Here is a 72,089-nt window from a genome sequence, read left to right on the forward strand (position 1 = left end):
GTATCTACATCTATCTAAATCTGAGTGGAGTTTTTAATCTTAGTGACCTTGACCTCAAGGTCAGAGGTCAAGTTTTGTGAACATGATGATTGGAGAACAAGGCAGGATTTTCAAATTGATATAATTGGTGTATCTACTATTAGGAGGCTGAGGGGTTCCACTGGCCATCGACACATTGTTTTTCCTCTTTGCCTTCTTCCACTGGTGCTGAAACATAAAAAAACAAAACAAAAAAACAATACACTGACCTTTCTGTGCCAATGACGCTCAAATTTACATGCCCATAAAATAACTAATGTCCGATCAGCTAAACCACTACTGGAGTGTCTGAAGGTTATCAAAGCAAAGCATTAAAACTTTTTAAATTTCAATGAAAGTAAAACTGAGGTTATTGTGTTCAGATCCAGTGATGTCTGCTCTTCTCTTGGACCCGGACACTCTGCAGCTGTATGTTAAACCCACAGTGACCAACCTTGGTGTCAAACTGGGCTGCAGCACATTTCCAGATCTCCGTCTACTGGCGTATTACATGTCATGTCATGTGGTATTTTGATGCTTTTCACAACACTTTATCAAACTTGAAAAACTTTATAAATAAGATTGGATATGTAAACTATATTAAGGCCTAAAGCTAAGGCAATTCTACCCAATCACCGTCTCCTGGACCTCCGGTAGCTGGAACTTTAAATCCCAACCATGTTTGGGCTGTAATGCTGTTTGAAGCACTTTTGAAAGTACTACTTTTTAATGGAATTATCCACCCATCCATTCTCTCTCTGCTGCTCATCTCAGCATAGACCGAGGGGGCAGAAATTGAAGCAGTAAGAGACTTCCCACTTCTCAGCCTCTTCCAAGTCCTCTGTGGGGGCAGGAGGTATAGTGGGGTCTCCAGTGTGTCCAGGGTTTTTCCTCCCAGTATGACACACCTGAAACATCTCAGCTAGAAGGTCCCTCGGAGGCATCCTTCTCTGAAACCACCTCAACTGAGAAGCAGCTCTACTCTGAGCCCATCCTGAATGGCTGAGCTTTAATCTCGATGGAAGACAGGGTGACGAACCAGCGTATTATTTGTCAGACAATTCCATTTTCTAAAAACAACATTGTGTGAGCAGTTAAATTGTAAAAGAGCAACTTTATGGTCAGTTTTGGTGAATGAATTGTTAATATTTGATGAGTTTGTTACTTCAAAAAGTCCAGAAACACTGCATGATGGCACAGTGGTGTCTCTCTATACAGTCTGTTCGCTCCAGATTTTAAAAAAAGAAGAAGAAAAAAAAAACACCCAAAAAATTAGCAGTCACATTGTTGGTGTAGCTTTTCTTTGTTAGAGGCAAACACAAGGGAGTCAGTAGTGTGTGTGCGATAATGCTCACTACCAGTAGGAGGAGACAAATGTTCCGGGCTACAGGTTTCACATTAGACTGAATATCTTTCCCCTGTGCGTCTACGACTCCTCATCCCAGAGTGAAGACTGCAGTGTGTGCGTGTGTGTATGTGAGATACATTCCCAGCATGTCTGTGGTCTTACTGAGCATTAGTGGACACATTTACCAACATGCCAGACAACTCAGGAAATGCACTGATCCGTTTCTTGCTGCTTCAGTCAACTGTCTGGGTTAAATAAGGGATACAACGAGGGTGTAAACATCTTTAAACATTTTAAAATATGTTTTAAATGTCCAGCTCAGGGTTTCAGAGAAGAGCTAAACTTCTTTTACATTAGAGGTACTTTACCTGACACTGCTAATGTAAGCCAGCTTGTGGAGAGAGTTGTAGAAGGTCCTCAATGACAGAGAGGTCAAGTTTAGTACATTTATTTACAGTGAAACACCAGGGTGTTATATACAGGTTGTGATGGAGGAAACAGGGGCTCCAACAATCCAGGGAAAAGGGCTGTTCAAGCAATCCAGTGAGGGGAAAATCCAAGGAAGATCTTACACAAAGGAAAGAACAATGAGATTAGCTGCGAGGGAAAAAGGCAAGGAGCGCAGACTAGACTACAGAGCCAGGACTTTATTATCAGCATAGCTCAACAATCAAACGAAGAATGAACCTTAGCCACCACCTTAAGTACTGTCCTGATGATGAGCTCATCTGGAACAGGTGGTTGATTGCTGCAGGGGTATTCAGCCAGAGGTTGGAACCCACGATGAGTCCCGCCCACAAACACAGACACACCGACAAACATAAAGAAAGGTTAGGAAGACAGAGAGAAAACTAACAAAAAAATTAAACCTGATGAAGAAGATTTCAGATAAAGTGATCGAATTAGATTGATTTTCCCCCCAGTAAAGAATAATCACCATTTATCCAACCTGTCTGCAGTCCCTGTTCCATCTGTGCAATCTAAGAAAGCCTGGCAACTCCATCTTCAATATCCAAATTCTCCAAAGCTCTGCATGCTCAGTAACATGTAGTTGTCCAAGAAAAGTCTCCTTTTCATGGACTGGCTCTCACTTTACAGATTATAACAATAAACTGTTGGATGTAGTCACTCTGAAGTCACCTACTGGTTTGTAAAATACAGTTAGGAAGATTTTCATTGCTGCCATCTTGGTGTTTTCTTTAAGCCAGCCATGACCATATTTGGGCAACCACTGAACTGTCTACTAGCGGTGGTTAGCATCTGTAATCTTCTGATATATTTAATATGTAATAAGATACATAACTTTGGAGAGCAGAAATCAGACTTAAAACTAAATCTAACTTTTAAATAATATAAATAGAAGCTGCTTGTTAAATTGAAATTCCTTTTCTCGTTATGTAAGCAAAATGCATGCACATTTAATTACGTAATGGCTCATTTTGCATATTTGAAAAATAAAATTTGATAAAACAAAAATTAAATTTGTTTTAATGCAAGTAACGAAAGGCAGAAGTGCAGTGATATCTATTTTTACCCTTTTAACCTGCAGCACCTCCCTTTTAAGTCGCCGATGCAGAATTTTAAACGTTAATTTGACATAAATTAGTTATATAAACATTAACACCCATATAGTTGTTATAAATGAGTTAATTGGTTTTAGCAGCCAAGACCTTTTTTGTACAGTGAACAGCTGTAAACCTGCCTATTTCTGCTGTCATCTTGGACATATTAACACGGGCATCTATGGGGACCGACTCACTTTGGAGCCCCTAATGGTTCAGCATTGGCTTAAACTTTTGATCCCAGATGTGAGGTTGCAGCTTGCCTGCCTCATAAGTATCAAGATCTGTGTTATATGAGAAGGTAAGTAAACAGATTTTTTAGTCTGTGTGTCGGATTTGGGCGAGAGCACCACTGAAAACAGCAAAGCATGCTGGGTAGTCCTGGTCAGCAGTGTCGAGGTCCAAATGAACATGTTCCAATGACAGGGAACACCAAGAACCCGTGTTAAGGTGCTGATGAATGTGTTGGGTCAAATTTGATCTGCAACAGCTTTTAACTTCCAAGACTGAAGTTTTTGCCAAACATCAGTGAGCCACCATTGTAATGTTATATCTATATGAAAAAGTATATGGAAAAAGTTTAAAGAGCCTTTAAAAATGTAGCTTCATGAAGAAAATTTCAAAGAAAAAAAAGAAAACAGACTCTACTATTTGCCATTTGGTACCTTCTAGCATCTTTTCTGTTTAAATAACCTCTTTACCAAATGACATGTTTTGGAAAATGCACTCAGCAAATCATCCACCACAAACATGTGTGCGTCATGCTAAACGAACGGCACGTAAGCGACTCTCGGAAAGATGATTTGTGATGCCGCCACTTGGCACTGATCTGCTCTCTCATCTTACATTTCAGGCATTTTGCTGACACTCTTCACCAAAATGACTCCCGCTAGGGCAACAGGAAAATGATAAAAACACATGTCATGTTTTACTCTGAATGCCAGATGAGTTTATCCTGGATTTATCTTACAGTATCAAGAGCAGATACCATCTCAGCACTGGGACACTCAGGGGAAAAGATGCTCATAAAGGCCATGCCACAGTCCTCTGGCGACCACGTTAGGAAATCAGAATGAAATCCAAGTGGATTGCTGCAGTTGGCCTTCATACTCATATGCAAATGTTTGGGACTGAAATAGAACCACGGAAAGAAAGTAGCAAGTATTTCTTTGTTTTTCCAACAGCAGTTTCTCAGTGACGCAGTTCTAGGCTGGTGGAGCTTTCCAACCCCCCGTCCTCCAAAAAAAATACTCTGCATGCTCAACATGATCTTGCACATTCACTGAACTCTAGGGCCTGATGCATCTTTCCCTGACAAGACATACCCAGAGAAAGGTCACATACTCATGCCCAGGCCCTCGGTGACGATCTGGACTGAAATAGTGTCATAAAGTCATCCATCAAACAAGTGGGACAGGGGTCAGGAATGAGCTGGCAGCTGAGAGTAACCTCAGTGATAAATTAGGAAAATACTGGTATACTCTGGAACTCAAACTGAACATTTCCAAATTACAAAGTACTTTAGATTTATTTACTTTCTTCCAGGCCATGATGGCAGAGCAGAGAATCTGTTGCCATCAACACAAAGTTATACTTCTGGTAAAATTATGTTGTAACGCCCCACTATACAGAAAGCATTTTAAAAAGCCTGGCAGGTACTGTACTGATCATTTAAAGGCAACATAGTGTCACAATATCAAAATCACAAAAACAGACACACTGTAAAAAAAATCCTAATATAAAAGTATTTTACAGTTTTGTTCTGTTCTTCTAGAATATCATTAAATTGACATAAATAGACTGTGACTTCACATTTCAAATGTAAATGAACGTAAAATCACTGTAATGTAATAAAAGATAATTTTCTTGTTTTTAAATGTATTTGTCTGTACAGATGCATATTTAGATTGTTAAAATACATTCACAAATGTATCATGATTTCACAAATATGTGTCCGTTATTTGAAAGATTGAACTGTTAAATTCAAATGTAATGCTATAGAAAAATATATGAAATGATTCTTATAAACTTATTTTACATCAAATAATAATAATAATTATTGCTATTTAGGGCGATCGTGGCTCGAGAGTTGGCAGTTCGCCTTGTAATCAGAAGGTTGCCGGTTCGAGCCCCGGCTCGGACACTCTCGGCCGTTGTGTCCGTGGTCAAGACTCTTCACCTACCGCCTACTGGTGACGGCCAGAGAGGCCGATGGTGCGATATGGCAGCCTCGCCTCTGTCAGTCTGTCCCAGGGCATGCAATCCATTATTATTTAAACCAACTGTTAACTGTATATTTCTTTACATTTAAGTATTATTATTCATATTGCCACATTCATTGACCTTGTTTATGGGTAATTTCATTGTTTAATCACATTAACATGTTCCCAATTTAATGTTTAAAAGCACTTGAAAAAGGCAAAATCCCATGTGAAATTAGGGCAACAAACTGTATTGTCATTACTGCAAATAACCATATTTTTATGAGAAAGTTATTTTCTGTTATTTTCTGGTATTATTTTGGCGCGCCAGCTGCCGGAATATTACTGTTTTTCTAGGATTTTTTTTTTAACAGTGCATAAAAGCATTCTGGTTGTTAAAGGAACATTATAATTACTTTCTTGAATTTAAAACATTTCTGATCATCATTAAACTTTAGAAACAAGGGTTAGGTTCAATGACCGCAAAACTGGGGAATATACCAAACTAAATTATTTTGTCCTTTTGCAAACCTGATGTTGCAATCGAAGCTTGATCAAAGTGTTGGCTCCATCAACCAGCAGCTATGCTAATCTTTGCAGTAGTAGATAAACAATGGCCATTTAATGTCCCTATTGTATGAAGTTGACATTTGACTTACCAACCAAGAGTATTGGATCATTAAACATAAAATAAAATTTAAAAAAAAAATGCACCAATCTTCATGGGGTTTTTTTCTTACCAGCCAAAAGAAGGCCTCAAAAAACAGGAGCGCACAATCAAAATCTCACATTTTAGCTTCAAACTTCAAGAATCTACCTCTGTTTCTTGGCAGGTCATTCAAGCGTCCATACTAAACTCAGTTTTTTTTTTTAGTTACACCTTACTAGTAACAGGCTGGACCCTTTTGCCTTCAGGGTCAAGGTTTGGGGCAGGCTGGCTGGTTGTTTTCCATCTTCTCTCTTTAGGTGGCTCTGAGGAGCTTTCATGCAATTTGCAGTGCATCATGTGCCGCAGTCTTTGTAGTTCACACGTGTGTGACTTCTTTAAATATTCTCAAAATACTTTCAGTTGCACAAATGACACTCAGACCAACCAGTCTGACACTAACAGAAATGCCACAAACAGAGTCAATTTTCTTCTCCATTATGATGCTCGTTTTGAACTTCAACAGGTGTTCTTGGCCACATCTGCATGCCTAAATGCAGTCAGTTGCTGCCATGTGATTGGCTGGTTATACATCGGCATTAATGAGCAGTCGAACAGGTGTACCTAATGAAGTGGCGGGTCAGTGTATATGACAGACTATAGCGAAATGCCTTACAGGTCTCCTGTAAGTCTATCAGTAGCAGTTCAAACAGTGCTGCTGCACATAAAACACATCAACACTGAAAGCCAAATGGGATTACATGCAGCACACAACTCCATCTGCTTCCACTCAGCTTCACTCAGTGTGAGAATCAGGCGCGGCGTCCACCATAATCTGACATCACACAGACAGACAGAAGGTGCAACACTTCAGTCTGAAAGTCCATCCAGTCTGAGAAAACCCTCCCTCCCCGTGTCTGTACAGCGAAACAAAGAGCTCCGTCTGAAACTGATCTCTGGTCTGAACCCAAAACAAAATGAAAACCAAACAAATCACAACCCTCTTCCCATGCTCCCCTCCATTCATATTCATCCCATAAGAAAACAACAAACCTATTAGGGCTGATCATCAACCATAAATATCAAACAATCGCAGGGCCCAGATGGAGAGGATTATGTCGCCTTAAAGTCATTACCATCACATCCTCTCCTTAAGCTTCCAATTCCCCCTCTCAGCTGCATTGTAATACCCGACTGCGGATCACTTTCCCATATCAAACTCACTGTTTGCCGATGAGCTTATTAATGCTTTTGTTTTGCAGTGCTGAAACAAGCACTCTCAACTCAGGCAGATAAAAAGTCCTGAGCGTGATGAATCCAATTTAGTCTCAAGTGGGTCAGAACAGAAACAGGCAGAACGGGGGCCCCTGGTGGGGCTCTTCATAGGTGGCAGCAGGCTGTTTCTTTTCCCCCTCAGTGCCCGCCTTCTTTGAAGTGAGGACAGTGCATGTTTCACGCTGAAAGTGGCTGTCAGAAGTCGGGCCGGGTTTATAACAGGCCGTAACCCGAGAGTGCAGAGGGGCTTAGGCTTCCCCGGCCAGAGTTTTGATATCAATTAGATTTGTGGTCACCTGATATGGTGAGGGTCCGGCGCTGAACATCTGCATGGGATAATGAGAGGAGGAGGAGGGCCTGTAACTCTGCAGTGGTACCTTGGCACTGCTGGAACACACATGAAACATCAGCCAAGACTGATGAAATCCATTCACAGAGAGGCAACATCTTTCCTCACAGGGCTGCAAATAAAAACACCATTAGATGCTTTATTAAAGCATTTACATGAACAACTTAATAATAATAATAATAATAATAATAATCCTGACCGTTTTCAAGTCACTGTTTTCCACACACACTTTACTTGGCAAGTCATCCAGGTTTATTAATGACTGCCCAAGTACGTTTTACAATGTATTTTTATTATATCAGAGAAGAATGCAGTCACCCTGGTAGTGAAAAATCCTTTGCTCTTATTTTGAAAGTAAAGTTATTGCAAATGAACAGTGTTCCATTTTCTCTTTTCCCTGCCAGCTGGTCACCAGTGTGGTAATACGTGACGTCTTTGAGTTGCCCCCAAAGAAAGTAACCAGTGCTGTGGTTGGATGCACTCCAACTGCAACATCATGATTTGCATGAGTGGTTCTTCTTCTGCAAGTTTTCTTCCTGCACACACAGAATGTGCACATTAAAAAACAGACCTGGTTGATGTGACCACTCCTGTACAAATATCACAACTGACAGGATGTGGACTCATCCATGAGCAGCTCATGTTTCTAACAGGATTACTGTGATTACCGTGACGCCAACTTAAAAATGCCATTATTCTTAGTTTCAGAAGTATTTTCCACCATTAATATCTAAGCGAATTGACGGAAATTTACCATTACATTATGGATTTTTATGTGTTTAAAATGAACAGATACTGTGATTTTTTGTTTATGTAACACTGAGGGGGGCTCAACTGTTTTGCGGTGATGCTAACAGTCTGATCAGTCGGTGATGACGTGCAGCCGTATGTCATCTGTTGACACCCTGTTGGTTAACGTCTTTCAGCTGGATGCTAACAAGATGCTGAGAGGCTGAAAGGACAGAACTACTCCTTCCAGCCGTCACCAGGAAAAAAAACCCCTCAGAGGTTCATTTCTGGTGAGCAGGTGAATAGTAGCTCTTTTGCTTCTTTAGCTTTGGTTGCAACCCAAGTGTAACGTTAGACCTTGCAAATGCAGATTCTACCAATCCTACTAAATTTTTGTGAGGTTCCTTCGTCAGACCTTTTCAGGCTGGACTTATCTGCTCATTCTTAGAGTAACTTTTGATGATATGCAGTTCTTTATTTATCTGCAGGACCTTGGCGCAGTTCATGAATAGCAAACAAAAGGTTACTTGGACATACGCTGACCTCTGTATTTGAAAATTGGCAATGTTTAATTCTGTATCTAGAAAAGCATCATGGGTCTGTCATTATAATAACAAGAATAGAGTGATTAGAATGAATCTTTTCAGTCAGCTCTTGCCTCTGCTCTGGTTGAACACTTCCTTTAGCATAGGATACACTGGAAATATTGCTTTCATGCCATTTCATGATATACTTTTATGTTCTGATAAGCGCATGTTAAACGCTCAGCTGATCTATGAACATCACACTGCTGGAATAAAAACTTTGTGGCACAAAACTTACTGCAGTAATTTCTCCTCTACATGACTTCCTTAAATAATTTTGGTGTCTATTTTCTGCACTTCGTAGCAGTCATCTGGTGTAAAGGATTCTCAGCACAATGCTCTTTTCCCAATTTCTTATCAATTCTCCTACCCTTGACCTCCATGAAAATCTCACTGAGGTCAAGAAAAAATAGGTTAGAAAAAGGCAATAAGAGGAACTTTAAGATCAAACTCATGGAAATAAAATACCATGAAAACCTGCCATTGTATCCAAAAGAACTACAGTACTCACCTGCAGTAGTATCGAGAATGACTGGAATTAATTGGTAATTATTAATGATAAATCACAGTTCATAGGTTATTGCCCGACCTTGACAGTTTGGGTGATGGCGATGGTGGGATGACAGACGCCTCTCTCAAGTGATCTGCTGTTGTGACCCCTGTAGTGAATAAAGAACCAGCTGAAAGTAGCCTTGAATTTTGGTTTAATACTGAATGTTTAAATATTGTAACTCATAGTGGAAATGTAATGAGGAAAAAAAACAACATCATACTTATAAAAGACTCAAAGGTTTCTCAAACTTTTCCATTAAGAAACCTCCTCCCATCAGTTCTCATAGTGGGAATTTGTATAACAGTGTGTTCACTTCCTCAGCATGCATTAGGACTTCAGTCCTCTGGTATAACCCAGTGAGTACTTTTACTGGTCAGTTGAGTGTTTGAAAGCCACGTGCCCAGCGGAGCAGAGGCTGAACCACTTTAAAGGTTTGCTGAGAAGACCGAGAACAGAAGCTGCTGCTGGACAGGAAAGAAAGTCCTGTTCTCCGGGGACGCAGACAGAACCTGTCCCATAATTAACGGCCTCCATGTTCCTCTGCCAGCCACTCATAAAACGTAAAACAAACAACCACGCAAGCATCTAAGGTTTCAAAGTCAAGTCCTCAGCTCCAGCTGTAGAGCAGGGTGCATATTTCACCATCTATTGCTGAGACCAGAGCAGAGGGAGGCTGAAGGCAGAGGAATGAGTACTTTTGATAAACTGCAGATGTTCTGGAGGATAAGCTAAAGCTGCTGAAAGGCTCTCTGAGACGAAATATCAACAGTTCTACAGGCCGATCGAGTTGTTAAAGAGTAGATACACCTTGTTGGGACTCAGAATAGGGATTTTCTGTTTATTGCACAATGCAATCGAACTATTGGCTTTAAAGACAGGTTTCATGCACAACTATATGAAAAATATTACAGTTAATCATGACATTACATTTATAGAAGTGTAATTTATTACTTGGTTGGGTCACACAGGCATGTTGGGGGTCATCAAAGTTAATTTTGTGGCTCATTTTCATGTTAGATATTTATTTGCAGGGATGTGTACGTCAGATTACGTTGTAGGGTTTTAGGAGCATTTGTCGTTACCTATTGAAATGATATAATTCAGAAGCAAAAATTCACTGTCTATTTTTTTTTTTGAAAGCTCAATTGCTGCTATGTTAGCAAGCTAATCAGATAGCTACTGCGGGGGCCAAGATGTCATTTAGCTGCCAACCTAGATAGCTCCTCATCCTACAGTCTAGCCAGACTCCAACTCCACTGTCAAAACTGCAGATAGAAACAACAGTCCTCATCCTCTGGATATCATATGTGAGTTGGAGGGCCATCAGACCCTTCAGCAGGTGGAGAACTCCTGTGCTCTAATGATGAGCTCACCATCACTGCAGATCAGAACAAAGACATTAGTCACTAAGGGCAATGGAAGATGGCGGAATTGGATGAAGGAGTCACTGGAGAATCAGATGAATATTAACTTGTAATTCATTTGATATTACTGGTATTATTTTATTATTACTTATATTGTAGCAAAGGCACTATATTCATCTACCACAAAAAGTAGAATTAATCCTGTTGGAAACATCTTGATAATGAATCATGACAAATTCTTGTTAGGCTGCCGATTGAAAGAGCACAAGAAATAAAAAGTTGATGGTCAATAATAATAATTTGCAATACTTTTTTCCCCAGTTTGGCTTGATGCAGGCTCAAATCCAACGTTCGCCTCAGGCTTTTCTGTGTCAAATTTGCAAGTGTGTGGGTTTTCATTGGCTACTACGTTAGGCAAAGAAAGTTAGGTTAATTTGGAAACTCTGAATTGGATAGGGTTCATTTTGTCCTTGCTATCCCTGTGATAGGCTAGCAACCTGCCCAGTGTGTGGAGGGTAGCTCCATACCTGAGAGAAAAAAACCCAACGATGCCAACTTATCAACTGTGCCCCTAACCGTGTACCAAAATGGTCACGACATGTTCCTACCTTCAGTAGCTTCGTGCTGCATTCACTGCCTGCTTGGGTGCTTTTGCCTCTCAGTAACCTTACCCTGGCTGACCCCTCCCATTTTGTCCTTCGTGACCCCTCTTGGGACCAGAGCTGAATTTACATTCTTCACCAATCCTTTAAGCTCAGCAACCAAGATGCTCTCATCCCCTGATCAAAACAGACCTGTTGACACTTCCAGGCAAGTCCCAGAACACAGTTTGTCCTCTTCTGCTCCTGTAATTGGCTTACTGAGACGAAAAATATGTTCTACAGAGAGACGAGAGCAGGAGGAAAGACCTATCGCACTAGTGGCTGTTAACTGTCATCGGCTGTGACAAGTACAGCTTCACTAGGAGGGGATAAACAGAGTCTGGGTGTTGGGTCAAAGGTGAGGGATGATGTGTAAAAAATGAAACACCTGCAGGGTCAAGTTGTGAACATGAATTCCAGCTTCAACACCACAAATTCACTATAAAAAAAGTAGTAGTAGTTAGGTTTGCTTTTTCTAGAGAAATGGGCCAGTAAGAGTTTCTGGGAGATCAACAAGAAAGGGTTTTTTCTTTTACTGTCACAAAACTAATGGCATTCAAGGTATTTTCTAACTCTAATAGCAGCTAAATGGGTAGGTCAGTGCATATTACTACCCCCCCCAAAATTCTTTGTAGCTGACGTGTTTCCCATGATTTGTGATTTAAAACCTCTTAGTGAAGTTCGGCAGATTGATGCACCCCCATGGGAGAAGTGATTTTAAAACCTGAGAAAATATTCCAGGACTGACGCCATCGCAGTTAAGCTTCATCGTGGTTCAAACCTCAAAATCAAAATCAAAACCATACAGACTTGATGTAGATTCATCTGGGTACAATCTGTGGTACAAGAGCTGGTCAACAGAGCTGTCCTCTTTTAACCGCTTTATACAATCTATTGCTCTTTTCAGGTAACAGCTACCTGGGTCTGATTCAGGGGCTCATAAGTATTTTTGTCACCGAGCAGTAACAAAGTATTCTCATGATAGTCTTCCTGGTTTAGCAAAACTGTGCACCTACCCTTGTCTGCTGGAAGAATGATAATGTTGTTGTCACAGTTTGCATATTAATTACTATGAAACTGACCTAACGGCGCATTGTTGGTGCTAGTTTTGGTCGTTATGCAGATGTACTGTTTATAAGGCTGGGAAAAATGTAGTGAGCAGAGGCTGAAGAAGTCACTGGGATGAGTGCAAAAAAAAAGCAAAAATCCTGTAAATGCTGTAATTCACACATTTATCGTCATAGTTCATTCTGTTAGTATGCCAACATTCACAATTCACAAGTATTTATAGAAATCTTCACAAACAAAATTCCAATAGAGTTGAGCTCTTTCTACAAAAACAAATGCATGGTGACACGGATCAGCAGTGTTGGGTAAGTTACTTTAAATTAGTAACTTAGTTACATTACTAGTTACTTCTCTAAAAAAGTAACTCAGTTACTTCAAGTTACTCGTTACTTTCAGAGTAACTAGTTACTAGGGAAAGTAACTTTGGTTTTACTCAGAATTCTCTTGTTAATGTGTTGCTTCCGTAACTGGATACCCAGCCAGATTGCCAGTCTTCTAGCTTGCTTACTTGCCACAAGTGCACTGTGCCACCTACCAATAGAAAGGAAAAATAATGTGCACATTTCCACGAGAGAAATCCCACACCTGGACCGTCGTTGACCGCCGCCATGATTCTAGCCTGCTTTTACATCCAACACAAAAACTGCAGTCGTGGTGCTTTTGATTGTACTCAGAACTTGGAAATTCTGCCTTCTGAATAGGAAGATGTAGGTAACACCAGACTGCAGATGAGCTGCATACAGAGCTGGACTGGGACAAAAATCGTCCCAGGCATTTTGACTAGAGACCGCCCACCATTATAGGAAAAATCATAAAGCCTTTGAATGAAAATAAACACTGTTGTGACAGTGATGTACACTGTTCTGATGGTATATATGTATCAATCTATCAATCGTTTGTTGTAAGACTCAGATAATTATTTTTTAAAAGCGAGACATTTTAAATGAAAATAATAAAGAAAAGTATTTCCTTGTGCCCCCTTTCCCTGTTAATGCCCTACCTGGCCCCTGGCAACACTTTGCTAGATCCGCCCCTGCACAGTTACCAGCTGTCAGCTACTTAGAAAAGGATCCTGGTGTTATTTTGTCTCTCAGAAACAGTTCATAACTTCCTTCAACTCATTCATGTCACCTAAAAGGTAAACCTGTTTCTCCATCACCTGTTCAACTCTGATGATTCAGTAAGGACATCTCCTGGTTTCATCTTCATGTTTCCCTCTCACCAGATAACCAAACTGATATCATGACCAGCAGCTTTACAGCTGTGGCTCCAGCAAACATCAGCTGATACTAGAAATTAATATTAAATAAATTCTAACAACAGCTGATCAAGCTTAAACGTGCTGCTGTTGTTTAACGCGACATCCGCTGGTTTCCTCTTTCTGGCGCAAAGTGGGCGATAAATAAACAAGAGAGAAAAGCCGATCAGCTGATCATTGATCAGTTTCGTGATTGAAGTAGAAACGGGAGAGAATGAGAGGAAGAGGCAGCTGTGCAGCTTCAGCTTTGTGTCTTTTTCATTGTAGCTGAAGTCCGGGACAAACTGTGTTCCTTTTCACCTCAGTACGAAAACGCGTAATATTTTCTCTGAATACCAGACGATTCTGTTTTTAGGGACGGTTGGCAACTCTAATAATTAACCGTATGAACAAAATAAAGTTCAACATCAGTAACATAGCACCCACCCAGCTGTATAGAAACTCCGTCATGCTAGCTAGCACGCAGTACGAAAATGTCAGCATACCGAAAATAAACTCCACCTAAACTTGGTTTATATCTGACCCAGATAGACTGCAGGTCATAACTTCTTACCTGAAGTTCAGTTCACCTGACACGCGGACCGGCGGCCGCTTCGGGTCTCTCCTCTTGCCTCCCTTTTCCTTCATCCACCTGCTGGCCTCCACCACTTGCTAATGTTATTGAATCTGTGGAAGCTCGCGATATCCACCACACACGAAGTAACGAGTAACGAGCCTATCTAAATCCCAGTAACGAGTAACGCGTTCCTGGTTTTGGCATAATAACTAGTTACCGTGCTCGTTACCACAATAATAACGTAGTTACTGTAACGCGTTACTTAATAACGCGTTAGTCCCAACACTGCGGATCAGTAACATAAATAAGGTTCATCCTCGGGGACTGGGAAAAAAAATAGATCGGCATCTTAGGCCAGATAAAAAAAAGTCCAAGTCGGTTAATGCCATGTATTTAAATTTCACTGGAAAATGTAATGCTTTTCCAGCTCATGTCAGAACAGCCAAGAGTTTCTTTGGAGTAGTGGCCATTAGAGGAACTGCAACTATCCTTCAGGACCGACTTTCACGCACTCGTGGTCATCTCTGAGCACATGCCACCTGACCTTTATGAGAACAGTGGGAGAAAAAAAATCAAAAGCTGTTATAGGGAAGCAAAGAAAAATGACTAACACGGACCCTGAAATGAGATCCATGTATGAATGATGACACATAGTGAAGTGGTGACAATGTAAAGTGCCAGAAACTTGACTGGTATTTTGCAGTGCTGTGACTCATCATGTTGATATCAAAGTGATTTCCCAGGCCTGATCCCTGGGGATAAACTCATGATAGTTTCGTGTCTCTGTGACCCTCTACTCGGGGGACAATGATGGTGGAACTGATTTGTCAAAGCCTTACGTGCATGAAAAGCAAAGCAGCCAACAGCTCTGCCAGTCCTTGGATAAACTCTGTATAAAATCTGCATTTTGTGGTAGAGTAATTTTGTCATCGTTCTGGGTCATTTTGTGTTTTTATGACCTCTTATGTTATGGTTTATATTGGTAATCCTGAGTTTATCCCATGTTAACTTTTGTACATTTAGGCTCCCCTTGTGTCTTTGCCCTCTGTGTCCCCTTCTGTGCGTATGTGTTTAGGTGTGTGCCTTATTTCCCTTTTCTGTGCCCATCTTCCCTTTCTTATCTGTGTCATTCCATCTATGTTTATCTCCCTAGACGACCTTGTTTTCCCAGTTGTTCTGTCCTCCCAGTCCCCGTGTCATGTTATGATGTTTTGTCTCCCTTTGTGTCATGTCTCTCTCCTGTCCTTCCTCTCATGCTCCCTCGTGTCCCCTCGCTCCCTGTCGTCTGCCTTTCCCCCACTCCTGTGTAATGCACCACCGGTTCCTGTTTTATTGTGAAAGTCTTGTGTTTTCATGTTCGGTGTACTTCCCCTGTGGCTTCTTGTTAATTCGTGTCAGCTGTGTTCCCCGTGTGTTCTCACGTTCCTCGTTATCCTTCTGTGTATTTACGTCAGGGTCTCCCTCGGTCCTGTGTCGTGATCTTCCTTTTTTTTCTTTCTTTTTTTTTTCTTTCTTTATAGCGCCACCATTCGTGGAACTTCCCTCTGAGGGATCTGTTGTCTTTCACTGATGAGCATCAAAAAAGAAGCAATGATTCTAAAACAAACCCATTTTTTCCCCTGTTGGCTGTAATTTTTTAAGTTATTTTGTTATTTAAACATTAACATATGATCCTTAAATGGACACCTATTTGTACTTTTTGACCTTATATCAAATATGCACACAGTCTAAGCCTATCACTGGAGCCGCATCACTGGAGCCACAGCACTAATCCATCTGTCCATCTAATGCTCACCCTTCATCTGTCGCCCCGGCAGGTCAGACAAAATCTATAAACACGAAATTTAACACACCATCAGACAATGTAGAACGATCTAGTCCAGACCACAAAAACATAAAATTACAACATGAAATGTCATAGTACAATAAGACAATAAATATAAAACATACAACAATAAAGATAACACATATTAATATAAAATTAATAATCACTAATCAAATTCCTCTTTAGCCATTGTTTGAGATGAGTTTTAAATGTGTTGAAGGTAGTACATTCTCTTATTACAGCTGGAATATCACTCCAAATCTCACTACCTGTAACTGATAATAACTGTTTGCTGAGTGTTATGTCTAAAAGGTATTGCACAATCGCCTCTAGTAGAGGATCAGGTTTGTTTTCCACTGATAATGGATTTTAACATGACTGACCAATGATTATGGAGCACGTCCATGTTGGATCTTATAAATACAACGAGCAAACTTCAATGTTTTAAAATGTTCAAAACTTAAGATATTATATTTCTGAAGTATGACGGAAGGAAAAAGTTACATTATTTCATAGTTTTAAAAAATCCAATTTCATATGATCAAATTTATGTCAAAAAATCTAAATTTTATTCCCTCCTATGTCATGTGTGAGTACTGTACTGTAAATGTCATGTATATCAGATGATACTGATAACCTAATGCTAATTGCAATAACTATGCAGAGGTCTCTAGGCCTAGACCTTTATGGAGCATGTGAAGTTTGGGGCAGAGTGGACAAAGAAAAGTTTCTCAGCAGGTTCAACAGGTTACAACACAGGCTGATGAAGTATTGCACTCACTCATCCATAGTGGCAAACATGTAACATACACCCTAAGACTGATCCTGCTTTTTACTCCTTTGTTTTGATTTAATCTGATATTCTGTAGCCTTGGAGACAGTTTGCATAGATTAGAATGTTAGATTCCTGTGATGTCATCAATGCCCATGTTTTGTTTTAATGTCTTGTGATAGTTCTAACTGCATACAAAGTCAGAGTTCAAGTGAGTTTAGTACAAAGAGTACAATTTTGAACCAGTTTCTGACATGTCGTTAAAATCTCAGCCGACCTTTACCACACCACGTGCTGTGGCTGTGCGTAAATATCTAGGTGAGTAAAGTCTCCTTTACCTGTTAAATTCATCTTAATTTGGGGCTTTTCCTTCAGGTGTTTTGATTCAGTAGTAACCAAGTGATCTTTGTACAAACTGCAGACCGCCACACTGAGCCCTGGTTCCTCAGGATAGAGGACAGGACGTCAGGTGGGCGAATCAAGAACTCCAAACAAAAGGATTGTGCCACAGAAAGACTGGAAGAAGCTTCCAAAAGAAGCAAGGACAGCAAAAGTCCAACTCCAGGCCTCAGCCATCTTGTCTTGGAGAAGTGTAAGTGAGACATTCAGAGAGATTATGTTTTGTTTTCTAGTTATTGATCATCTGTAGGCCTGTGTGGAGTTCAGAGGTCTAATTGGTTTTTGTTTTTGCAGCTGCTTTCAGAAAGAAGAGCAGCAAACGAAAGTCAAGCAGCGATGGAACAAAACAACCACCCAGTAAAAAGAGCAAGACATCAAGCTCACAGGAGGAGGCCAGCTGCTCCGTCTATGAGACAGATACACCTTTGCCCAGCGCATACAAAAGTCACAGTATAGGTAAGAAGTACACACCACACCTGCAGTGATAGAGCCTCTTTCCCAAGCTCTCAGAGTTTAGCTGGTATCCATCTGCTAATCACCAGGAAGCTTCTAACAAAGCCTGTGTGAATGTGTACATTGAGGCAATGACAGCTTTCCTACATACAACTAATCACAACCCCTGTGTTTGTTTTGTCTCTCTGTAGAGGACTTTGAAGAAAAATACGAAGAGCAGGATAAGCTGGGTGAAGGAGGCTTTGGGACTGTCTTCTTTGGAAAACGCAGAGAAGACAATTTCCCAGTATGGCTTCTTATGTGTGCACTTTACAATTCTTCTAGTTCCTCCTGTTCTCTTTTTTCTAAAACACATTTTCTCTGTAATGCAGGTGGTGATTAAGCATGTTGCTCACGTTTTAGTCAGCTACCAACCAGTGGTAAGAAATGTTTGTCTTTTTCTGTTGTTTTCCCCCAACATGTACCTCAAACAGCCTAATGTTTGAACACTGACCTTGATGTTCTGTTTCTCAAGCTTCTTAATGGTAAAATGACCAAGATTCCCAAGGAGGTGGCATTGCTAATAAAAGTGGGGGCAGGACCAGAGGCTACAAGCAGCAATGTGACGCCTGTTTTAATCGACTGGTATGACTTGGAAGACGAACTCATTATGGTCTTTGAAAGGCCAAAAGAAAACATAGACTTGGAAGCCTACCTGGCAAACAGAAGAACCTTTGTGCACGAGAGGGAGGTTAAGGTCAGCGAGTGGCAAGATAACATATATGGCAGTCCTTAATGGATAATGTAAATCTGATTATTTGAACGTATTTTTCATTTGTCTGTCAGGTCATAATGAGACAGCTGGTACATGCAGCCGCTGAAATGCAATCCAAGGGTGTCTTCCATCGAGACATTAAGCCAGACAATATTGTGTGTGACACATCGCCTGATCATCCACCATTTCAATGTGTCAGATTCATCGATTTTGGCATTGGAGTCACTTTTAGACCAGAAGCAGTCACACGAAGAAATGGTAGGTCGTCAGCCTCACTGTTTAAATGTCCTTGCCTGCCCACACGCTTAGTGCCCACACGCTTAGTGCCCACACGCTTAGTGTCCACATGAATTCCTTACCATGAATAATTTCTCTCTGGATTTTAGGGACCAAATCACCTGCTCCAAACTGGCAGGACTTTAATGCCACCACAGCAGACTGCGTCACAGTTTTGCAGCTGGGTACGGTGATGGATTGGCTGGTACGTCACATCATCCCTGATGACAACAACACATCTGAGATGCGCACTGACATTTCAGAGGGTAAGCTGAATGTTAATTCTTTAACCTGTCGCATTACAAGGCTTGAAAATTCTGTTTTCTGTGTTATCTGTGTTTATCTGTATCGCTAATGCACACGCAGACTTATATAAACACCAACGTGATAAACTCGAACCCCACTTATGTATTTCTGAACAGATTGCAAGTGTTTTCTGTTGGGTTGTTACTGTCAGAGCCATGAAGACCGTCTCACCCTAGAGGAAGTTCAGAATCATCCCTGGCTCAAATGATGTATTGATGCCAAGCAAAACAGTGTTACAGAGCAGAATCTCTAACAGAGAAGTATTCGGTCACATTCAAAAGCTATGACACATAGCTGTCCATGTTTTTATCATTTCTATCATTTTTACAGGGCCCGCCCCTCTGGAAGCACCCCACAAGAGCAAGTGGACCATGAGATCGCAGTGGAACTTCCACCGGTCTTTAGTCTTGTTGCCATTGTATTTTCCATACATTCCCACCCACCCCAGCAATCCGTGGAAAGGGATCTCTCTCTGAATTGCCTTTCCCGAGGTTTCTTCTCAAGTTTTTGAGGAGTTTTTCCTCGTCTTCTTAGAGAGCTTGTGCTGGGTTAAAAACTGTTGCTACTATCAGCCTGAGTTATGAATACAGTTGTGGCCTAATGTTTTGCCAGTGGTACAAAGTTTGCTTTTGCGCACTTTGCCACTTCAGTCTGTATTTAGAGCCACAACTGTATACACAACAGACCGAACATGCTCAGCTTTGCCAAAGCTAGCAGGAATTGGAGTTTAATTTGATCAATTAATTATTTATGAATCAATTTAACAAACAAATGGGCAAATGTAAAGAAATGTATCAATCAGGGAATTAGTAGCAACATTAATTGGACAATCTAAATTTATTGGTTAATTATTAAATGAATCTGGATAACTCATCCTGCATCTCCTGTGTGTTTATGTCACTGATATTGATTTATTAATGATTATTTGTTTGTACTAATGCATCATAATTTCCTTGAAAGTTAAAGGGTCTGGATTTCATTTATTTATTTATTTTTATTTTTATTTTTTTTAATACCTGTCCCGCTTGGTTCTTTTGCCATCAGAATTATTGTCTAAAGGCAAAGAAAGATGCCCAACGGATTTACTTTACCAAATGGACCATCCCAGCCTTGCCGTAATGGTCTATTTGATTCACCTTTTATTGTTTATTTTATTTTCACTTGCTGAATACGGGACAGACTTGACTGGAGGAAAGAAAGGGGAGAAAGAAAGAGGGAAAGAAAAACAGCTGAGAAGAGGGACGGGGAAAAAGGGCAAAAAACAAAAACCAACAGAATAAGCAGACAAAAAATACATATATCGATCACCTGGATCACCTGTTGAGAAAGAAAAAAGAAAACAAGCAGAAGAAAACGAGAGTAATAGAATAAACAACATCACGATGATCTATGGGAATATAACAGTAAATACTAAATGTTAAACATTATGGTGCAGCACGTAAGATTGACAGCGTACAGTGTGCTTTGAGGTAGGAGCCAAAAAGGGTGTAGTTTGTGTGTGTGAGCACCTGTGTGTACACCTGTGAGCATGGACGCGCTTGTTTTTTTAAAAAGGTTCCTTCATGTAATGATCTGCTAGAGGGTGTGGGGGGCCACTGCCCCGTTCTCCAGGGCATGAAGCAGGTATGGAGGAGATCATTGTGAAAGTCTTGTGTTTTCATGTTCGGTGTACTTCCCCTGTGGCGTCTTGTTAATTCGTGTCAGCTGTGTTCCCCGTGTGTTCTCACGTTCCTCGTTATCCTTCTGTGTATTTACGTCAGCGTCTCCCTCGGTCCTGTGTCGTGATCTTCCTGATGGTTGTGCATTTCCTCGTGTTCTTCCCCCTGTGTTTAGTTGATATTATTTTCCCAGTATAGTTTGTATTATTTTCCATTCTCAGCAAATAAAGCTGTGTTTTGAGTTCATGTTCCGCCTCTGAGTCTGCGTTTGGGACTGTTTCTACCTGCTGCTCACAGTCGAATCATGACAAATTTAAAGTAAGTGTTGTTCAACATTGTTCAAGAAGCTGACCACAGCACAGCATTCCCACTACAACTGGTGTTTTGAATGTACTTCAGTGATTTTAAGGTGGATTGCATTTGTATAAACACAGCTGTCACTTGAAAGCTGGAAAACTTTAGTTATAGATTTGTACATCACAATCAATGCCAAATCCAGAACTTCAAAAATGACTCTAGAGAAAGGCTTCAGGAAGTGGCTCAATGTTTGATTTGCTTTAATGTTTCTCATAGCAACTAACCCCCAAATAAAAAGAAAAAAAGAAATCACAATCATCATGTCTGAGTTATAAAACTTAGAAAATAAAATGGAGTCAGTGCATCTCTATTTTTACAATACAAAAGTAAAACCTTTGGACAGCTTTTCAGTCTGTGATCAAAGAGATGCCGTGCTGCTGTGGGGGAAATTTTAAACCTTGAACTGAAACTGAATGTAAACATCTAGACACACACACACACACACACACACACACACACACACACACACACACACACACACACACACACACACACACACACACACACACACACACACACAAACGCACTTTAACCATAAGATACGAGTCATATCAAAATCCATAACCTCTGCCACAATTCTTTCCTAAACATGAATAAAATTTAACAAGGTCTCGTCATGGCTCACACGCTCGTCAGTCAGCACCCTCTCAGTCTTTCTTGCATCATTTACATTTCACAATGAGTTAAAAGTAGGTCCAAAGTATTTAGGGGGTGAAGTCTTGGTATTAAGAGCTACCGACTGATTGCATGCCTGAGGTCTTACTGTCGTAAAACTCACTCTAATCAATTACAGCATACAGCTGCAGCATGCTGATCTGATCGCGTTTCCCACTCAGAGCACCTGCTATTAGCTGTGATCACAGCTCTTTGCAGCTGAAAACCCACTGACTCACACCGGCCTCACAGTTGGCCCAACCACCAACGGGGCATCTACACACACACGGATACATATCGGCTTACACAGCAGCGTGCGTGCCAACAGCTAACACGCTTCTTTATGTACTGCCTCGCAAACTTTGTCATTTTATTTTCGTGCCCGTCACAATTTCACACGTCTTTTCCGGGTGTGGTTGGATAATCCCTCGCGGGGCAAACGCCTGCGGGCCGGCAGAGCCACGGCGTGCCGGGCCAAGGCCATCATGACCCCCAAAAAAGATGAAGGCTGAGGTAAGAGGGCTTGGTTGAACAATGAAACACTATCCAACTTTTAAGGAATTTCTTTTCTTTTTGCTTCCTTCTAAGAGAGAAGTCGAGTTCTCTCAACAGCAGTAATTGCTTTTATTTACAGTACAGTTAATGCTTCGCTTCAATGTTTCTATTTAAATTTAGTTATAAAGGCCTTTAAAAAAAGTTTGATAAGGAACTTTAATTTTCCACCTGACCTCTGATTTTAATTGCACATTTGTTACGACTTCAGATCCAGAGAATCTCATAACTCCAGCTATGATCATATATCATGGTTTTATTTTTAATGTATTGTTTTTAGCTTTTAGGTTAGCCTCTCATTAGATCCCAAACTTAAATGTTAAACCTTTATGGCAAAGCAGCGGTGTTAGAATCAGAGACTGAGATGCAAACTCTTTAAAATATTTTTTAAAAAGTCACCGTCTGTTTGGAAAAAAACACAAAACGCACTTTAGATTTTCTTGCTGTGCAAATAATTCCAATTACAAAGAGAGAAATTTAATGAAACATACAATGCAGTACAGAAAGAGGTCCTCACCTTGTTAAGTAGGCATCACATAATAGCTAATGTACTGTATATAAATATACATATATCTATATAAAGAAGTCGCATGTCTAGGAATCATCAAAAATGACCAACGGGGAGCTGCAGAGAGAGGCAAACCCCACCCAGTAAGATCACAGAACCTCTTGTTGAGGCCATATACTACACTTTATATGATACAGTTATTTTCCTGGGGGAGCTTTGCTGGTTTGGTAGCTAAAATTGGACCTTAAATGGACAGATGTTTAAGATACTTCCAAGTACAACAGTGCACCCACACTGGAGCAAAGCACGAAACTAATTTGGTCATTGAGTGGTTGCGAAAGGTCACGCAGCATCCACTCAATGCATACATACTATTACATGTTTATGCCATTTACATGTCTACATTTTGTCTCATTTGTTTCATGGTGAACTTTATGTGAACTGCATTGTTAAACTCACTGACCAATCGTTTTCGTCAAGCACCTTTATCGTCTGACGAAAACAAGACAATAACTAAATAATATGTATTGACACTTTGGTTAACAAATAAAAACAAGAAGGAAATGTTCTGGAGAGATGAGAGCCAATCAGAAATAATTAAGGTTTGTAGAAAGGCGGGACGTGTTTGGAAGTGATCCAACTACAATTCTCTCTTTAGATGTCCAGGTTTGTACTGCCTAACTCGCAGTTTCTCATGAAAATACAACAACATGTCAGTGGAGGAAGAAAACAGCAGACATATGAACTCATTTCACATCTGATGTTAAGGAAAATAAGACAATTTGTAACCACATGGAGCAACTCTCACCTGTAAACACAACAAACCTGGATCTTTTCATCAGTTTCTTGTTCTTCCCACCAGTGAGAGTGTCTGGATCATCTGACACGGTACCATCACCATTACTATCTGAATGGTAATATGAAAAAATTCATATTAGAGCCATTTTGTTATATTTTGCAACTTTGTAATGTATTATTTGATTTAGTTAGTTAATTACTGTTCTTACTGTCTTGGAGCAACTGTAACCACATCATTAATAAAGTATTCTGATGCTGATTCATACATACAAACTTCCTCTTTGCTGGAAAATCCAAGGAGGACATCCAAGAGACGATGTTCACTGGGATCAAAGGAAAATACTAAAATAATAAAACTAGTTCACTCTATGACATTATATGAAGTTATTTGAGTTCCAAATACAGACTAATATTATGCTTATTGTGTCAGGTGACAGCTTTGGGCACACTCTCCTTGTTCACAGTCCTGGCCTCTGTGGCATGTTGAGTCATGTTGAGTGGTGATCAGTTTTCAGCTGACAGAGGGGACATCGGAGTTGATACCAGCCAAAGTAGATTAATACAAGTCCTAAGGAAATAAGTTTACAAGCAAGTAAACAACAGAAGTTTACAATTTAAATAAACTGTAGGGCCCGCTGACGTTGGTTTAAAAGCACATGTTCCTCAATTTCAAACACACCAACACCCTAACATTTAAATTTGAAGACAATAAATGTCTTGGAACTGAGACTTCCCAGGAGTACTTCTAGAGAGCTTTGATTCCACTTACTGAGTACTTGTTCAACTTTAATCTGCCTGATGATACTCCCCCTTACGCCACCACCCCCGTGTTACAGGGTGAAAGCACGCCTGTGTGTTTAGTGTATGTACTGTATATATATCCATCGGCTTTGGCATATGACTCACAGTAAAAACCTCCAGTGAGTGGGACTCTAGAGAATAATCTGTTCCAGCAATTTGTCTCCTCTCTGCAGTTACAAGTCATCGCTGTGAAACACCCCCGTGCTTCGAGAGTAGAGTCAGTGCTTGTTAAAAACAAGGATTACCTCACCGATTCTGCACGGTAAAGAGGCTGAACGCTCCAACATAGACATTCTTTCCACTTTACTGTTGGGACGGTAATGAACCCACCACCTCTGACATGAAGCCAGAACACGAAGAAAAGAATGCCTTCTGAACTCCATGTTGGTAACGCCATTGTCTCCAGTAGTAAAACCATGCCTGCTTCTGTGTCCACCACTAAGTTGCAAAAGCCATTAAGCTATTTTCATTCATGTACTCCTGAACTTTTCCACACATTACTGAGGGGAGCTGTCTTTAACAAATCTTTAACCAAGTCACTGCAACTACTTGCAGTCGGTCCCTAGCAGAAAAACCCCCCCCTATGCATTAACTGGAAAGCCACAAATTTCCCTAGTCACATAGAATAGAATACTTGTACTCAAATTAATTCTGTTTTATTTATACAGCACCAAATCACAACAACAGTCGCCTCAAGGCGCTTTATATTGTAACACAGACCCTACAATAATACATACAGAGAAAAACCCAACAATCATATAACTCCCTATGAGCAAGCACTGTGGCGACAGTGGGAAAGAAAAACTCAATTTTAACAGGAAAAAATCTCCGGCAGAACCAGGGTCAGGAAGGGGCGGGGCCATCTGCTGCGACCAGTTGGGGTGAGAGAAGGAAGACAGGATAAAAAACATGCTGTGGACGTGAGACAGAGATTAATAACAAATCTCCTAATCTACTCTTTCTGTGTATCTACTGTACAATATAAAGCGCCTTGAGGCGACTGCTGTTGTGATTTGGCGCTATATAAATAAAACTGAATTGAATTGAAGTATGATTCAATGCAGAGAGGTCTGTTAACACATAGTGAGTGAGAAAGGTGACTGAATAAGAAACACTCAATGCATCATGGGATTGAGTGTATCTGTGTATCTCCAGTGTATCTGAACCATTAACAATTAACTAACAATGTATTTTTTCTGGAGTTATTATAGCAGAACCTCTGTATCAAGATCAGTTGTCAGCTGGAAGAAAAACACACTTTGTCCTCTGAAAGAACTTGAAGAAAGACAATTTTTGAGAAAATTTAAAGAAAACATCCATTGAGATCCAACCGAAATACTGAGACAGTCAGCATCCCACTAGAAAAAAACAAAACAGAATACCAAAGTATAGATGTTTAAATCCATCACAGGATATAACCATGACCACCGACGCCCAGTGGTTAGCTTTAACCAGGATTCACTTAAAGCCATAAAATCCAAGTTTTCAAAATAAGTTTATAAGGGCTATTTTCAGTTTTTTTGTGCTGAAAACTGAAGTAGATGTTTCATTGTAGTTTGTGCATATTGGAATATCAGAACTACATGAAACATCACTGGCAAGAGCCAGAAACTGAAGGCTTGACACAGATCTCTGCAATCTGCTGCGATGATCATACTACAGTCAGCAGGTTACCTGCTGGATTGCAGTGATAATATGTCCAGCAAACAGTCATACTAAAAGAAGCTTGGTGCCTGCACAAACTCCACTTCAGTTAACCTGAAACAAATGTGATCTAAGCATATCTACTGGATAAAAAACCTTTTGAGTCACACATGAACAACTAGTCTCTGGTACGTCTTCAGAATGCTCAGGTAAAGTCTAAATAATTTGTCCTTGCAGGGTGAAATAAAGATTGAACTGCACTGTAATGAAGGCTGTGGTCCCCAGTGGTGTCAGAATGGGGTGTGTGGTGAGTGCAGAGGTTAAAGATCATGGGAGATGGGGTGGCTGTAAACAGTTTTGGTGGGCTCTAGCAGGCAGGTACAGCCTGAGTTTTATTTATGAAGCTACAGCCGAGGCCTGGGTCATGGTTGCCAGGGGCGACAAGGGGGTCGTTGTCTTGCCCACAGGGATAGGTAGTTGGTCACGAGGCCAAGGGTCAAGGGGGTGGGTAAAGGGGTAAGAAGGGTGGAGGGGTGGGTGTGTGTGTTTGTGGGCACGGAGGGGGTCGGACTGACAGGTGGGACGACGCTGCTGCAGACCGGCCACACCTGCCCCGCCTGTCAATCAGCATCCAGCCACGAGTGTGCAGTTACAGTGAGTGAGTGCGCACGTGTGTGTGCGTGTGTGTGCGAGTGTGTGCGTGTGTCCGTTTTTCTGAATGAGATTAGAGAAGTTGAGTTAGAGAGATGGACCAAACTATAGTTTAGACTTCTTTCACTTTTAACAGCAACGACCTGGGTTTGGTTTTAGAGGTGCACCAAACGCAGAGATATTTTCAGTTTCCAGAGATGCAACGTGAGTGATACATAAGATGCATTTAAGGTTTAACATTTTATGAACAGTTATGTTAGAATCAGAACTTGAGTATTTTATGAGCATAATTCTGAACTTCGGCCCAGTGAGCACCCAGATTGTTAACACAGTCTGTGATGGAACATTCTGAGCTTTTTTCAACATGACAAGAACATCAATTTTTTTTTTTTTAAACGAGGTTTTTAAGTAAACACGAGGTTTGGCACTACATATTTTAGGTGCAATAAGTAAATCTTAGATCCTGAGTTGAGAAGTCACTCTGACTTTGTACTTTAAGAGGAAATACAGAAAGAACATAAAGACTATAAAAAGGATGTGTGTGATTGGATTATTGCTCTGAAGATTTAAACAACATGACAGCTGTTTTTCCTGACATGTAACCAGGGTTGATTTTGAACTAATCTACATCCTTCTGCTTATACAAACACTTAGAACCTAATGCAACAACTGATATCTGATACATGAATTTGCAGCTTAACTGTAAAGCTTCTTATATCTCATATGTTTCATCCACAATGTTTCTGCCTATCAAAATTTTAAGACAAGCTGTTGCATCATCTTTCTGACTTAAGGGTTCATTCAGAGCTGGGAAGTTTTTTCCACATTTTTCAGACAACATAAATCCACTAGAAATGGTTCTCTTTCACCTTTTTTTTTCGTGAAACATTAAAAACAGAAAAAAAGAAACATGAATGAAGTGCAACGGCACACAAAACAGAAGGAAATGGGCTTCAGCCTTCAGTTTATTCTACTTATACTGAATCTGACAGCACAAACCAGGAAATTAAATGAAGAAATAAATCTTTGTGAAATTTCCCACCCTACTATTATGAAATAATTCACTAAAAAGTCACTGTAATAATTCAATGCCAACAACAATAAAGGCCCTAAAATCAGCTTCTGGCTGATAAAAGACAGAAAATAGAAATGAAGGAGCCTAGGGAGGAAAATACGAAGCAGTAAAAGTAGCGTGTATCAGTACAGATGATTCCAGTTATCCAAGCACAATTTCCCAGAATGCCGTGCAACCGGCTCCGTCTGTCTCTTCTAAAGGCTGGTTGTGTGAGTGTGTCCGTGTGCATGTGTGTGTGTAGATACATTTGCTGTGTCAGTGGCAGGTGCAGATTAGATGGGCCGTTGTCCTGACAGTTGCAGTTGACCCCAAACAACACATGCAACACACACACACACACACACACACACACACACACACACACACACACACACACACACACACACACACACACACACACACACACACACACCCTTTGGTGAGTCAGCAATGTGTGTGTGTCATGTCAAAAGTACACTTTCAATATCACACAGGTTTCATTTTGATTTCAAAGACAACAATATATAATTTAAGGTTACAGTGGTCTCCTTCAAACAAGCCTTTGTTTTTCACTCTGTCATTAGCATGATAACATTTTAGTTATGCAAAAATCAAATTGTCAACCTAAAAGTATTTTTCATGTAATTTTTCATGTAATCACCTACCAGAATAAGACCATTTTTAAAGCAAATTTATGTTATGTTGTTAATTATGTTAAACTAAAATTTTCAGTTAAGAACAAATTTAAAAATCTTTCAAGTTATAATTCCAAGAATCCAAGCTTTAATCCCCATCCTGAAAATATTTTTGGTGCCCTTGAATTTTTTTGTGTCCACTGATAAAATCTTTGAGTAATTGTACAGTTTGATATCATCATGCCTGCCAGTGAAATCCCCTTTAAAGAATTTTGGTGGAAAAAAATATTTTCCTTTTTCCTGCAGAGGCAGCTCAGCTCCTCATCTAATTAAGTTTAATCTTTGTTTTAAAGTTCCACAGGCCATGAAGGAAAACTTTTCTTCATCTTATGCTGGGGGGGGAAGAAACACAAGTTTGCCCAGAGTTCAGACTTCTTGAAAACTCTGAGAACTTCATTAGAAAGATGCAGCAACAGTTTTATTTGATGCTCAATTTGCACTTATTGTGTGTGAAATCAGCCACAATTATTTTAATTAAAAAAACAAGTACACAAATTCTTTGTGCTTTGTGATTGCAGTTATTACACAATCTGTACATAAACTTGTTTACCTTCATATGATCACTTTACATTAAGCATATACTAATGCTATGGCTATCAGCAGTCCAAATTATTCAGGCCTTCACTGCACTGAGGACAAACATTGACATGAAGCATGAACAAAATGTTCTGCACAGAGGCGAAAAAACCCCTTTCGTCTCCAGAGGGAGCTAATCCTGTTGTACTGCCAGTGCGTGTGTGTACGTGTGTGTCTTTGAAGGCCATGAGGGACCCATGGGACTCTCCAGTTGCAGGCCTGCAGACTGGCTGGCACCCTCAAAGTAGCTTCTTCATCCTGGAGACAGCTGTTGTCTCCGTGACGACACGTTCAGCCAATGAGGGAGTGGGTGAGGAGGCGGTGAATGGAGGGGGGTGTTGGCGTGTACATTTGTGGATGTGTGTGTGTGTCTGTGTGTGTGTGTGTATCATATGTGTGTATGTTGTGCAGCTAATGGCGCTCATATTGAGTGACAACATTCAAGTACAGTTCTTTTGTTTTCGTAAATGTAAATAAATACAGACAGAAAATAATTAAATGTTAAAATGAAATGTAGATCCAGAGTCACACATGAACTTCAGGAAACACGTGTGTGAATGGATGTGTGTGCAAGTGGTGCAATCCAGTTGGCTCTGTGCAGTAAACACCATTCCTTCAGTCCCACTGTGGCACAAGAAAAGACTCTACATACATTCAACAACAAGGAAACATAATTCTGGGTCTGATCCTGCAGTTAGCAGCTGGACGTGTAAAGAGCCTGCTGGGACCAGACAAAGGCTTCACTTACACCCAGCTCACAGGCCCCACCGCGACTGCACCACGCCATTTGCCACATGCACATATCAACAAAACGTGTCTGTCTGGTATAATATTCAAAGGTTGTGTCTGCTCGTCTAAAACAGTCATTTAAAATTCAAACGGTGCCTTATAGTAGCTCTGGAATAATTTAGTTCACAAGAACACCTGAAGCAACTTTCTGGACTAAGAATTTAAGCCTGAAGGGCCAAACCTCCTCCAGCAGGGCGTTAAGGCTGGCTCCAAAGTAACTCAGCCCCTGTAGAGTCCCAGATCAAAATGTTCAACTTCACAGCAGAAATAACTCTGTTTACAAGCTATTAAATGTTTTTAGTTATGTGAATAGATCTGCTCGCACAAAAAGGGGTGTCAAACATAAGGTCTGGGGGCCTGAATCCAGCCTGGAAAAGAGTTGCCTGCTAGACAGCTTTGACCGATATGAAGGGGGCACAAATTTTGGGACGTTTAACAATATTTGTCTACGTTTTACAGCTTTTCCTCCCGGTAAAGACCTCCCCCACATATCACATTCATATCACAACAAAGTAGTTTTTCAGTTTTTCTAAGTGGATTTTCAGCATTATTCCAGACAGTTATTTGGCAATAATTAGCCTGTACAGTTCATGAATGCAGCTTGCTAACCAGGCTGGCTAGTGTTAACTGAGATTAGATCAGTTATGTTCACTCATTTACCATCAGTAATCATTAGGTTAAGAGATATCAAGGCAGTCAGCCTGCACTGCCAATATTACTCCAGTTCCAGTACGTTGGTTTGTATGCAGTAGTGCAGACAGGTGGAAAGTTGTATGGCAAATTTACATTTTAATTCAAGCTAAAATTTAGAAATGTAAAAAAGTAAGTATAGATGTAAACATGTTATTATGGTATACAAGTCAGCCTTCTTGGAGAAAATGGTCTCCTCTGCTGGTGTAGACTCATTTTGAGAAGAACTCCCTTTAAGACACAAGACAGAAAACTCAAAGTAGAGATTTGGTGTTGAAATGTCTGCAGGCTGAGGAGACAGGTGCTGGTTAGAGATTTGACAAAACCCCAACAATAACCAAGGGAAAAAATGCAGAGAAAGCTGAAAAGTGATTGGCCAAACGATGATGTCGGGACAGTGCGTGACATTTGCTTCTCAGAAAATGACCCAACACCTCTGAACATGGTGTCCAGTGAACTCATAATAACCTCCCTCAGCAAAAAGTGCTGATGTGGTTGGACGGGGGTTAGGGTAAAACACTAATATATTCTCAAGACACAGCTTCAGTAGAGAAAGACAGGTGTATAAGTGTGTGTGTGTGTGCGCGCACAGACTATCCTGTGTTTAAATACAAATTCACGGATTTCTCATTAAACAGGTCAGGTATTTGACATTTATTTGATACACAGTTCATTAGATTTTGTATCAGAATCAACTAAAACAGAACATTGTGACGTCAACAAACATGGACAGGAAATAGGCTACATTCACACTGCAGGTCTTAATGCTCAATTCCGATTTTTTTATCAAATCCAATTTTTTCACGGTGGCACGGTGGTTAGCACTGTTGCCGCACAGCAAGAAGGTCCTGAGTTCAATTCCACCATCAGGCCGGGGTCTTTCTGTGTGGAGTTTGCATGTTCTCCCCCTGTTTGCCTGGGTTCCCTCCGGGTACTCCGGCTTCCTCCCACTGTCCAAAGACATGCAGTTTGAGGGGATAAGTTAATTGGATAATCCAAATTGTCACTAGGTGTGAATGTGTGAGTGAATGTGAGCGTGAATGGTTGTCTGTCCCTGTGTGTTGGCCCTGCGACAGACTGGCGACCTGAGGGTGTACCCCGCCTCTCGCCCTATGACAGCTGGAATAGGCTCCAGCGCCCCCCGCGACCCTGGAAAGGATAAGCGGAAGCGAATGGATGGATGGATGGATCCAATTTTTTCGTCTGCTTGTTCACACTACAAATAAAATGCGACAGCAAACGTGCTCTAGTGTGAACGATCAAAGTGGCACGCATGCGCAAAAGAAGACATCACACACAACGCGCTCTGTTTAGACCCAGAGCAAACAATATTGTTTGACTGATGGCCCTTAATATAAAGACTTCGGAATTTACGTTTCCCAATTTTTGCTTTAAATTATTCAGTTATTTACATAATAATGTAAATAACCTAATCCTGATCCTTATTGCAGTTTTAGAGGAGCGGTGCTTCAAAGGATAGTTGCAGATTATACAGTACAAATAAAATGTTCACGTTGTCTTCCCAACAGTTTCACTAACATCTACGCTGGATGGCCAGGAAGCATTCGCAATGTCTTCTCGGACGCTTCTCCGGCGCTGATAATTGGCGTCTGTCTTGTGTCAGTGACGTAAAAGACGGATTTAATGCGACATGACCGTTCAAACAGCAGTCGCTTTCTAAAACATCGGATATGTATCAGATTCAGTACCACATACGAAAGTGAAAATATTGGATTTGTGCTGTTCACACTGTCATACCGTGATCGGATATGGGTCGCATAGGGTCAAAAAAATCGGATTTGATGCGCTTTTGCCTGCAGTGTGAACGTAGCCTTAGTTTGAACACAAGCCAAAAAATACATATGTTATGAAAGCTTACATGGCACTATAACCAACTGCTGCAGATATATTACATTAGATTGATTTGACCATATATAAACTGCATCAACGCTCTCTTCTAAAGTCACTTTTCCAACCAGTTCCAAACGTGTCACTCCTGAGTTCCAAAAGCCTTTACAGCATTCAGCTCTGACATCCTAGTGCTGCGTGCTCCGCTCCATAGTTTCCCCTGCGAGACCATTTTAGATTTATCAAAAATTGCTGAGAAGCTTTCACTGCGTTTACAGTAGCACAGCAAGTTGTCATCAGCTCTCAAACTATTCTGTTCACCTGTCCATCTCCCACTCTGTGGCATCCCGCACACACGGAGCTGTGTTTAACCAACAAACACAGACACAGTGACACAAAGTTACTGAATGGAGACAAAAGGCCTTCTTCACAACCATGTGACAGAAAGGAGCCGTGAAGTAAGAAATATAATATTAAAAAAAGACAATGGCTACATTTGAAATCAGTTTAACATTATTAACAGTTAATACATACAAGAGTTTATACGTTGATACGTTTGACCACCATTGTCAATCCTTGTGATCACGGCCAAGCAACATGATTGAATCTTTATAATGTTCAGTTTTTCCTTTTCTAAGCTGAACAATCCAGTTCAGCTCACATTTGCTTTTAACTATCAGGTTTAATTGGGACGGGGGAGCAGTGGTTCTGACTGCTGGTCATTAGAACAACTCAAGTTCACCTTGGGGTTTTTCAGCAACAACTGCTAACATGCAAGTCTCCAGCATCATCACCTGATTTAAGATAAACACATGAACCCAGCTGAATTTCACTGAAAGGGTTTTAAGTGCAGTTAATATTACATGTAATCACTCATCAAATTGAATCTTTTCTGCAGTGTGAGTCACTCCATCTGTTTTTTCTGCACTGCCACATCATCCCAGGCTTCCTTCCAAGTAGCTGGACAGAGAAACCTGACACTAAGGATTCAGTCAGGAGAGGTCACACAGAGGTCAAGGCCAATGTCCAAATATCAGGAGCAGCTGATTAACAAGCTCAAGGTGTTGCATTCGAAGAGTTTGACCCCCCAGATTTACTGGCATAGTAAAAAAAAAAGAGGCTTCGCACTCTGAATACAAACATGTTCTGTTACAGAAAGCAGTCAAGTCTTCAACGATGGCAAGAAAACCAACATTTAATCTAAAAAGAAAGCCACAAACATCATTTTACTCAGCACGTGTTTTAGTATGAATAAGATAAAAAGATTCAAACCCAGGTTAGTCCCAATTTGATGTTTTCTTCATTGATGCTGATGAAACACATTTGTTTGCCAAGGTATCGTTTGTTTTCTCATTTGTGTATTTCACCATCTCAGTAAAGATTAAATAGACTTTTTAAAATAGATTTTTCAATGGAAACAGAGGCTTGTGTCTTGGCTGTAAACAGTCTAATCTAAAAAAGCAGTTCTCTAACAGGAACCAGGAAGGTCCTTTGCTCTATCCTGATCTGAGATCTAGCTGTATGCTGATGACAGAGTTATTTAATGGTTGCACAGAGCATCAGGCTACTTCCAAACTTCCTGGTACAATCAGCAATATTATAATATATCTAAATCCATAATGTCTAAATTTGGACGGTCAGCAGCAACACTCCTACCAGATTTAGAGCATGATTGATTGGCATTGTGATAAATCTTACTAAGAAAACTCTTCAATTCATTTATTCACACGTGTCTGAGATGTAAGGCCATCACCAGAAACCAAAGTTCTTACGACCAGGCTACATTTTTATAGAAACACTAATACAGTGCTCACTTTTACACGGTTTATCTCTTGAAACACACTCCCGTCAGTTTCTGCCAGTCGTTACAGAAACAAGACTGTTGCAGGGACCATTTTCTGGCTACAGGACCAAAAAAGTGAGTGATGAATTTAACTGAAATAAACTAATGTGAGAGAACCTTAAAACTGCTTTTCTTCATCACTTATCATCAGAATGATTTTGCTGTTCAACCTGATCAGAGTCTTTATGACCAGTGATCCAAAGCTAGGCTTCACCTTACCAATGAAATTCTTTAACATCTTCACAGATTGATTACCCAGTCCTCCCCTCTCCGCTTCTGGATCTTCCTGGTCAGAAAGTCATTTGTCAGTATTAAGGTGGATCATGTCAGGAGCCACCGTAGGTACCAAGGTTAGGACACAGCAGTTGAGTAAACATCAGTTGGGGTATCGCTTTCAGTCTGGCTGCTGGCCTCACCTCAGAGTAAACACAGGCAGCATCTGAGTTCTGCTGGTCACGTATCAAACTGACATACGAATGTGCAAAAAAAGAAAAAAAGAGAAAAAAAAACTTCTCACTTATGCCACTGACTGTGGAGTAGACAGATCATGGCTGGGTGTTTATGTCTCCTCCTAGGATCCTGTCTGAGTGGAGGCTCCACTGCAGGTCAACCTGTGACCTGCTGGACATGAAAGATCCACCCAAACTTAAACCACGGACAAGAAAGATTTACATGTTTGTCTAATTAAAATACTGGCATTGGGTTCCATTAAAATACACCTACAATGACTTTAGTTAAGCTCAAACACTGCAGCAATTCAATTCAATTTTATTTATATAGCGCCAAATCACAACAACAGTCGCCTCAGGGCGCTTTATATTGCACAGTAGATAGATAGATAATAGATAGATCCTCCCTTCGGCAGGAAGTGTTAAATGATATAATTCAGGTACAACATCCAAAAACTGTATCCAAGGATGTGAGCACAACTCTAGTCATCCAAATTACAACAAAAGCAAACCAAAAGCCAGCTTTCTCAAACCTGACATTCAGAAAAAAATATATACTTGGAAAGTCTGGTACTGGTACAAAATCATGATTTGATGTCAGATCTGTGGTTAAAGATCCAGCAATCCTAAAATGTTTTTCCTAATCAATGAGTCAACGAGAGAAAATGTGTTTCTGAATTCCCTATCCACTCTTCAAAGCTAAAAAGAGGAAATGAACAGAAAGGTTATGACCTTGTTGCGACCATCCTTTTGCAGTCAGAAGGTCACAGACGCTGAGGTTTCCGAGTCTGTCATTGAATCAGTGAGTTAATCCAATCTTGTCAGGACCTAAAACGCTCAGGGGAAAACAACTTCACTCCAAACAATGCTCCTTCTACTGAGGACTTCTCTAACACCATGTTGTCTTGAGCAATTTTCAGATTTCAAAAGGACTCTATGGAGAAAATACTGCATCACTGCTGCTAATCAGATGCACTTGATTAAATGATCATCAGCTTCTGTAACCACATTTATAAAAGCAGATGTTTTGGCACTTTGTTGGTCTTAAATATTCACATGTATATTAACACAATGCCACAATCTTTTAAGGAGTGGTCTTGTCAGTAAATTAGTCCCAAAGTTATATTGTGCTTAAGTCGCCAATAACCTCAAGGGTCACGCAACACAACAATGATCCCAAGCACAACAGCACAAAGTCCAGACCTCAACCTGATTGACATTCTGTGGCGGGACCATAAGAAAGCTGTGCATAAACAAAGTCTGGAAGCTTCAATAAACTAAAGCATTGTTATAAAGGAGAGTCGCCCAGTGAGAGACTGATAAGGTGCAAATCCAGTGACGGATGCATGTTGTCTTTATTGATAACATACAGACTACAGTTGATCCTGGTGCATATGAACAAACATTTGTTACTTTACTCACATGTTAAATTCAGAAGGTTTTTTTGTCATTAATACTTGTTAAAAGAAATTTCCACAACTACGAAGGTGAGCAACAGTATTTGTAGAATTGTATTACTGTAATCCCACACAACAGTTTTTTTAGTTTCCGAATGTCAAAATTCATTTCGGTGCTACTACTTTACCGTCTTCCAATTAGGATCAAAAAGGCCAAGACGAGCTGCTTTTCATAAATAGCTTGGTGAAACTTGATGCGTCACATTGTTTGTTGCTGTTCTAATTTGGCATTGAACTTGGCATCCTCCTGCATGTCTGTGACTCACTGTTTGACACTAAACTATCACATTTCCAAAACAGCAGTGACTCTTCACATGGCCGATGAAATATTCAATGATGCTTGGGTTTCAGTTCTTCTCCAGCCTGAATCCAGCAGCTTTCTCTCTGGCGTCCCGTGAGGCAGTGGCCACCAGACCATCAGCGTCCTCTGCAGTTTGGCCCTCGTCAGTCAGAAGCGGTCCCCTGAGATCCATTTATAACCCCAACACAGGCCTCGCAGGGCAGCACATATTCTCCTGCACTTCTCTGCAAGTGTTAAAAGAGGGGTTCTTAAAAATGGTGCAGCCATGTACGCCGGCTCAGAGCTTTAAATGAGCTTTCATCGAGATGGGGGTAGACTTTTCTCTCCTTACATCCAAAAGCACTCAGAACCAAGGCCAGCCACCTGCTGACAGGTCAGCTATCCTCCAGGATTTCTCCTGTGGTGATGTCTGGCATTCAGTGGAGAGCACTGATACACTGCCGGAGTTTGTGTATCACAAACGACGAGATTATAAATCATAAGATTAAAATAAAGTTTAACAACTGGTTTTCAACAATTCAAAAAAGATTTGAAAATAAGCTCAAAACTGGTGAAAACTAGACGTGACAAATCCAAAATAATGATATTCTTACACAGACTGTATATAAAAGATGGTTTTGGACTCCACATTCTGAATGACCTTTGCCCTGTTGTTGCCAACATTAACAGTAAAAGAAGTAGAGTTTCAAAATTATTGACCAAAATGTGGAAAATTACAAACAATAATAACAGTACAGGTGTATATTCTGTATACATTTATTCTCAAGGAATTCCCTACTTTAATTTATGAGTTTGAACTTATTAAATGATGCTTATGTGTAAGTTCCAGAGGTGGGTAGTAACGAGCTACATTTACTCCGTTACATTTACTTGAGTAAGTTTTTGAAAAAAATGTACTTTTTAAGTACCTTTTTGCACGATACTTTTACTTTTACTTGAGTACATTTATGAAGAAGAAAGCGGTACTTTTACTCCGCTACATTTGCAAAATTCGACTCGTTACTTTTTTAAAAAAATAGTTTAACACATTAGATAACATGCCGTCAGTGGAGTTTCCGGTAACTTTTTACCAATGAGGCGTGGCCATACAGTCACATGACCAGTTTGAAACCGTGGCGGGCAGAGCGCCCAAGCGTTTCAAAGTAGCGACACACGGAAAGAAGAAATGTGATGGCAGAGTCTACGCTAGAGCTGAAGAGGATGAACACCTTTGGCCTCACATACAAAGAATGTTTCGCTTAAAAGCAGCACAAAAGAACAGCTATGTCTGCAGTGTCGGTGTCTTCAGTCAGAGCCAAAACAAACCAACTTTTCAGTGTGAAACAACTCAACTCGTGTGACCTGAGGAAACGGTAAGTTTTCTCTAAATATCTTTTAGCTGTTGTTAGCTGGATGTCGGTCTTATGTTACAGCAGTTGTGTCGAGCTCGAGCTGCGAGTCATATTTCCGGCGCTACGTTGTAGTGAGATAAGTTTGTGGGTGTTTTGTGCAGCTTCAGCTGTCTTTTTAACTGCTCGCTGGTTAGCTAGCGTGAGCTATAAGCTAACAGCTAGCCTGGTTAATGACGCTGGAGTTCAACGCACATGCAAACAGCTCGTCTCTACTGCTTTAACTGTTAAAACAGAAGGCAATACTGCGGGTGACAGGGTTTATTATGTGAAACAGCAGCTTGTTTAGTTTAAACAGTCTGCATTAAGCTGGGCAAACACAGTGCGAGTTTTTTCAGTCGCGTTATTCCGCTCCTGCTCAAACTGTACAATTACGTCGCAGGGGTTAGAAGTTCATAGGTCACGATGCAGGGTCTCACACTATAGAGATTGAAAATGTGACGTCATTCAGGGGTAAAACCGCAAAGGATTCTGGTAAGTAGTGGCAAGAGGTACTAGCCGGCACAGGCTTTCAATAGAAATCAGTTACACAGCGATAAAAAGAAACAAAAAAATGGCAAGAAGCTGTTGTATTATTAACTGCACAAGCCGGGCGAACGACAGCCGCGTGAAGTCGACGGGAAATGCGATTGGTTTTTATCGGATTGCGGCGTGGAAGAGAAATTGTCCAAGCCATGTCTCCGAAGTCACGAAGAGGCGACGGATGGCCTGGATTGCCGCTACCAGAAGACCTAATATAACGTTCGAAAACACTCCACCTCACATGTTAGTCTGCTCCAAGCATTTCCACAAAGGTAAGTGTTTTGTGGTAGTTAATACGTCTTAATTGGCGCTGAACAGAAATCATCGCGCTATGCTGCTGTGTGTAATGTTTGCTGTATTTTGTTGGCAAACCAGCCTACGAAATGCTGGAATGCGATCCAGACTGGGCATATAATATAATATATTATATATAATAATTGCCACGTTTATGAAGACGATTTGTGAGACTGGTAAACTTACCTTTGTTCGTACGATGGTCTTGTGTTCTACACGGTGCATTTCAAGGTCCTGTACCCATCCGTCGGTAAACTGTAGCTGGGCTTGTTGCAGTGACCTGAAGTTACTAAAAACTTCATGAGTGTATGCACTCACTCCAAGAACCGTATAATTATAAATCTGAGCGTGGTGAAAGTTGGGCAGTACGCTGACGTCTTTTGTCCACTCTGTGTGCTGATAAGGGTCTGACCCTTTCACTCCTTTAATATTTTCCTCGTACCTTTTCTTTGCCTTTTCGTCAAGTCTGTCTCTGTACGGACCGGCATTGTTCTCCTTCGTTTTGTACGTTTTTTTTTTGGTGAGGAAAGAAAAAGCAAGAAGGTACTGGAACCGGAGAATAAACGTTTTGCGGTGCTGCAAATGCTTGCATTTAATGCGGTACTTTGAATGTTTTTCCACCACCTCCCGGCATGCAATGCGCGAAAGTCACGTGGTCTGTCAATCTCTATACGGCCTGATGCTCTGATGCGACCTGAGTGCTCAAACTGTGCGTCCATAACATGAAGCTTAACATACAAAATCTGTCCCTCGCTCTCCCTCTCTGTCTTTCACTCACACAGACACACACACCATCAACTTTGCTAAATTACTAATGAAAAACATTGACCAGACAGCTTTGATTGAGCAGCAATGTCCATCCAACTCTTCGTGGTTGTTGTAGTCGTGATAATTTTGTGAGGCCACATTGAAAAGCCTCAGATACGGAAGCGTAGAGCTGCCACCCAGGCAAAAGAAAAATAGAGCTATGTCACATTATAACGTGAAAGGTTTATTGTTCTAACAATATACTTTTAATGTTTGTACAATATAATATCACGTTATTACAATATACATAATTATCACGTTCGTATAATGTAAATATTATATTGTTCAAACGTGAAAGGTATATTGTTAGAACAATAAACTTTTACGTTATAACGTGATAAAGCTCTATTTTTCATTTGCCTGGGTGGCAGCTCCACGCCACGCATTTCTGGATGAGCTTGCCTCTTCCTACAAGTTGTGCCTCCATCTCTTGCGTCCAGATCACACGCTGCACTGCCGTGCTGCTCCACCTTTCTCTTTCATTTCTGTGTTTGTGCGTGCGCAGTGTGAGAGGCGACAGGATTTCAGACTGGTTTGATTATCATGCGACCATACGATTGATGATTGGGAGCTGGTCGTGGTGAGGTGTTAACTGCTTTTCGTTACCCCATGTATACTACACGATGCACACACGATTAAGGCAAAAAACACGACCGATCCCCATAACTGTTGCGCGATTGAGAAATCGTCTCAAAATGGGCCAAAATCGCACAGTGTATGGGCAGCTTTTGGAGGCTAGCTCCAAACAAACATCTGCAGCTTGGCAGTGTATACAGCACTATAATGACCAGACCGAATTCTTTTGAAAACCTTACATCTTTCAACAGGTCTCCACTTCATCAGACATCACCTAGACACAGAGCTGGATGAGACCAGCACAAACAGCAGCCTAACCGACGAAGATGATGGATCCATGGGGTCAGGAAAGCCAGAAGCAGAGGAACTGGAGAGGTACCTTTCATGTCCATTCACTGGAGGTGTGGATCTATTGCATGGCTTTCCTCACATCAAGAAGCTGTCGATCAAAGTCAATACAGCTCTTCCTGTATCTGCAGCCTGTGAGAGACTTTATAGTCATGCAGGACTCCTGATCACTGCCAAACGGTCACAGCTTCACAGTAAGAACCTTGAGAGCCAACTGCTGTCTGATTTGATGTTACAATTAAAAATGTTTGTGTTTTTATCTGAAGAGTTTATAAATATCTGGTTTCCACTGTATATTTGATGAATGTCAGCACAAAGAGGGAGAGAGAGGAACAAGAGCAGGTGAGACACACATGTTAGTCAAATGGTTGTTTACCAAAAGTATCACCGTATCATAGGTACTCATGTATCTCGTACCTAGTGTTTCTTTTAGGTTTGTTATTTTTCCAATTCTATATTTATTAAGTTATGCAGGCTTGTTTGCACAACAAGGCTAAATAATTATATAAACTTTTCTGAATCTAAATAGTGGACTTTGGTAGAATTAAAAATAAGTGTAGTGCAGGTCTATGATGGTTTTAGTGCTACTATCATCTAGTTCTGGTTCTAGTTCTGTCTTGGTTAAATCCTAAGTAGTCCTGATTTTGAACTGTTGTAGTCCTGTTTTAATTCCAGATCAGTTCTGGGTCTGGTTGAATTGGGGTTTAGTCCCTGTGTCTTGATACAGCCCCGACTTTGTTCTGCCTTGCTGCTTAATTTAAAAACTAGTTTAAGGTGTCCTGCATATGTGATATATATTTTTCCCTATATGAAGTAATTCTTTTTTGAACAAAACTGAAAACAGAGGCAATTAATCTTTCAGCTGAAGCTGAACCACCATTTCACTGAAGAAATAATTTATGGTAAAGTGAGCCATACACATACGAACATCCACATAGTGGAAATTTGTATTTGTCTTTTATAATTAGTTTTACTCTGATTTCAGTGTTTATTTGTGAGTGTAGTTTTACATTTTTACATATTACATTGTGTTAATCCACTGTCTATACTTCAGGGTATTTTAGTATACAGAATAAGTTTTGTTAGAATGTCTATTCTTATGGAATTTTAGCACAGATGTGTTTTTTTTGTTTGTTGTTTTTTTTTTTTTTTATTCCTGCTGCCTGCCTTGGGAATAAACTTTTCCTGATTATACCTGTTGCATCTCTTTGTCATTTGTTTCTGATTTACTTAATCCCTCCTTGTATTTAAAAGAACCAGCCCTAGTATGACATTCTGGCGCATCAGCTGCAGTCTGTTATGTTGAAGTTGCCTCGTTCTAATGTTTTCTCTGAGGCTGCTGTAAATGCCAATATATTCACTGTGGGTTTTGCTTGAAAAAGCTTTACGTTGTGAAAAACTGAAATCTTGAAATTAGAATTGTTGTGCCTTATTTTGTGGATCTTTTTACATATATTCCTTTTGAAAATACTAAAATTTGTATATTTATTTATTTTTGATTGTCTGATAGCATTTATTTATAAAATCGGACATTTCAAACAGTTACTCGCTAGATACTCTTACTTGAGTAGCCTTTTCACCAAGTACTTTTTTACTCTTACTCGAGTAACTTTTTTGACGACTACTTTTTACTTTTACTTGAGTAATAATATTTTAAAGTAATGATACTCTTACTTGAGTACAATTTTTGGATACTCGACCCACCTCTGGTAAGTTCAATAAGGAAAATTGATGGTCTCACGTCAGTCTGCTCTCAGGTGTTGCTGGCTGAATCCAAGCTTCGCATCACTTCCACTTTCCCATGCTGTCAAGCTGTTTGTGACATCACTGGTCTTGTCCAATCATATTTCTCCTGGGCTTCTTCAGGCCAATCAGCATTCCCGCCACGTACTTTAAATCTGGACCTCGGTCATTCGCCTTTGCAGACGCCTGCATGCAGTGGTGCATTCGTTGCTTTCAGTTCTAGGGCTGTCTTTCCTCTTATCGATCACGTCTAATTCTGCTGCTGACATGTTCGAGGATACCTCAGTTCAAGTCCTGCTTGTATTGCCCGGCTCCTCTCCGGGTTCCCCTTCCAGGAGGAGGAACGCTTTCATTGCTTCCTGTCAACAATCTGCTATGACAGTGGTTCCCAAAGTGGGGCCCGCAGAGCCATTGCAGGGCGGACGCAGTATGAATAGAAAAAAGAATGCTTGGACACTGCTAGCATAATGGACAGGTTTTTTGACGGGGCTCCCACACAAACACAAAGCAGAAAATGAAGCATTGCTAAATATGCTTCCAAACCAACTTCCTTTCAAGCCAAAGACTAGAAAATATGATTAAGCATATGTTGCCTTTGGCTTCACCTGCAAAATGGTGGTACCAAGTGTGGGTTTCAATAATCAATTTTCCAATCGATTTATTAAAAACTGAATCAACTTTTAGGTTTAAATGTATTTTGCCAGAAACGCCAGAATCTCAGGTTAAAGGCCACAAAACTATTTCAGCAAACACCAAACAGCTAAAACAGTAAATGAGAGCAGGTACACGGATTCCACACAGACGTAAACACAAGTGCGGACCCGACGCATCAGAATCTGTGAGATGTCGGCTTTCTTACCCGACGACACGCACACAGACACACCGTCGGTGCTGAAAGCTGATATCTCACAGCTTCTGATGCTGCAGGGTTTGTCGATCTCCAACCAAAATTCACTGAACCAGCAGCAAAAGAAGATCCAAACTATGCTTCACATTGGATAAACATCATTAATTCCCTCTTTGTTTTGCTGTTTTGCTTCCACCACGATAAAAATCACACTTCCTGCACAGCTCTCGCTCTCTCAGTGTAATTCCAATCTCAGTTTTTTGCATTATTTGCTTGCTTATTACGCACGAGTCTACCATTGTGTACAGTGCTGTCAGCCGCTGGGTTTTTTTTGTTGTTTTTTTTTAAATCTCCAACAAGAAAGCCTCATTTCTGCTGTTCAATACTGAAGAAATGTAAACTTTTTAAAATTATGCCGAACTACAAAACGCTTAGCTGTGTCTCTAATAAAACTTTGCTCTGCTTCACTTCAGCAGCATCAGGTAATGTTCACGTGTTGATTCATTGTTTTCTTTAGTTACTGCAGAATATTTTTAAGGTTATCTGCTATAAAGATTTTCTTGTAAAACAAAGGGGGGCCTAGCAAAAAAAGTTTGGGAACCACTGTGCTATGATAAATCCTCTCGGCTGCCAATATCAATCCAGCTCCCAGCCTCAGTTCAATTACAAGAGCTTGTTGCTGCATCAGCCGCGCTAGGGAGTCACATCTGCCCTTCTCTTCCTCAGGCCCCGTCTCCTGCTGCTTCTGTTCTATTCAAAGCCTCTCATGAATGTGAAAGAACCAGGAAGTACAGCTATCACCGACTGCAGTTCTGCAGTTCTTGCTGCCAAGGCTGGCACAAGCAGTTATTAGGTTACCATTCAAAAACCATATTTTGCATTTACTCGGGTTATTTGGATGATATTTATGATCTGAAACATTTAGGTGTGACAAATATGCAGAAAACCCAAAAGAAAATCCCCAAAAACAAATCAAGGAGAAGGCAAAGACTTTTTCACAGCATTATAAATGACAATATGATGGCAAACAGCTAATCAGGCTCTTTCAGTGGTGAGTGTTGACTACAGCTGCTCAAGTCAGAGCAAACTATTTGGTGAAGGTAAGTACAGAAACCTGCATTTCTCTCAACATGTGTGCATTTAAAAATGAACCAGCAGCAACTCAGCCAAGCACACTCACACTAAATATTGCTGTATTTGATAGTTTGAACTTATCCCAGCTGTGATGGACCAAGTTGAAAAACAGGAAGAGTCCCAGGAATTATTAGAAAAATATGGATTTCATTTATTTAACCCCCCAAAATTATATTTACAAAAGTAATAAATGTTGAGCTCATAAAAGAGGTCAAAGAAACTGAACTCAGGCAAAGCCTGCAAACTTAACAAACCAAATGACTGCCCAAACAAACCTAACTAACCTAAACATGAAACAACACACAAGGGTATATATAATGGCTGATCAGACCATTGTGACACATGAGGGGTAACTAAACAAAACACAATCATAAATCACCAAATGATGCAGTACAATCTAGTTTGTTAATAAACTAAAGACCAAAGAAGAAAATCAAAAACCATTAAACCCTAAACTCAAATATTTAATTCAATACAAATACTTTGTTTTTAAATGAAAGAAAACACACATTCTCCCCTTCAGCAGGAAGTGGTGGTGTGGTCCAATTATCCCTCTTTGCATTTAGTGGCTTCAAACCCTGGCTACCTCTTTTGTCCAGCAACTCTCAGGGATGATGGCAGGTAAGAAACAAAAGACAAAGGTTAGTCAAAAATCAAAGTAATGAAGTGGTATGAGTACATAAGTAAACTAAATGTGCGCGCTTACAAATAGAACAAATGTATCCAAACCAATCAATAAAGTTACTGGAAACTAAAGTGTGTTACTGTGTTCAAATGAAGAAATGAAAATACAAGAGTTACCGACTTTAGAGTGTGGCCACGGGTTTGGCCATCACACCAGCAGAAAGCACCATTAGGAAATATAGAAAACACCTTATATTTACACCACCACCGGCAACTGAAGCTGAACTTATAACTTCCATCCATCCATCCATCCATCCAACTTATAACTTTATACAGAAAAAACCTGTGAGCTTCACATAATTCAGACAGCTTTTTTTAAAGCTGCAAAACAAAACTCTAAAAGCCCAAATCCTTTTAAGGATCTGCCACAAATGTTTTTTCTTGAATGTTTTCGGAAATCAAACATCTGGTACAATTTGTTCCTGAAGTTTGAACAGCCCAGCTGTTGCCCCGGCCATGACAGAGGCATGTCTCTGTGGATGGCAATGTTAATATCTCAAACTAACACATGGACCACCATGACATTTTCTAGAAATGTTCGTGGTCCCTTGAAGAATAATCTTACTGACTACCCAAAGATAGGATTTTGCCAACATTTTCACTCATCTAAATTCTGTAGATGTAGTGGCACCATATTTTAAAACTGGCAAAAATCTCCAGCAAAGTTAGAGTTAAAGGCCGCGAGAAAGCTCAAAGCAGCAGAATGTCCTCCATCTGGATGGTTTTGTTCACAGAGGAGAGCAAAGCGAGAGAGAGCAGCAGCAGCAGCTTTGTTTATAATAAAGTACTGACCATAGGTTTAATGCTACGTGCTCTTTTGGGAAAAGTTCATTAATTTAGTGATGAAACTGTTAAGTTGTGAGGCTGAGATGAGCAATCACCGCTGTTAGTGAGAGCTGTGAAGTGATCTAGCTGAGATGGGATTTCCAGATAAAAAGTAAAAGACAAAACTGGAATCCATCCATCATATTCTGCTGTTCCAAAGTCGGGTCGCAGTGGAAACAGGGTAAGCAGGTATTGCAGTCCTCCTTCCCAGCAACACTTTCCAATAATAGATCCCAAGGCATTCCCAGGCCAGATGACAGATATAATCTCTCTGGTGGGTTCTGGGTCTACCCCAGGGTCTCCTTCCGGTTGGGTGTGTCTGGAAAACCTAGAAAGGGATGTTTAATCAGTTCCCCAAATCACCGTGACTGATAGGAAGGAGCCAGTTGAGGTGATTTAGGCACCTCAACTGGGCTTTGTGTTAAAGGAAGCTGAAAGCTGTATACTAATGCACTGATTTTAAAAAAAAGTTTAATTAAAATCTGAAATGTCAGCCAAGCTATTATTTATAGTCTGTAAAGAAAAATCCTTAATGTTAACTACAGTAAATGACATAACAACAGGAAGCTCTGTGTTGAAATAGGAGTCATGGCTCTGCAGCAGAGAACCAGAATAGTTGCATGATCCCAAATTAAACCCCAAAGGTCTGAATGTCTTCGGTTGGGAATGTGCACTATGGACACCCTCTAAGCCCGGGACCAGATTCCTCCTTAAAATAGCGTATTGGGTGAAGAGAGAGGTTCTGAGGAGGGAGAGGTGTTCTCTGCAGGTATTTACACTTTGGTTAATTGGCGGTTTCTTCATAGCTTTGGTGGACTATGAGACCCGAGAATATTTGTGAGCAGTGACTTTAAACTTTGACCTGCTTTTGCACGTTTTTGTTTTTTTTTTTGCAAAAACAGCAGAAGTAAGTGGGATATATTTTATCTTCTATATTGTAAAGTGAGTAAACATTTTGGACATGTCTAACATTGGTTTATAACAACTTTCCATGACACACACAAAGCATATGACCACATTCTACATCTGTATCCAGCTCTAGCTCGTTTAAATCCTTTGTAATTGTAATTCCTCTGCTTTCATGAAGCCTGTGAGGCTGACAGTCACAGAAAGCAGCCTGCACTGGAGATCCAGGGGCCACAGGAAGCAACCTGTGAGTTAAAGTTATCCTCTCACTGGTTACTCTCAAACCACAGAGACAAAACACTCAGCGTATATTATGTATGCTGCTACTGGGTGTCTCAGCAATAAAGATGAATGAGCCAGTGTGGGAAATGTAACCTTAACAGTGGACTGTAAAGCTCTAAAGGCCTAAAAGTCACTTCTCATAACTGAAAAAAGGAAGAAAAAAAGAATATGTGGTGCTTTCAAAGCTCAGACTCAGTTATAGTTGCATGACTTCAAATCTCGTTTTATACATGCAGACACAACATGAGGCAGCTGCTTCGCTCTGGAATTTTATTTTATATTTTTCATCCATCCATCGATCCATCCCTCTCTTTTGCTTATATTTATCAGCGTTGCAGGCAGGCTGCATCCAATCCCCTCCACAGGGTGAAAGAGGTAGGGTACGCCCTGAACAGGTCACCAGTCTGTTGCAGGGTTAACATTTTATATTTTTATTCTTATAGAGTAGCTTTACATTATGCACATCTGAAAACGATAATTTTTTCTCTCAGTTCCTCCTCAAAAAGGTTCAGACATTTTTCACAATGCGTGTTAGAGCTATATTTTTATATTCAACACAGTTTAGTGGGCTACATACTGAACTTAGAGGATAGAAACAAAAATATGGATATTGTCATTCTAGTACTGATCTGATATTTGGTTTGATCTGCTCTCCCACCCCATGCACGCCCCCATGATGGACCATCGGAGCAAACGCAGCAAAAGACTCATTGCCCCGAAATGCAGAACTGACCGCCACAGGAAATCCTTTGTACCGGTGGCAATAAGACTGTTTAACTCTTCCTCACTCTGTAGGTGATTCTCCTGAGACTATTACCTATGTTATTCTGTTCCCTCCAGACAGTGCAATATTACCCAAGAGTACTTATTGAATATTTGTTTTCATCCCCCCATCATATGCTGCTACTCCCTTCATTCTATTGCACAATACTTGTCACTTTCTAGAACCGCCTGCACTGATAGTTTAGTTATTTATTCACCAGGATATAGTTATGTATATTACTTTGTTAGAGTTATCCGATTATTTGTCTTGCACTATCCTACTGTATATTACTGTACACTATTCTTATTGTATATATTGTATATCTTATATCTATTTCATCTGTTCCTCGGTCTCTCCTGCTGCTTTGAGCATGTACATGACAAAAGAATTTCCCTCGGGATAAATAAAGATGTTCTTATTCTTATTCTCTCCTCGTCTGATTAGCTGCCTGTAAAGAACAGTAATGTTGTCTAAACCGGGGAAACCTTACGTTCATTCTAATAAACCCCACAAGTTCAAACCATTCGAATGCTGCATGAGATGCAAAAGAGAGTAAACCAGGTGAACCAGTTAGTTTTCAGCTCTGCATTCTGTGCTGCTCAGGATACAGACGGTGCGAGTATGGAGCCTTTCTCCCCAGTTTTTTTTTTGTATTATTTTTTGTATTCAACTGTATAATCTACTTTAAAATACCTGTCGACAGTCGTCATGAACAGAAGATACTGACATTACAAGTCAATAATGCACATATGATAATATGATAATTAACAATAATAATAATAATAAACAATATTTCTGCACTTTTCAAACTGTAAAGTGTGTTACAGGAGCAACAAAATAAAACAAAGAATTAGGGACCAATGAACTGTTCAAAGGGAATTCAAGCTGCACGCTACTCCATAAAAAAGTTTTAAGAGTGGACCGCCAGGCCATCAGTGACTCCACCAACCTGATTTCTGTGGTTCCAGAGCCTGACTGCAAACACCGACCTGTTTAGTTTTCAGCTGAAACAGACAAAAGACCTCAGCCAGAAGATGCATGTGGTGCTCAGAGGCCAGAGGTCTCACCATAGACGCAAGGTCACGAAGAGCCCTAAAGGTGAAATCCTAAAATCCAATCAGAAATATGCTGGGAGACAGTGTAACTGTGCTCTTTCTGTGTGCTTTGGTAAAGTTATGGCTACAGACTCTCTTGCCACTTCCACGCACTCGCACACCAGCAAAAAAACAAAACGAAAAACAAAACAACACTCATTGAATAAAATTATAGATGAATTATACAGATAGTTTTGCCACTATGATTATCTTTTCAAATCAAATTCTCTAGAGATATGATGATAATTCACTAAGTATATACATAATTTACATGTGTCTATCCATCAGGATCAGTCAGGGCTGTTAACGGCTCACAGTGAATCAGAGCTGGTATATGTTTCACAGATGGGCAGACACCTGTTATACTGAGACAGGGACCCACTGTTAGCAGGTCAAAGGTCATAAGGAAATGCAAACACTATGAACGACTTCTGAACAGACAGAAATACAGGCATACAGATATAATTCATCTTTACTGAATTAAGAACTCAGAAACAACACAGAGAATATTATATGTCATATATATGTTAGAAATATACTGAATAGTGCTAGATACTGTATATTTGCACAGAATAACATAATGGGGCTGCTAGAGGAAATCATCTTTTATGATGTCACTGCACTTTTGTCCACATTACAGTGGCATGCATTAAACATTAAGATTTGCTGAACTTTGGGAACTTTCAGATTTTGTCTGGAGGCATTCTTATTATACATTCTTGAATATTCACAAGGAATATGGGTATCTCAAAGTAAATAACTGATTTTATGACAAATAAATAGAACAATCAGCCTCAGCTTGTCACTTGTTGCACAGTATGAATGACGGAGATTGTGTCAGACCAACAATATAAAACCCTAAACTGTGGATTAAGTGTACACAAACAGACCAAAGCTGCAGTGTCAGCAGTCCAAACACTGGTGGAGCATCTGGTAACTTCATCCACTTCCACCTCTGACACTGCTGCCAGCCTGCAAACACCCCCCACCCCCTTTACAGGCTGAAGGCCGCAGGTTGAGAGCCTACAGGGTGGAGGACATGAAGGGGACAACAGTAAGCTTGAGGACCCGAGGGAAGTGTGCAAGGAGGAAACTCCCATGGGAGGCCAAACGATCATGCCATGTTACCAATCAGGGCGACGTGACCTGGAAGTCTTGTTTTCTACATCAGACTCAATATGGTAGACCACTCTCTCCGCAGCCAGCCTGGGAACCCAAAACATCAGCAAAGCACGAGAGAAAGTAGGGATCCTACAGGGGGGAAATCTGGACACAGCACAGAAATGCCAGTAAGAAAATGAACAGTAATTTAAAAAAAGGTTCAAGTAAAGTACAAAAAGTACTAAAGAAGAAATAACAATGAAACACACACACACATACAGACACACACACATTCCTACTGGGCCCACTGTATAAAACACTAAAAACTGAACTTCATGAAGCGCTATCAGCAAGTGAAAAGCAGAGATAAGGTAAAACATTTTTAAAATATCTATCTATCTATCTATCTATCTATCTATCTATCTATCTATCTATCTATCTATCTATCTATCTATCTATCTATCTATCTATCTATCTATCTATCTATCTATCTATCTGTCTATCTGTCTATCTGTCTATCTATCTGTCTATCTATCTGTCTATCTATCTATATCTGCTTGAGGTAACAAAGCACCAAAAAAAGAAAAAAAAATCACAATAAAGAATTTAAACAAGATCAAAGGTGTGAGCAGAAGTAAAGGGGTAAAATCAATTCAAGCATCATTTCTGCTGTAATCAGGAAACAATAGAAACCAATAAAACAATCTTGAAATCTATTCTGAAGTTGACAGGAAGCCAGTGCAAAGACTTTAAAACTAGTGCTATATGCGCTATGATGCAATGAATAAAATCCTCCTGATACTGATCAGTATTTTTAATTACAATCAGTTTTCATTTCATTAAAGGTTTATTTCAAGTTTCAGTACTGATGCTTTTTGACACATTGTATCTAGGCTCCATGAAATAAAAATGCCTTGTAGATGTCAGAGGTCAGAGTAGAATGGCCAAACAGTTTCGAGCTGATAGGAAGGCAACAAGAACTCAAATAACCACCTGTTACAACCAAGGTGTGCAGAAGAGCATCACTGCAGCAGAAGACCACACCAGGCGCCGCTCCTGTCAGCGAAGAACAGGAAACTGAGGCTCGAGGTTCACACAGGCTGACTAAAACTATTGAAAACTGGAAAAATGGGATTGAGTGTTTTTTTCTGCTGCGACATTTGGATGAAACAAGTGCTGCCCTCTGTCTCCTCACATTAAAGAGGAAGTTTGAGTCCAAACACACCTGAGGCTGCAGTCTAATTCTCCATGCCTGCTCAGGTTACCCCCTCAGACCCTGCAGCACTGCCCGATCCACCGATTCTGTGAGCTTCAGCAGGTTTGATGTTAAACCCGAAACCGACTGGTTTTCCTGTCGTCCAGTGCTGATGTAAAGTCTGAGAAAGAAATCAAGTTCCTCAGAGTCCACCTGTTAACAGAGAGGACTTTAGAGCAGGTGGGATTCCAGTTCGATTTGGCATATATGTTTTTTTAACAACTGGGCTTCCTTCTTCAAAATCCCCTTTCATTGAGCCATGGTGAGAATCACTCATATTTATATCAAAATGATCTGGTTCACTGAAGGGAAAGTTCTGACCACAAACCCTGGTTCGGGAAAACGTTTTGTTTTCCGGCAGCCAGCCCAGTTCTCACAGCTTCTTCATTTCTATCATCATCTGGACCCCACACTGCACTCCCAGATAGCCTGTCGGGTGTGTTCCTGCTGTTCCTGCTTGGTTCGAACTTGGGACCCCCCACCCTGCCCCTGGCTGAGTGCCGGACTGCGGAGGGCAGGACGGCGCCTTCACTACTTAGAGGACGAAATTCACCAGGTTCAGAGCTCTGTCTGTGAGTGGAAAATGGGATTATGTCCTGCGGTTTGTCTAAATCCACTGACTCGGGGAAAAGCAAAGCTCTCACTGTGGTTTTTCTGCGGCTGGTGTCTGATTAAGAGCCTGAAACACCATTACAGAACATTTGAGGTATTCAACTGGTGAGAGCAGAGCGACGGGCACTGACTGCAGCAGGTGGAGCTTTATGAGGCTGAAATTCAAACATTTTAATGATATAAACAGTTGAATGTATGAATGAACTGAAATCTGACCTGGTTTTGATGAAGACTTCAATAAAAAATAAAAGCAGAAACACTATATATAGAAATGCACAAGGACAGCGGAGACCTCAGCCAATACACTGATCAAATGTCACAATTATTTATTAAATAACATGAAATCCCTGAACTTTGGTCGTTTAAGTCCAAGGTAATGTTTTTTTAATGTTATGTAATGTTACATACTCATATCATCACATATTCATTCTTATCTGCAGAGAATGGGACTACTGATGTTTTCGACAAGTTATTTTTTGATGCTACGGTTTACAGATCTTCCTTAAAAGAAAAACATGGAGGCAACCATAAAGTTAGTGTTTTTAAAAGAGGAGTGCTATGGATAAAGTCAATGAATCTGTGTGGGAATGTGTCATTTTTCAGAGGAAACAAAAGACAATTGAAAAAAATATAAAAACATGAACAAATGAATATAATACATAATTATGTAATTATGTAATTGAATAGAATTATGTATGTAGTACATATTATAACGTGGAGATGAAGCTGGCCACTGAGGTGTGCGGGTGCAACGAGCAACGACTTGTAACTTATTTACATATTTACTTATTTATTTTTACATATCAAAAATAAAAGTGCCAGCTTTACCACACGTTACTGGAGAGCAGACTAGTGCGCCTGCAGGTGGAGGAATCCTTATATGAGGGTTAACAACGAAGAAGAGTGAAAAAAAGGTGACCTACTGGTTATAAGACAAGTGGCGCCACCATGGGGCGATACACTTTATTACAACAGCAACAGTGGCAACTGTTAAAATATGTATCTGTTGACCACAATATTTTACTACAGCCTTAAGAGCATGTCGTAGGCATTAACGATACTGCGCTGCAGTGGTTTGAATCATATCCATCTTATAGACTCCAGTTTGTTCATGTAAACGGAGACTCTCCTGCATAGACCAAGGTAATTATGGAGTTCTACAGGGTTCCATGCTAGGAACAATTGTGTTTACATTATGCATACCTCCCCTAGCCAGTATCATTAGAAGAAAAATACATAGAAAGCACATTTTCAATGCTATGCAGATGATACCCAGCTTTATCAATCTTTTATCTAAAAATTAATCTATAAAGCTATAAAACCACAAGAATGTGTTAAAGACATAAAGACCTAGATGACCTCTAACTTTCTTTTTTTTTTAAACCAAAAAAGACCTCTATCTGCTTCTAGCGAAATCGTAAAATGGTAAATGGCCTGTATTTTTACTCATTATTATAGTAAAACTGCATTTCCAGTCTGTACAAGTGCAAAGCTAAGAAGAATACATATCTATCTATCTATCTATCTATACATATACATATATATATATATATATATATATATATATATATATATATATATATATATATATATATATATATATATATATATATATATATATATATATATATATATATATATATATATATATATATATATATATATATATATATATATATATATATATATATATATATATATATATATATGTATGTATATATGTGTGTGTATATATAGCCTGTCAATATCATTTACTCTCTTTGTCAGGAGACATGTCAAAGACAGTTGGCAGGCCTTATGCATATTTTGATAGGAATAACATGGATTCCCTGATTAGTAACATGCTTGTTTTGGACTAACATATTATTAGTCAGCTGGATTGAATACTCTGGTTCATTGCTCTATAGTCATACAACTTCTCGTTTTGAAGTTGTGAGTCATTTTTTCTCTCTTTGTCGTCAGTTTTTGGTTGTCACTGTGTGTCCCAGAGGCCATGCTGTCTCTCTTCTCTCTCTCTCATCTCTGGTTATTTTGAGTCTCTTAATGCTAATTTTCTTATTTTTATTGGTCATTTTGGACCTTAGTTATCATTTTGTCTTTTATAGTGGTCTTTTTTGTTTCTTTGTGGTTTGCTTGCATCTTTTGAGTTCCATGACCTTTTAAAATAAAAAGTAAAAGTTGGATACAGAGGTTCTGACTTCCCCTCAACATTTAGTTTAAAGCACAAATATTTTCTCAAAGAGCTGCAGAGTTTTGACTGAGTTCTAAATAAAGGCAGTCACATACACCACATACAGGAATGCCCACTACATTTATAGAGATGGTACACACACGTGACATTTCCTGTGTGAAGCATCTTGCACTAGCTTAAGCGAAGATATTTGCAGTGTCTGCATCCCCTAAGGGACTCAAACCCTCCACCACAGCCGTGCCTTGCTCTCCCCGTGGAGCTGCACAGGACACTTGATCCGAGTCATATCAGAGGGTTTAAATGGCTTTAAATGAGGGCTCTGGGGAGTGGTGAAGGGGTAAGGAGGTGTGTGTGTGTGTGTGTGTGTGTGTGTGTGTGTGTGTGTGTGTGTGTGTGTGTGTGTGTGTGTGTGTGTGTGTGTGTGTGTGTGTGTGTGAGGGGGCGGAGGGTGGATGGCGAGGGGCATTCTGGGAACTGGTCATGCTGAGGCCTTCCTTATGGCTCTCTATGAGAAATGGAGAGAGTGTGACAAGAGCCAAATGGAGATGACAGCCAACTGGTTTGACTTCCTCTGCCATTCACACACACACACACACACACACACACACACACACACACACACACACACACACACACACACACACACACACATACATCCATTCTCTGTTTTTTTGTTTTGTTTTTGTGTTTTTTTTCTCTTCCATAATTTTGTTTTGGAAAAACACGAACTCGTGTTTCATCTCTCTGAGAGCCACCAGCGCTCTCCAGCTTTCATGTGTCCATCCTGCTCCAGCCCTCCGCTACTTAAGGACCTTTGTTTAGCCGCGGCAGAGCTGAGGGCAGATTTTGGCAGACAGGCAAGTGCTGATGGGGACAAACTCCATAATGCAGAGAGAACCGCGTGCCAAGAGGCTAATGGCAGCTTTAAAAAAAAGAAGCTGGAGGAACAAAGCGTCAGCTTTGGTGGGTCTGCCAGCGGAAAATATCTTCTGCATGCTGTTGTTCTTCAGAAGAGTGATGAGCTCATTATGTGTGTAGTGAGGGGCGGCTCAATCTCTTAGGACAGGTCACAGTTTAAAACCAGAATCATTACCTTTGATGTCACCATCACAATATTCAGTTCAATTCAATTCAATTTTATTTGCCTCAAGGTGGTTTATATTGTAAAGTAAAGACCCGACAATAATACAGAGGAACCCCAGCAATCAAATGTCCCCCTTTCTGCAAGCATTTGGAGAAAGTGGGAAGAAAAAAACCTGTTTTAACAGGAAGAAACCTCTGGCAGAACCAGGCTCTGTCTTGATCGGTTGGGCCTGATGGACAGAAAACAGGACAAGAGATTTGCCAGGCCTTCTGTTCTTGCTTGAACAGAACTGTGGTTATATTAGATTAATCACAACATAATGAAAATCCAGACCCCCGTGGGTTAAACAGATGTGAAGGAGAACATTTTCTACTCATTTGTCAAAATTAAGAATAACCTGAGATGATCCAAACTGCTCAAACTTCTGAGAAGGTATTTTAAATTCACCTGACTATCTTAACCTGCTGCTTTAAAGAGAGACATTAAATCTATTCTTTCAAGATACTTCTGAACACCAACAGACCCAAATGCTGACACTGGGCACAGAGTACCAGAAAAGGTTTACTGCACAAGCTGTTCTTGTAGAATAGAATAGAATAGAATAGAATAGAATAGAATACCTTTTATTGTCACTATACACATGTACAATGAGATACAGAGCATCCCCTAGTCAGTGGGACTATGAGATGCTCTGGGGGGGTACAGAGTTCTGCAGCATGATATACATATGAACAGTATTCAAAAATATCAAATGTACAAATATAAAAATTGGGAAAAAAACTTTCATATATTTAGTTAAATAGTGTTATATATTTGCAGTGTGGGTTATTGCATGTAAAATAAATATAACACAGTGCTGACGGCAGTTGTGTAGTCTGTGTCGTTGTCCTTGGATTGGGAGGGTGGAACGTGTTGTCAGTGCATGTGTGAGTTCAGGGTGGTTATGGCTTTTAGTGAAGACAATACTCAGTATGTCCTGGAGACACACTGAGGAAGGTCCGAGGAAGTTACTGGAGGACTGGGGAAGAATCGATAAGCTGGCATTAAGTGCTGAGTACTTGGAGTTTGATAAGCTACATTTATAAGCTGTTGGCATGTCAGGCTGGAAAATCAAAGCCACAAAGTGAGAGTAAAATTAGAGCTAACCATAGCACCAAAACAAAAGGAAAAGTTGGCCTTAAAGTTTAATAGCAGAGAGAAAAAAGGAAGGTGAAAAAGACACCGGACAGTACTTGTATCATACAGATGTCGGAAATGGGAAATGATGTCATTCATTCCTGACTTCAATTCAGTTCAATTCAATTCAGTTTTACTTATTAGCACCAAAACACATCAAGAGTCTCCTCAAGGCACTTTATATTGTAAGTTAAAGACTCTACAATGACATTGCCTCTGACTCTGATGGTTTTTCTCTTTCTGTGTGACCCTGCCCGGGGAGGCCTTGCATAGCTTGGAGATCATTTGGGGTGTGTGGGTAGTGTAGCTGGTCAGTGTAATGGTAACACATATTTGAACTGAAGCACACGTAAGAACAAGGCATACACAGAGAGGCGTTATATGTAACACATGTAGGAACTATGGATGGATTAGATCATTATTCAATATTGAAAGGTGATGCTTCAACTTTTCAGTAAGAAAATGATATTTCAATTCAATTTTATTTATATAGCGCCAAATCACAACAAAAGTCGCCTCAAGGCGCTTCATAGGTACAGAGAAAAACCCAACAATCATATGACCCCCTATGAGCAAGCACTTGCGACAGTGGGAAGGAAAAACTCCCTTTTAACAGGAAGAAACCTCCAGCAGAACCAGGCTCAGGGAGGGGCGGGGCCATCTGCTGCGACCGGTTGGGGTGAGAGAAGGAAGACAGGATAAAGACATGCTGTGGAAGAGAGACAGAGATTAATAACAGATATGATTCGATGCAGAGAGGTCTATTAACACATAGTGAGTGAGAAAGGTGACTGGAAAGGAAAAACTCAATGCATCATGGGAATCCCCGGCAGCCTACGTCTATTGCAGCATAACTAAGGGAGGATTCAGGGTCACCTGGTCCAGCCCTAACTATATGCTTTAGCAAAAGGAAAGTTTTAAGCCTAATCTTGAAAGTAGAGATAGTGTCTGTCTCCGAATCCAAACTGGAAGCTGGTTCCACAGAAGAGGGGCCTGAAAACTGAAGGCTCTGCCTCCCATTCTACTTTTAAATACTCTAGGAACAGCAAGTAGGCCTGCAGAGCGAGAGCGAAGTGCTCTAATAGGGTGATATGGTACTACAAGGTCATTAAGATAAGATGGGGCCTGATTATTTAAGACCTTGTATGTGAGGAGCAGGATTTTGAATTCAATTCTGGATTTAACAGGAAGCCAATGAAGGGAAGCCAAAACAGGAGAAATCTGCTCTCTCTTTCTAGTCCCTGTCAGGACTCTTGCTGCAGCATTTTGGATTAGCTGAAGGCTTTTCAGGGAGTTTTTAGGACATCCTGATAATAATGAATTACAGTAGTCCAGCCTGGAAGTAATAAATGCATGAACTAGTTTTTCAGCGTCACTCTGAGACAGGATATTTCTAACTTTAGAGATAATGCACAAATGGAAGAAAGCAGTCTTACATATTTGTTTAATATGTGCATTGAAGGACATGTCCTGGTCAAAAATGACTCCAAGGTTCCTCACAGCATTACTGGAGGCCAAGGTAATGCCATCCAGAGTAAGAATCTGCTTAGATACCATATTTCTAAGATTTTCAGGGCCGAGTACAATAACCTCAGTTTGATCTGAATTAAGGAGCAGAAAGTTAGCGGCCATCCAGGTCTTTATGTCTTTAAGACATTCCTGCAGTTTAACTAATTGGTGTGTGTTACCTGGCTTCATGGATAGATAGAGCTGCGTGTCATCTGCATAGCAGTGAAAATTTATGCTATGTCTTCTAATGATGCTGCCTAGGGGTCCCTAGTCACACTGAGAAGAGAAAAAGCACCGGTGAACAGGAGGTAAGTGGCACTGGACTGATGTTTTGCTGATGGGAAAGTTTCATTAATGCTTCATGCATCATGTTTCTCAGTGTGCATGAAGGACATTTTTAAAATGCAGCTTCAATCTTAAGCTTAAAATTTTATGTTCTCTATCCCTGCCTGTTCCTTCTGCTGCCAGTTTATTTGCTGTTAACAGCAGGTTGTGTCTCCCTCTCAGACCTCAGGATGTAGAATTCATCATGGTGCACATGCTGAAACCAGATCCCAATCGGTTCCTGGGGCCTCCCTTGTCCTCGCACCAGGCGTTTATGGCGAGCGTGCTATAGTTACAGCGCTGCAGTTGAGGCTAGACGGCCTTTTACTGCTAAAGGATGGAGCATTCCTCCATTTTTGTCACAGCTATTCGCTCCTCGCTGCCCCTCCGCCCCAAAGGAGAAACCAGAAGAAAAAGAAGAAGGAGGAGGTAGGAAATTGAGATGATGCAAAGAGCTGGATCACACTCGCTTTGCTTTCCAGGATGAGGGGATTCTGCATCCATGTAAAAGAAACATATGAGCAGCTCTGCTGACTGGCACGTACAAAGCACTGCATCATGAGAGAACCACACTGGCATGAAAATGACTCCATTTTACATTTCAGGCTTTACATTTAACCAAGCAGATCCAAGATTATTCTCATCAACCATGCAAATTCTGTGCAAACTGGCAGAACAACTCACACAGTCTCCACGGGCCTCAGATAGCATGTTAAATATTAAAGTTAATGATAGCAAAGTTATAAAAAGACTGAAAAAGTGTGGCTTTGCTTCAAGTTATTGCTGCTAAAGGTGTTTCTACAAGTAACTGACTGATGATTCAATGATGTACTTAGTTTTTCACCGTAGTCCAGAAAGTCCTCTGAAAGCTTGCTTTTACTTATCACTCTGTGAGACTAACCGACACATTTGTCAACTGAAGTGATGTCAGAGACTCAAACTGTGTCCAACTGTCAAACAGGAAAGAGGTTTGGAGGTGTGATGAGACCTGATTGCAGCGATTCAGAGGAAGTTAGTTTGTTAGCCACTCAGCAGATGAAACAATACTTAACTACTTCTTTCCTACCCTTAACCTTTGGATAATAAATGAGAGAAAAGAAAAAACTGGAAAATGATGTGAATGCATTCACATCATTTTCCAGTTTATCTTGTCATGACAAGAGAGATCTCTCTCTGTTTGAGGGCTGAGGAGTGCAGGAAAAGATATAAATATGATAAAATATAACAAAAAGAGCTTTTTTCTGTCTTTTGTGGAACATTTGAGTCATAAACTTCAGTATATCTCTTTTATTGCCTATCTATAACAGCCTGTTATTAAAAAATATTAACATTTTTCTATTCGAGTGTGTAAGCTGATGAAAGAGTGCTGGAAAACTTTGAGTACTGACAGTAATTCTTGTTGGTTTTCTCTTTAATTACCAGCTTCATTATTAACAGTCAGGGATTGTGTGTGCTTGGTTATTCTTCAGTGCTGTTTTTTATGATAATACTAAAATAAGGGTGAGTGATAGGGTTAAGATTTTTCCTAAAATAACTCTGGTTATTGACTCTGGTGACATTTGGTGTACAATAAGTTTTTCTAACCATTGAAAGAATGTTTGGATCCAAACTGCCAACTCTCAGCTCATCAGATGATCAAATGGTCCTGGAAGGGTGTTGATGTTTGATGGATACTTCACCATTTGTACAGAACAAGAATGTAACAAAGTGTGTGGACCACCAGGACAGAGATTACAGGACACCTCTGAGCCATCGTTAGGCTCTGACATCCAGGGGATGGTCGTTCTTGGCCTGGATTTGTGTCCGTGTTTGGAGTCCCATCAGATCTGTTGGAGCCCCCCTCTTGCTGTGAGTTCCCTCTGGCAGCTCAGCTGGAAGTCTGAGAAGACACAGGGACTCAAACAGTCAGTAAACACCAGGTTTCTGTGATCTTAGCTGCAGGTCTGCTGAGCCCCCACAGTGCCGAGCATCCAGGGGGACACCCTGTCTGCAGGGACCAGACCAACTCCAGTAGCACACTGGTCACCTCTGAAACTGCCTGCACATGTTGTGTTTCTTCTTCATTCACCTCTTTCACTCACCATGTTTACATACCTCTCTGCATTTAAATATGAGTTATTATTATTCTCTCCCCCAACCAGTCACAGCAGATGGCCACCCCTCCCTGAGCCTGGTTCTGCTGGAGTTTTTCCTTCCCACTGTTGCCAAGTGTTTTTTCATAGCAGGTCTTGTACTTGCTGGGGTTTTATCTGTATTATTGTAAGATCTCTACCGCTACTGTGGTTGTCATTTGGCGCTATATAAATAAAGTTGAACTAAACTAAATTCACTTGAACTGAATAAAGACTCAAAGTTTCCTCAAATATAGGAGAAACAACAATTTGCACCTAAGTCACATTCTATCAGGTCACCCCACCGTCATATTCTCCATTCTGGAGACATTAGCATACATGAGTGCCCCTCATTGTAGTATAATCTTCAAGTTATGATTGTAGCTTTTCCCCTAATAGATTTAGAATCAGAATGTCTTTATTGTCATTGTCACAGGTACAACGAAGTTAAAAGTGGTCCCCAGTCACTGCATCATCCCTAAAAATATGAAAATATAAATAACACAATAAAATTCGATAAAATCAATAAATACAATACTTAAAGTGCTAATAAGAATAGTATGAGCACACATTCACATACATTCCCACATGCATGCTTCAGTCAGTGCATAGATCACTGGCTGCCCAGTGCATAGATGAATTGAATTCATCTATGCACTGGGCAGCCAGTGATCCTTTGGGCAGTTTTAATGATCCCTTGGAGTGCTTTCCTCTGAGCCACTGTGCAGCTCGTGTACCAGATGCATATGCAATAGGTTAGTACACTCTTGATGGTGGCTCTGTAGACGGACACCAGCAGTCTCTGTGTGATGTTATTCCTCCTGAGAATTCTCAAGAGGAAATAAAACCACTTTAATAATAAAATAAAACCACTTTGCAGGATTTCATTATATAAAGTGGCCCAGCAGGAACACACAGAGATGATGTCAGTCACGTAGAAGAAAAGTCACTGTGAGCACTCTGGCATCTGAACCTTCACTCTGCTGCTTTCTGTTGTAAGTGGAAGCTCAAAGGTGAACAAGGTTTGGTGTGCTTAAAGTGTGAAGAGCATCAACAGCGAGGCTCTCAGTGTGTTGACTCAAACTGTGGAGCCTCCTCATGCCTGCAGGTTAAAGGGTGACAGACCACACAGACGGAGCCACTTCATGACCCACACACACACACACACACACACACACACACACACACACACACTGCAAAACCTCCAAACACTTGGTGTAATCTGAGTCTCATCTGTGATTTGCTCTCTGCTCATCACAACATTAAATGCTGTGTGACACAACCAGACAACAAAGTGTATTTACTGCTACTGGTGTGTTAAACATACCCATAACACACACAGACAACACGCTGACACTGTGAGCTGTAACAGGTGGCGAATTTAGGTGGAGATGCCAACATTTCCAAAGACCTCAAACCATCATGTAAAAAACTGAGTCCACCTTTACTGTTTTAATAAGAATTAAGAAGGAGGTATCAGCCGGGCGCTGCTTATCAAATGCACTTAACTAACTGATCATCAGGAAACAGATGTTTTAGAGGTTTGCTGGTCTGGAGAATTCATGTGTGCTACAGTCTTTATCCCTGACGATTCACCTCAAGGTCAAGTCTTTGCAAAGCTGCAGCTGATATAGATACAAGATTCCCACAACAAGTCTGTGCACACAAATGTTTCCCACACAAATCTGTGATTTACCAATATTTTTGTACCTGGATTTGTTCGTACTTCAGGAACAAATTCAGAAGTCAGTCTGACCAGGCTTACAAACAAATACCAGCTTGACATCCTTGGGAATTTAAACATGAATTCAACAAATATGTATTCATTTTAAATTTTATTTAATTCTTTTGTTTTATTTAATTTATTTGTTTTAAATTGCCGTCACTCTTGTAGAAACACTTTGGACAGCTACGCCTCTTCTGGCTTCCTCCTTGGATCTCAGACACAATCCTTTCTGTTTTCTACAATCACAGTTATCCAAACTCTATAGAGATTGCACAAGACTGCTGGTTCTAAATGATTCTGATCAAAAATGGCCGGTATGCACCGTTCTTGCATCAGATGGTATTTTATGCTTTTGATCTTATTTTTTTTCACCTGGGCAGGAATGTTTTAATGCAAATATTAACCAATAGAAAGGCTGACTGAAATGCTGCCGTGTGTGTATATAAAAGAATGCTCGTGAAAGTAAAACTGATCCAGAAGATGCCAAAACTACCAACATAGTCACAATGTCTCCTTCAGTTAAGTATCTTGACTAAGCAGTGATTAACTTTTGTCGATAATGATAATAATAATGATCTGCAGCTGCTTTTATCAGCACAACTCTCAATCATCCCTAACTTTAAGGCTTCACATTAAGCACCAACCAGTAGTATATAGATATCTATAAGATAAATAATCCTCTGCAAGGTTTTTAGAATGAATATATTAGCTGGGACCAAAATGTTTTTTCGTAGCAGGATTAAACATGTTTACGTCTGCTGTAAAGTTGGGACATTTTAACATGCTTGTCTATGGGGACTGACTAGCTTCTGCAGTCACCTTCGAGTGGACATAAAAGTAACTGCAGCGTTGGGTACTTCCACTTGGTTCCACTTTGCAGCACTGAATACGAATGTCTGTAAATCTTCTTTTGTGATTTTGAATTTGAGTCACAAACCTGAAAGCTGAATTTTCCTTCCTCATGGTGGTCTAATTTCCCACAGACACCATTCAATTCAATTCTATTTTATTTTATTTATATAGCAGCAAATCACAACAATAGTCACCTCAAGGTGCTTTATATTGTACAGTAGATCGCACAATAATAGATACAGAGAAAAACCCAACAATCATATGACCCCCTATGAGCAAGCACTTTGGCGACAGTGGGAAGGAAAAACTCCCTTTTAACAGGAAGAAACCTCCGGCAGAACCAGGCTCAGGGAGGGGCGGGGCCATCTGCTGCGACCGGTTGGGGTAAGAGAGAAGGAAGACAGGATAAAAAACATGCTGTGGAAGAGAGACAGAGATTAATAACAGATATGATTTAATGCAGAGAGGTCTATTAACACATAGTGAGTGAGAAAGGTGACTGGAAAGGAAAAACTCAATGCATCATGGGAATCCCCGGCAGCCTACGTCTATTGCAGCATAACTAAGGGAGGATTCAGGGTCACCTGGTCCAGCCCTAACTATATGCTTTAGCAAAAAGGAAAGTTTTAAGCCTAATCTTGAAAGTAGAGATAGTGTCTGTCTCCCGAATCCAAACTGGAAGCTGGTTCCACAGAAGAGGGGCCTGAAAACTGAAGGCTCTGCCTCCCATTCTACTTTTAAATACTCTAGGAACAGCAAGTAAGCCTGCAGTGTGAGAGCGAAGTGCTCTAATAGCACATCTCACATGTGTAACAATCTTTTTCTGCCATCTCCTGAAATAGTCCCGGTTTTAACCTTTCCCTCCTCTCAGCATCATCATTCATCATTGTTTAATTTCTGCCACATAACACCGCAGCATCCATTTACCCTCCATCGATCGCTCGTTGGAACACACCATGCTATATTTGTCTCTTTAATGAGGAAGGGGGCATTCCACAGGCTTTCTGGGTAATCACGGCGTCTGGCTCAAAAGGCATTCGAGGAGTCTCGCTGGAACTCAGTGCCAACCTTGGGTTTACTTTCCTCCTATTTCAGAGGGCAACAACATCTTTTAAATGGTGCAGGTTTATTCATCCACAACAACAACTAACCCAGCCGAAGGCTCGTGAAATCAGGGCCAGCACTGAGACGGTGATATGGTCCCTGTAACGAGGCAGAGTCTGGTGTCAGGTACCAGCAGTGAAACGGGGCACCACTGTTGGCTCGGCTGTCCCTGCTCTCTGATCAGTAATTGTATTTACCTTGTCTCTGTCTTCATTCCATTAAGGGCGGTAATGAGAGGAGTTGTGAGTTGAGGAGTTTGCTGCTGATGACGGTCCTGAGGATTCTTAGCAGACAGCTGCTGGCTCGGTGTCAGGAGAAGTCCTGCTGATTGGTTTGACAGCTGTGACCCGCTGCAGGCTGGGCCAGCACCGGCGCTGCTCACTGATTTCCAAAACAAGAAACTCTAAAACTTCTGCAGATGGCTAACACAACTAATATTGATATAATTAAGATATTAATTGTACCTAAATATTCTCATTCTGTCTCTATATTGTATTATTACTTCTGTCTACTTGTTGTGTGAGGCTATTAGCTGTCTGTGCATCCTTGATGAGCGATTTCTCCTTATGTAAATCTTTTGTCATATGTTGTAAAACGAGTCTATGACTCTGTGCTTGATAAATAAACTGCAACTAGAACTGAATTGCTATTTTTTAAACAATAATGGACTTGTAATATTTATCCCTGTAATCTACTGATTAATAATGTAACTATAACTACAATTTGTTATGCCTATATGATGGAAAAAGTTTGGGGAAAAATCCAAAATTTAGCCCATCAGCATTTCAAGGTCTTCCACTCAGGCAAGTCCGGACAACTTCCAGTACGACTGCTTCATGTGGATCTCAAACTGGAAACCAGTTTTCACCACCTGTGTGACTTCACAGTTTCTTTCAAACTGACCTAAATTCACTGTGGAGTGTCATTGTTGATAATTAGAGTTGGGTCATTGGTTACAGCCAAGCATTTTTCCCCAAGGAAGAGACCACAGTGTCAGGTTTTGCACCATGTTTTTGTTCCCTGGGGTGAGGCTGTCAGTATAGGCTTCTACTGTAATGTCCTGACCAAACCATTTAAACTAAACAGTGGCACTGGCTCAGTGTCATTTGAAAACTCAGCATAATCCTCGGTCACCATCTGGAGCCTTCACCAGATCTGCCATCCTGTGACATCGTTAACGCGTATAACAGAACTTCTGAGAAATCTGAAAATAGCAGGCATGCAGAAAATAGTACAGAGATGCACACGAGAATGAACTTGAAATTTAATTCTTCTTTTGATTTTCTTGGATATGTTCTCAGAACATTTTGATCATACCTCATACATCTTTGATAAAAAACCCTGAAGATTTTGCCAAAATTCAGCAGGAAATTTACAGATTTACTTCTGGCTCCACTTCCATTTCAGAGACAGTCCCTGGGACAGAGTCCTGCAAGATTATCAGCGTATTCCCAGCTCAAAAATTAAGCTTATTGTATCAAAGTCTTGATACAAAGATCAATACTGAAATATCAATTCCTCCGATACCAGTCATTTATGTTCTGGAATTGATTCTCATATTAAAATATCGATATTTTAGTAATTTAGGGTAAATTTGTAGTTTATTATTAACAGGAACACAGTGGAAAGAAACTATATCATTTGGATTGTCTACATTGGAAGGAACTACTTCCTCTTCCGCCTTTCATAGTCATATGCAAAATACGACTGTATAAATGTGTCGCAGCTCCTGGCGTGCGCACTCACAACAATGGCTGAGCGTAAATGGAGTAATGTGCAGACGTATTTTACTCCACAAACAGCCAAGATGCGGTTTGTGATACATGTGGCAAGACAGGGAGGTGTTGTGGCAACACCACTAACCTCGTCAAATACCTCACTGTAAATCATATCACAGAATATGATGAGCACATGTTGAGGCGAACTGAAGAGGAGGAGGTGGACAGGTGCTGCTAGGGCGAGACAGGCGTCTCTCACGGACTCCTTTAGTGCTGCAGCCAGGCAACATGCTCAAATGGCACACAACTTCAGTTTTTTTATTTCTATATGATAATTCTGCATTATTAAGTGATAAGAACAAGTCATCTAATGTCCTGTAATCATTATGAAGCTATAATTTGAGATACAATAAAAGATACTGTAAAAAAAATTAGTTTTTGTACAAAGTATCGGTATCGGATCACTATCGTCGATACCACCCTGAATTATACTTGGTATCGGATCGGAAAGGAAATCAGTAGTATCGCACATCACTAGTAGTCTCCTGCATTGCTGCCACCTACTGCACTGGAGTGGAGCAGCCTGTTGTGACGTGTTTAACTAAAGTGTAAAAAACAGTTGCTAATTTTTCAGATGTAGCAGACACTGATCTCTCACCTTCTTGGATCTTTAGACTGTGATAGGAACAGTTAAGTGTAATAGTGTTTAGATGAGATCAAAGATGTGCCATCACACTTTAAGATTCTGGTTTCTCTGGTTTCTTCTTTTAATATATTACAGGGGCTTGCTGTCATAGACAGGCTTTGTTCAGAATGAGACATTCAGAATCTTTCAGTAATTCAGCCCCAAAGGGCTGCTTGATGTAACCGTAAAGAAAACTGATGGCATTTCAAGGTCAGACTTGTTCCAGGAGACTGAATCTTCTTCATGACTTTTGGTTTGGGTGAACACAAATGTTCACCCAACACAACAAAAGTCAGAATGCAGTTTGGGGGAGTCTTTGTTTCCCTGCAGGAGTCAGATGATCTGTTTTTGTTGTGTTTAGTGGCCCAGCTGTTCGGTCTGAAGCATGAAAACATGATGCCTGACATGAGTCCAGAGTGGGGACGTATTTATAAGCTGGGACATGTGATGAGAGACAGGAATTCAAAGTGAGGGCTGGCGTTTCTACACAGCCGCCAGTCCACTGGGATCCTCTGAACAAAGCTGGCTTCTCTTTTCTTTCTGAGGAAGCTGCAGAAACCTGGAGAGGCCGGCATTAATGGTACAAGGTCAACATGATAAAACTACAGAACAAGTTCATCTGCAGGGGTTAAGTGAAAGAAAGAAGTATGCTTTGTTCATCAAACCCACAGGGTTGATATAACTTTGGCTGGAAAACGGCTGGAAAACGTGCTGAGCCAACCAGAGCTTTGTTAGCAGCATTAGCAACAAAGCCCCGGATCCCCACACTAAGGTGTCTGTTGGCTTTATATTTAACTCCAAAGTGTAGAGTGTGTGGAAACAAAAAAAGCAGTTTAATTGCATATATAATACAATATCAAGCACAGCACTGGTATGTCAATGCTTTGAGTGGTCGGTAAGACCAAAGAAGCAGTATGAAATTACTACGGATGTTTGCGACTAGGTGTTGCTATTTTTACTAGTCGGTAGCAGACGTATAGTCCTTTAATTTAATTGTTTTACATTCCATTGATACCCAATGATGGTAAATTGTTGCATCCTAATGTTATACAGCCATTCATTAATGAAGAATTTGATTAATGGTTTCAAATGCCTTCATTTAATGACTATTTGACATTAAACAGTTCTCAAATATAACTTGATATTTGTTTCTTAGTTTTAGACGAGTCGGTTAGTGTAATTTTTTTCTTCATTTAGCTGACTAAGAAATTAGTCACCAGGAACATCGCTAGTAAAACCCATTTTATTTACACTCCTCCCTGTGGCAGAGACAGAACACAGTGGCAGGAAAAGGCAACATAAATGTCTCCATGCATGGATAGGTGCATCACGAGTTATTGTAAGTAGAAAAGTACAAATAAAATCTCTCATCTGTACAGTTCAGACTTTCCCCAACCTGACCTGTTTCCACGTATTATGGCTATCCAAGCTCCACATCATACTAACTCTGCACTTTCCACCTTTGCCACAGAGATTCAGGAACTATAACTATAAAAAGTAACTTCCACAAAACTTGATTTTTACACAAATCAATTTCTTTTCTCGAGTCTGCCTTCATCCTTTGAGTCCCATCTTCTGTGTAATGTAGTTCCCTCTCTGTGAACTCCAGTTGCAGGAAAGTCAATCATATTTCGAAGGTGCCGGTGCCACCCCATGCACCCCCTTTGGACCTGTCCCTGCTGTCTTCACAAAAGAAACTTTAAACATAATGTAAACTATGTAACTATATGAAATAAACCAAACTTGCCTTTGAATATATGTCAACTGAATAAATAAATTGTGCTCTTCCTAAATGTCCTTCATAAATGTATGGACAAACTGAGCGTATGTTTATGTTTTTCACATCATTTTCAGGCTAAACCACAATGACTCACATTCTGAAGTATAATTAATGCAGTGTCCTTTTAGGAGATAAATACAATGCTTGAACTACAATGAAACAGCAATAAAACTGTTGGTGGGTGCGTCTAATAAGAAATGCATGACTCAGGAAAACACTCCAGACATACCTGTTTATTTTATTGTCTCATGGCGTCTTTTTATTGGCTACTATGGCATGTAATTTTTTATTTACTTCACTCTTTTGTGTTGACCAACATTTTGCAACCATTTTTTCTGTTAAAAGTGCTCAATAAATAAACGTTACATGAAGTCAAACTGGGGTTTAGAGTAGAAAAGGACGTTCAGTCTAAAGTCTCAGGCTTCGATCCACAAACACAACAAACCCAACAACTGTAGAGCAGTAAATCTGTTGCTCCGACCTAATCCTGCTTTGTGTGTGTGTGTGTGTGTGTGTGTGTGTGTGTGTGTGTGTGTGTGTGTGTGTGTGTGTGTGTGTGTGTGTGTGTGTGTGTAAAGCAATCTGCCAGCAGTGGGGGACAATGCAGTAGTTGTAGTGTTGGTGGTTTACAGCAGGCAGCAGGTGTGAAGGCTGACACCTCTCCTGTCAGTCTGCAGGTCTGGGCCTTTTTTTGCTGTTGTTGTTAGAATTAAAAGTCCATTATTGTCATTGATAAAAATATAAAGTAGAAATTGGTAAGACAAAGCAGTGTGATAGTTTGTCTATTTGTTCATTTTTTTATTTGTTGTGTTTAAAATTTTGAAAATGAAATGAAAGATCCTCTGCCAGACCTCCTTTAGCACAGCATCACCTGGTGGAAGCTGAGCAGCCTCCTGCAGTGTGTCTGTTACAGTGGGGTCCAGCTCAGGTGATAACTGATGTGTCTGAGGGTCAGGGGCAGCTATGTCAGTGGTGTGAGTCCTGTTGACCTCGGTCCCAGGCTGACAATCAGCCTTTATTTCCTCCTGGAGACCAACCAGCCCCTCCTGTCACTCATCCTGCCGAACTGAAACAAGAGAGGAGGATGAACGGAGGGTGCTCAGCTCTGAGCCAGTGAGAGGACACAGACACAAGATGAAGAAGATGCAGAAAATTCAGAAATATGGCTGTAGGACCCATCGTCTACTCTTACTTAGTTATGGCAAGTCTTGAGCTATCTCTTGTCTCTATCTATGTGCACACTTTTTCTACATTTTCCAATAATGCGTCTTACTGTATATTCCAGGTTTAACATCAAACATACAGTATTAAGCAGTACTTGAGTTGATGCACTTTCTTACTTTAAGCCATTGAAAAAGACAGACGTTATCCGGAGGTCAGGGTCAAGAGCATTTGCTGCCCAGGGACACCTCAGTAGGCACGAGATGACGTGATGAGCACTGCTGCTGTGGTTGAAGCTTCGAGGGTCCTGATGGCCGTTTAAATTATCCAGTATGAGGAGCTGACTTGTGGATCCATTTTGAAACAATATTTACGATCTGAACTTTATCTGTGAGACAGAGAAGCTTCAGTCTGCAACTGCCTTCTCGTTTTACTCCGCCAGCAACCTCACGTTCATCCCAGAACGTCTCAGCACGAGGATTTATTTTTCCCCTTGCTATCCGTCATGTCAGAGCAGGTGTTTCTATCTCTGCGTTTCTTTTCTTTTTCAAACGGCAGATATCTCATTTTGGAATGAAGCTCTTTATTTGGGGCAGGCGTTAGCGATCGGACAGAGTGAGGCGGTGGAGGAGAGGGTGAGGGTAGGTTAAACCCCCGGAGACCTGCCCCTGACTCTGGCCATAAGCCAGTCAGGGTGTACATTTCCCCCCCCTGAGTTCCGGAAAATTGGCGAGATTAATGCTGTGGCAGAGGGACGGTGGTGCTGATGGCGTTTCCAGATGGCCAGCGGATTCGGCGGTGGTGGCGTTGGCGCGTCACAGTGTGGCCTCCGACCGCAGCCCCGGCTTTATGAGTCGTGTAAAATTGTTTCAGGCCTGAGGCCTGGGCCCAGTCAGCAGCAGTTTGGGACACCTTGTTATCTGTCTCTCAAATGCTGTGTCCCTCCACAGGACAGCATTTCACATTAGTTTGTTTTTTATGTTTCATTTCATTCAGTTAAAGTGTAAAGACTTCTGCTGATGATCATTTTGCTTTGAAGTGAAATAAATAACATCCGCAGACTGCTTTAAATACAGCAGGGATGCTTAAATAACAGGAACATGTCATGGAGAAAGACTCAGTTACAAACACTGCAACAAAAGTGGGTCAACTTAGTTGGAGTGCCAAGTGTAAAGAAGGTCTGCCAATCTTTGATACGATATGAAAGTTTTCACATTGACGCATGAGACCAGTAAGTGAAAAACAAGTGTATCAGTCTACTGGCCTGCCTCAGAACCTTGAGCAATACGTATTGGTGAGAGAACCATGTTTTTGGAGCCTTGTTATGAAAAGAGTGAAAAATGTAAAGGTCACTATGAGAGTGGATTAGCACAACGCCAGAAGTTCACCCTCTGGGAGCAGGAATGTGGCCAGGTGGTTTCATGGAAATCTGCACATTAGATTCAAGAGAAGAAGTTCAGATTAGCAGAGGTGAAGCCTAGCCAATAGCTCGAGCTACACCCACCTGTATTTCCATCCACCTGTCATTCCATGTGGCCATGCACCTCATAATTAACAGAAATGTTTTTGCAGTAGCTTGGAAACATGTTTATTTCTGCTTCAACATTGGACATTTTAATTTCTTCATCTTTTGGCTATAGGGAGTCGCCACAGTGGATCATTTGCTTCTATCCCTAGCATCTTCCTCTGTTACACCAACCCCCTGCATGTCCACTGCATCCATGATGGATGATCCAACCACAATTCAGTTAAATTCAATTCAATGAAAATCAATTGTATTATCCAAGAACAATCACCAACAATCAGACAACCCCCTATGATGAGCAAGCGCTTGGCGACAGTGGGAAGGAAAAAACTTCCTTTTAGCAGGAAGAAACCTCCGGCAGAACCAGGCTCAGCGAGGGGAAGACATCGGCCATGACCAGCTGGGGGTGAGGGAAGGAAGACAGGACAAAGACATGCTGTGGAAGAGAGCCAGAGATTGATAATAACTAATAATTAGTTTTTTCTGAATACTTAAACCCTAACTGTGATTCTTATAGCACAATTTCTAAAACTATTACTACTTATAGCAAAACCACTCACTGAGTTTGCCAAACTAAAAGCACAAACACTGCTTTGCACTCAGTTTGCCATTTTGTAACACACACCTTGCAAAACTGTAGGTACAATCCACTGCACAGCACTCTTTTTGCAGAACTGTAAACACAACTCACTGCTTTACACTCAATTTCCAAATGATCAACACACTCCTAGCAAAACTATACACATTTATGGCTGTTATTTACACTATTTTGCCATCTGTCTGGCACACTGTCACATGTGAAAACTGTTTTAGAGAATTAGTTCACTTTGCAATCAGCCTACGCACTTTAAATTATCTACAGGTAAGCTGTGTGTGTGGAGTACAATGGAGGGAGCAGGAAGAGTGAGAAGAGTGAGAATTAGAGGAGGCAGAGGAGGCCAACGGGTTCAGCCTAACTCGAGCTGCTACACTGTAGCAAGTATCATAAGCACATTTTGAAATGAGAATCGGTTAGTACAGTCACTTTGCACTAAGATCTGTAGCACTGCCATGCTAATGAGAAACACAACAATACCATAGATGTAAAAATACTGAAATTTTTACTTTACAGAATTGCTAGACGACCAGATGCTGGGGGCAGAGGAAGCATGTTCACTGCAGACCAAGAAACCCATATAGTCAATATGGCGATTGCAAATAATCCTATACTTGGAAATAAACACTTGTGTTTGTTTTGATGTGTGTGAATAAACACCAGTACTTGAAGTTTGGATCCCTCTATGCTTACGGATCTATGACAAAAGTATGACCTTAAACTGACATAGCCTACCTTGTGCACAGAGAAAGCAAAAGCCAGATGTGTTTTTTAGTCATACCATCAGTGTGTAGTTGGTGCATTGTGTGCTTATTAATGTGATGGCTTGTGTTAACTGTTGGATACCAAAATACAATTTTTACAAAGGTGTGGAGAGTTAAGCAAAGGTTATTCGCTTTTACAAGGAAATTACAATGTTTTGCTGATTGGGTGAAGAGTTTTCTTATTTGTGTGTAGAGTTTTGCAAAAATAGCCAATAGTTACAAAAAATGTGCTCAAGCCATCAGAAAAAACTGTAAACACAGAGTGACAATCCCCCAGGAGGGCTCAGTGTCACCTGATCAACCACTAACTCTATCTTTATCAAAAATGACAATTTTTAAGG

The 72,089-nt window shown here is 40.5% G+C and overlaps 1 protein-coding gene and 1 long non-coding RNA gene across 3 annotated transcripts; one reads left to right on the forward strand and one right to left on the reverse strand.

Annotated features, from left to right (window-relative positions):
* Nucleotides 1-1,814: 1,814 nt before the first annotated feature.
* LOC120441149 lies at nucleotides 1,815-14,211 on the reverse strand. 2 transcript variants are annotated; one of them, XR_005613823.1, is made up of 6 exons: nucleotides 14,150-14,211; nucleotides 9,302-9,371; nucleotides 7,718-7,935; nucleotides 7,347-7,437; nucleotides 2,066-2,114; nucleotides 1,815-1,933 (listed from the first exon to the last, which is right to left on the reverse strand). It is a non-coding gene; the product is annotated as an uncharacterized LOC120441149 (long non-coding RNA). The 2 variants fall into 2 exon arrangements; XR_005613822.1 differs by having other exon boundaries at nucleotides 7,347-7,511; nucleotides 7,599-7,935.
* Nucleotides 14,212-16,939: 2,728 nt separating this feature from the next.
* Nucleotides 16,940-19,327, forward strand: LOC120441147 (serine/threonine-protein kinase pim-1-like). The gene is made up of 9 exons (XM_039615068.1): nucleotides 16,940-17,067; nucleotides 17,171-17,341; nucleotides 17,443-17,604; nucleotides 17,793-17,887; nucleotides 17,973-18,020; nucleotides 18,116-18,337; nucleotides 18,427-18,613; nucleotides 18,742-18,897; nucleotides 19,054-19,327. Exons 1-9 carry the CDS (start codon nucleotides 17,004-17,006, stop codon nucleotides 19,143-19,145), a joined length of 1,197 nt encoding a protein of 398 aa, XP_039471002.1. The 5' UTR covers nucleotides 16,940-17,003; the 3' UTR covers nucleotides 19,146-19,327.
* Nucleotides 19,328-72,089: the final 52,762 nt, after the last annotated feature.

The sequence above is a fragment of the Oreochromis aureus genome, linkage group 7 (genome assembly GCF_013358895.1).
Source record: "Oreochromis aureus strain Israel breed Guangdong linkage group 7, ZZ_aureus, whole genome shotgun sequence".
NCBI classification, from domain to species: Eukaryota; Metazoa; Chordata; class Actinopteri; order Cichliformes; family Cichlidae; genus Oreochromis; species Oreochromis aureus.

Excerpts from the sequence above, each read along its gene's own strand:
- LOC120441147 (XM_039615068.1), top strand. The coding sequence starts at position 17,004 with ATGTCGTTAAAATCTCAGCCGACCTTTACCACACCACGTGCTGTGGCT. Across the intron at positions 18,021-18,115 it reads TAGTCAGCTACCAACCAGTG|CTTCTTAATGGTAAAATGAC; the intron begins GTAAGAAATGTT and ends CTGTTTCTCAAG. Across the intron at positions 18,614-18,741 it reads AGCAGTCACACGAAGAAATG|GGACCAAATCACCTGCTCCA; the intron begins GTAGGTCGTCAG and ends TCTGGATTTTAG.